The following is a 72,089-nucleotide window of genomic DNA, read 5'->3' on the forward strand; positions in this document are numbered from 1 at the left end:
TTATCATGACTCAATGAAAGCACAAAAGTATACAGATCGTCTCCAAAAAACAAAGTGAAATCCTTAAATCACTGAAGTTGGCTAAGTGGGCTTTTCATTTCCTACAAGTTCAATTTTAAAAGGAAAGCCTCAGCACACCATTTTATTAAGGATTTCAGTTGATTCGACTTGAGTGGATCTTTTCTTCTGAATGAGGACTTTGGCAATGAATGAGTCAGCGTTTCATGTAATTAATTGAAGGCCACTTAGCAGACAGTGGGGTGCAGAATGACAATGTCTGGCGATCACTGTGCTACTCCAAACTTGAAATCCGTTTTGGAAAGTCTTATACACAAGCTGAGTCAGCAGTCCATTGCCACCCTCCCATCACCTGCTGCCTAACGATACCATAATTAGGTCAGGATAATTACCTTGATTTCTATTGTTTCTGCTCAGAATGCCTTAGACTCTTGGAATCACAATGCCATCGGGGAACTGAGAGCTTGTCCCTTTCAATGTCCGTGTTCAGGGAAGGCAAGAGCGAGCAGAGATTTTAAGTGATCTGCCCGAGATAAGATCATACAGATGGCTACATACCCTACGTAAATTAACCATTTTATTACATGACCGAAATACTTAAATCAGGTGCCATCATGTCAAGTGCAGAGAACCCCCCTGTGTCTATAGTTTGGGAAAGAACAACAGTGTTTTTCACGTCTTGGTAGTGCTCTCTTCCTGTTGAACGTACTTTCCAATTATTTGCCCAAATTATTTGTGCCCTTGCTCTCGTCCTGACCTTGCTCTGCCGCCATGGTGCTGTTGGCTCATTTAAAACAGCATCTTTGTTTCATCCTTCAGTCTCTGAAGCCCCTACCTCGTGCCTTCACCCAGACGGGGGCACAGGAACTCGGGGTCCCATGAATAGTGAATGCCTGTATTCCTAAAAGCAGCATCCAGAATTCTCATGCCCTTCTTTGCCCTCTGTCTTGCAATCAGACCCATCCACTTGGCTTACCACTAATCCATCACCTGTGCTGACATCTGTAAGATAGAATTTGCAGCCCTGCGGGCCGTGTCCATTCCCTGTTGGAGTCCGTGCACCGTCGGAGGCAGTCACGTCAGTCATTCTGTGCTGTTGCTCTGGCCGCTCCAGCGAGCCCTGTCGGCCCTTCTCACAGGGCCAGCGGCTGCCACTCTGCTGGAGGGGAAAGGCTGCCAAGCCTGGGAGACAACACTTAGCAGGTGTGTCCTGAGGCTGTGCTTTCTCCTTCCTCCTGCTCAGTGAAAGTGACCGGACATTGCCAAAACCCTCTCCCCAGGAGCAGGACAGGCAGAGTGGGAATCCAAGGGGTGCTCACTTTCAGGAACGGACCTCAAGGGTCAGGAGCAGAGGCCAAGTGGCTCGAATTCACGGGGAGCAGCACAGTAATCAGATCACAGAGAGGGAGGCCCACAGTGGTGCTGGCAGTAACCACAACATCCTGCACGCTGGCTGCCTGGGGGGTCTCTGGTGGGACAGGAGACAACGCCTCTGAGCAGGGACTGCGGATTCCAGAGGGCACAGCATTCCCCTGTGTTGGGTTCGAGGCTTCGTTTCAAAAGCAGCCTCCTTACTGTGTTCTCTGTCAGGGCCTCCCATGAGGCTGAGAAACATAATAATCTTTGCAAATATGTCAGTCACTTGGATGAAATTTTAACAGCCTATTATCAAGGTGTAGATGAAGTGGGAAAATCTCGTTGGGATTTTTAGAGCGGTCTTCCTCTGAGATTCTGCTCACCGGCCCCTAGAGTTCACCTGTACCCCTCTCCGCTGCCTTCACTGTTCTTAAATAACAATGTGGAGGGAAGCTTTTTCCCCCCGTGTGTTAGCCAGATTGCCTCAATATGCTTGGTATCAAGGGTAGGTGTTTTGGACACATCTATAAGGAGAATAAGAAACTTCAACCATAAGCTTAGATGCATTAGGTAAGATTCTATCCCTTCTGGCAGAGACGAGGCTCACCTGAATGTTTTATTACAGGTAACATCCTTTTGCAGAGGACAAATATTGAAGAGGGGGAGGGTCAGCACTGGCCTGGGGTTTGTCGTATACAGGAAGGAGTCCCACAATGCCTCTGGGATGCGTCATTCTCGGCTCTCCAGTCGGAGATGGCAAGTGTAGACATGAGTGCCCTGAGCTCCAGGTCCTGCCCGGGAGTCACTGTCCACACTTAACATTTGAACCTTCTGGTTCTTACCAAATTTGGTTTTTTGTTTTTGTTTTTGTTTTAAAGATTTTATTTATTTATTTGACACAGAGAGATCACAAGTAGGCAGAGAGACAGGCAGAGAGAGGGGGAAGCAGGCTCCCTGCTGAGCAGAGAGCCCGATGAGGGACTCGATCCCAGGCTTTAACCCACTGAGCCACCCAGGCGCCCCCCGAATTTGTTTTACTGGGAAATCTATAGCAATCTTAGCCAATCTTATAGGCAAACACAATGTAGTATTGTTTAGATCTTGATTATTGAGAATATATTCATCTTTTGAATATTGAGCTTTTCATGATTATTAGGACATGATGGATGATCCTGGCCTCCAACTTGATAGTCTTTCCAGATGGAGTTGGCCAAAAGTCATCTATACATGTTGCAGCAGGAGAAGTGGAGATGTGGGGACTTTATGGAAAAGAGGTCGGCTGATGATAATTTTAACAAATTCTTCCAGACTTCCAACACTAAATTAATGTCCCCTGGGATTATTTGAGAGGCTCTGTGTGGCTGCAAGCAAATCAGAGACAGGGACCCCATGGGCTGGGGGGGCCTGGGTATGGCAGCACATCTGTGGGCCGGCAGGGGGGGCACCCAACTGCAGGAAGCTCAACAGAAACCCTGGCTAGGAGCAGAAGGATGAGGCCAACAGCTTCCCAGGGATGCTCAGCCATCCAGGAGCTCTTGTGGAGGTGATGCATACGTGATGTGTTCTATTATAATGGAGTATAATCACATACACTATAGACGTGGTGCATATGTACTATATACGGGAGATTGCACGTGCAAAACCTATGCCATAACGAACATACTACAGGATAACATAACGCACATTATATACGATGTAGGTCATTTATTATTTTAAGAGTCTTTTTTCTTTAGATTTTATTTATTTATTTGAGAGAGAGAGAGAGCACAGTCGTGGGGAGGGGTAGAGGCAGAGGGAGAAGCTGACTCCCCGCCGAGGAAGAGCCTGATGTGGGCCTTGATCCCAGGACCCCAAAATCATGACCTGAGCTGAAGGCACACGCTTAACTGACTGAGCCACCCTGGTGCCCTATAATATATGTAATAATATAGCATATAAATACAAGCTGCATTATGATACACAGTATATATTATACTAGATACCCATCACATCTTTTTTTTAAGATTTTATTTATGTATTTGACAGACAGAGATCACAAGTAGATAGAGAAGAAGGTGGGGGGGGGCCGTGGCGGGGGAAGCAGGTTCCCTGCTGAGCAGAGAGCCTGATGCGGGGCTCGATCCCAGGACCCTGAGATCATGACCTGAGCTGAAGGCAGAGGCTTAACCCACCGAGCCACCCAGGTACCCAATACACATCATTTCTTATATGAAATATATACTACATATAAGATCTCTTATGAATTATTACATATTATAATACATCGCACATATTATGTTAAAATATATAATATGGTGTATGTACTATAATAATATGATAAAATACAATATACAAGTTCCATCATAGAGCAGAATGATGTATATGCTATATGATAATATGATAATATATAGCATAGTTTATACCTATTGTATAATATGTTATATAATAATTATATTTATGATCAATCATATTAGTAGAACATTATTTTTGCAGTTAATTATATTCATATTTTAATTGTAGGTATTACCTCTGTATGAATATATTGCAAAAATTCCCCAGGAGGAAATCGATTGAAGTTGAGGGATGAGGTATTTTTCAGGAGAAAATAACAATGCATGTCTGTTTTCATGCTGTACAGGTCATTTCTTTTAAACTATCACTATCAGCGGTTTCAAGGTCCTGAGTGCCGGGGGGAGGGTGGGTGTCACAGGGTTGCTCATAGATGCTCCATTAGTCCGTTTTCCACCATACAGGCTCTTGTCTCCCTGATGGCAGCATGTCATCCCTCATTACTGGGAGAAATTACACATATTGTGCAAACAATGAACATGCTGCTTTGTCCCATCCATTTGTAAGAAAAACGTGGGGTTTTATGGAAGTGAGTCACAGCTCCACTTTCCTAGCACCATCACCAGTCTCTTCGGTGCAAACACCAGCTTTGTGTATCTCTCATCCCTAAAGGGTAATATGGGCACCTGAGTGAAGGGCTTCCATTCATCCTCAAAAGAGCTGTCAGCTGACAGTGTCATTTAAATCGTTTTCACCAAAGTGTGCTGCACACAGAGAAATGGTGATTTGGAGAGTAGTCTACCAGCCACCCACCGATGACTAGTAGGACAGGAAGAGAGAGCTTCCCTTCCTCAGTATCACTCCAAACGAAACCCTCTCGCTCCAAAACCAACTTCATCCTTGACACCTAATGAAATAGAAACATCCGATCGCCCTATCATGGTGGGTCCCCACAGCTTCTGGGAAGAAATCATCTTCCCCAAAGTGCTTTGCAGCTTGCTTGCCGTGTGACCTTGGGCAAAACTGCTCTTTGAAGTTCACAAGTTCCTGATAATGATGGAACGAGGTCAGGTGCGTAGTAGAGCTTTCACACCTAAAGAAGCACAAACTAGTGTCCACTACTGTCATGGTACTGCACAGTGTCAAACGTCTAGGATGGTGCTTGCTGTCTGTTGAGCTGGATGCCTGGGCATTGAGTAGTTGACATTGTACAATATCTCTGTGCAGCAGAATACAAACTTATCAACTTGACTTATTTTGATATGGGGTACTAAAAAATATATACCATCTTACAAACTCAGGATTATTACCAAATAGAAGTTTATTTTTCTTTTTAAAGAGAAGTATAGTTTTCATCTTGTTCTTTCTTTTTTATATTGTACTTTAGAAAAAAATCCAAGTAAAATTATTCCACAGTATCACTTTGAAGAAGCAAATGGTGTGGTCAGTAAATAACATCAATAAATTTTATTTTCATTGAAAATTGAACATTTGAGGCCGACTTTACACAAAGAAGACCCTAATAAAAATGGCTTCTTACCCCCAAAGATTGATTCTTATATTTGCTCATTTTTCTACATGGAAGAACTGATCATGCATTTGCTCAACAAATATTTATTGAGCTTCTACTAAGTGTTTTGCTGAACCGACCAGGCACCGACCACTGGTCTTTGAAAGCTTGTTCATGTAATGATTTGGTTGTCAGAGGAGAGGGCTCTCTCCCTGCTCACTGAGCCTTGAAGTCCCCCAACATTAGCCACAGTAATGACAGGAATGTGCCAACGAGAAGTAATCTGAAGGATATGTGACTCAGTGTTGTATATTTGCAAGATAAGCTTGTCAGAGAGGAGAGGAAATACTTCCTTCTACCCTCTCAGATTCCATGGTGGGAGAACTACACTGCCATGAGGAGTCTTCAGAAGGAAAATGAAGATCTGATGAAATCATGAGGCCCCAAAACTTGTGTGCCTTTTTTAGGAAGAAGGGTAGATTCTGGGGAATGTCACAAGAGAGGGGCTGAGGCTAGGGCAGTCAACTGGGGAGCGACAGTGGGGGATCATGACGGAGCTCATGGAAGATCAGGGCCATTTTAGCGGGTGTGTTTACACGGCTTCATTTTGGTATCAATAAGCATGTGCAAGGAAAACCTTTCTCGTGGAAAATTGGATGATCCCCTTTTGGGAAGAGAACGGGAAGTCAGCCAGCCTGTCCTGCAAGTGCTGATTCTTGAGTGCCTTCAGCTCAAAGGACTCAATATACCAAAGTGGTGTATTTTGGGCTGGCTTGTGCTGAACTCCTTCAAGCTTTAGACACCCGTGCACCATTAATAGTCATTACAAAGGAGTCAAAGGAGCTGTGAGCCCCGAGAACATCTCACATAACTTACTGAGATTGATAGACAGCAGGGAGATGTCTCTGTCTTGGACATGGCCTGACTTTCTGGTCTCTGATGGTCTGGAGCAGAGCAGAGCTGCTCCTCGGTGTCTGGTGTTTGTGAGAAAGACAAGAGTGTTGTCGGTGGAATCCCAAGCTGACGCATCAAGCTCATGGGATTTATGGCCCCAGAACAGACCTACATCCTGATTCCTGTAGGAAAGCCTGCTGCCTATCTATGGGACAGTGCACCCTGGGTCTTGCAGGCCTTGGAGTCCTAGATAACGAGTTATTTATTTAAAGTTGTATCCCCAAGTCTGTACTACAATCTGCACCACAAATATTTGGCCAGACAATGAAATAATAGGCTTACATTGCATCTCGATTTCCTGGAAATCTCATTTATTTTAGCTGGTTCATTCCTCTTGTCAGGCCGGGGTGCCATAGAGAGAGCCCTTCTTGAAAGGAAAATAGAAATTCTGAATTTAATTTAATTTTTTTTCATAACTTTAAGTTCACCTCCTTCTGGCAAGAAGGAATGTGTTATTCAAAGCCATAAGGATAAAGTAAGTTTTCATATATTCTAGGTACAAAATATTCCCTTCATCATGTTCAAGGCAATGATATTAGGTACGCGGAGATCCTGTGTCGAGCTTTCATTCCAAGCAATGAGCTATATGGTTATTTGTTTCAGTTATTTGCCCTTTTGCTATGTGCTTCTATGCTTAAATCATTATCACTGCCAGTAGGTAGGGGAGGTAGGAAAAAAAAAAGCAATAATCTTGCAACTTAGTCATTTGATTTTTCTGGACCTATTGGGAATATACAAAATGTACCTCATACTTTCTAATTTGAAGGAAAACTCTCTGATCTAATCCTAGTAGGCAGTGGGCACAGCATCCTTTGATACGTCTAAAAGAAACAAGAATTTAACTGTCTTAAAAAGGACAACATTTATACTGATTTCCAGTTTTGTGATGATGTGAAGACAGAGTTTCCTCTCTCAGTTGTTAATCTCTTCAGAAAAACTTAAAAAGAGACTGAGACTTGTAGTTCTAAGTGTGAATCCTTACCTCAATATTTATCTTGTCTTCTACCTCATGTCAGTCAGAGCAGCCACACCGTAACATGTCAGATGTGAATATGGCAGAGGTGGGTCTACAGGTTTGTTTTCCTGTAACGCCTACAATGAAGAGAAATGCCTACTTCTCGTAATCTCTCCGTATCGTCAGGGTGAAATCACTATTCTGTCCTGAGCACTCTCTTACTTCGACATTGACTTGTGTGAAATCGGACCCTTCCTTCACTGAGACACAAGGCGTGTCCCAAAGAGGGTTTTTAGGAGGCCAATGAATCAAGTTGGAGAAATTCAAGTGTGTTGGGAATGACTTCCTGCTTGAGGTCAAAACCCCGTCAGAGGCTTTCCCTTGAAGACTACAGGGAAATTGTTAAAATCTGGGACATTTCTAAAATCGCGCTGCGTGTGACTTCCTACCAGGAAACGGGATCATGTAATTAAGCCAGGATCCAAGGGTGGTTCTGTGCTTGCTGGTTCCTGTTTTGAATTGGGTGTTTCGTCTTAGGGAATCATATTATCAAACTTCCAGAAATCTGAACGACACATACTTCAAGAATCTTATTTATCTGTTGCTTAAAGGGTTTCAAGTCCAGGAAGCACTAAAATGATGACAAGGAGAAGACGTAGTACCAAAGAACGCAGCCGCGGCAGCTGGGCCCGGTAGGGACCACATGTACGTTAGAAAGGGAACCCAAGGTCAGAATAAGGACAAAAAAAAGAGAGCTGTGCAGGGATAAAACATCATCTGAACATTTTTGGTACATTGTGATATATATTCTCATATGATGCTGCACAGCTTGTAGGGGTGGAAGCTATTGAACTAACACATTTTCATAAATAGAATTATTGTCTCTATATCTCTCTTGAAAAAGGGTATTGATAGTAGTAGTAGTCTTAGTCCAGGAGTGGGCAGGAGGAGTTGCATATGACTCACACCAGATAGAGTCAGGCAAGATGCGGTGGGAGGACTAGGCCAGCATTGGGGACAGTTTGATGCCAGGAGAAACCCCCTGCTAGTTGCCACTACTGAGGTTTGTAAGTTGGATTTTCATGGGACTAGCTCGAGACATGGTTGCCAACATCTCTGGTTCCTTTCCATTTTTATTAGAAGTCCTAGAAGGACTTCTTGGCTTAAACTTGGGGAGAGGGCAACCTGCGGAAGGGGGGAAGATATTTGCAAATGACATATGAGATAAAGGATTGGTATTGAAAATATATAATGAATGTACACAGCTCAACGCCTAAAAAATAAAAATGCCAATTAACAAATTGGAAGAAGACATGAATAGACATTTCTCCAAAGACAACATCCAGATGGCCAACAGACACGTGAAAAGATGCTCAACATCACTGATCCTCAGGGAAATGCAAATCAAAACCACAATGAGATATCATCTCACACCTGTCAGAATGGCTAAAATTAGCAGCACAGGAAGCATCAGGTGTTGGTGAGGATGTGGAGAAAGGGGAACCCTCTTGCACTGCTGGTCGAAATGCAAACTGGTGCAGCCACTCTGGAAGACAGTATGGAGGTTCCTCAAAAAGTTAAAAACAGAACTAGCCTATGATCCAAAAACTGCACTACTAAGTATTTACCCAAAGAATACAAAATACTAATTCAAAGGGGGACATACACCTCTATGTTTATAGCAGCATTAGCTACAGCAGGCAAATCATGGAAACAGCCCAAGTGTCCATCGACTGATGAATGGATAAAGAAGATGTGGTCTATATACACAATGGAATATTACCCAGCCATAAAAAAGAATGAGATCTTGCCATTTGTAAAGACATGGACAGTACTAGAGGGTATATTGTTAAATGAAATAAGTCCAAGAAAAACAAATACCACATGATTTCACTCATATGTGGAATTTAAGAGACAAAACAAATGAGCAAAGGAAAAGAGAGAGAGAGAGAGAAACCAAGAAACAGACTCTTAACTCTAGAGAACACACTGCTGGTCACGCAGAGGGGAGGTGGGTGGGGGATGCGGGAATCCGTCAGGGGGTGAAGGAATGCCCTTGTTGAGACGAGCTATTGTACATCGAAACTAATGTGACACTGAATGTTGACTAACTGGAATTTACATAAAAACTTAAAGGAAAAAAAAAAAAACTTGGGGAGGAAAATCACAGGATGCTCTGCTGAGGACATAGTCCCTGCTGCCCTGCGGTGGGCAGCAGCTGCTGGAAGCCCTAACCTCCTAACCAGATGCTTAGACCAGAGGACTGCCTGGGAAGCAGCAGGAGCAGGGGTTACACGGGCTGGTGATGGGTGCCGGGAAGGTGCAGGGCGCTGGCTCTCCATTGGTCTCTGCAGGACACCCCTGGCCCCACCCACGCATCGGCTCCCTGCTCTCTAACACCCCACTGTGTCCACGGCTCCCCGCCTCGCACGCTTTGTGACTTTGTCACGCGCACTCATTCACTCCACCGCCTTCCCTGCCCGGGCCATTGTCCACGGGGCAGAGCCATCACAGGGTGCGCGTACTTGACTACCTGCCTATGCGCATTGATTCCTTTTGGTTTCCACCGCAGTCGTACTGCGACGGTACAATGTTTATGCCCGTTTCTTAGCTAAGAAATGGAGGCACAACAAGGGCGTGGAGCCTGCCCAGAGCCCCAGTGTTGGAGTGTTGGAGCCTGAGAGCTGCCGGAGGGGCCCTGAGCCCACCTGTGCCCCAGTGGTGCGGCGCCAAGAATGCTGCGGACCACCCACCTGGCGTCCTGAGCAAGATCCCCTCACCTGCCTGAGTGCCACCCATGCTAACCTAGACACGGGCACTGAAACGTGGCCCTTCTGCTGAGTCTCTCTCCTACTTGGACCTTGGGGAGGAGAAACATCAGAACATGACATGTTTTGAAAAACCAAACCAAAGCAAAACTCTGAATCACAGAATCAAAATTGAGACTTAGGCAAGAACTTAGAAATTCAGTCCTCTTTTACGGAAGGAGTTACAGCTGCGTGAGAGCAACAGAGCTTTGCACAGAACCATGCTGGGCTCTGGTGGGGCCGGCTCGGCCTCGAACCTAGGGCCACTAGCTCCGCATGCAGACGATGACTGTGCTCTCACAAGAAGCTTTGCAGCCAGGCAGTCCTGGGGGTCAGGAGGGAGTCACGCCAGGTGCCATCTGCCAGAATCATGGAGACAGATGGCGGGTGGACAAAGGAGAAAGTCAGAGAGAGGAGCACTGCTTTAAGGGTCTGGTAGAAGGTGGGAGGCTATGAAGCCTCCCCAAGAAGGTGAGTGGCCCCAGGGGCTGGTCCCAAATCTGAGGGCCAGGCCAACTCTGTCCCTAGTGTGCATAGAGTAGGGGAGGAAAATAAATTTCCCTCTGCTCGTCAAATCCATGGCTGAGAGCACCCCCCTCCTCCCACCGAAATAGAGCATAGATCTTGAGACAAACACAGACAGAAGCATGAACATGTCTGCCTTGCCGTGCACGGGGGAGATTCCTGGAAAAATGGGCAGCTTGGATTCAGGTCTAAACACCATTCTGCTGGGGGACGAGCTGCTGGAGGCATCTCAGGGCAGAGTGAACAGCTGAGGGAATACAGCTGGGCCCTTCAAGGAATAGATGGGATGGGGGGGGCATTGTGACACTCTGTCTGCATGTCACCATCTCACCTCCTCTTCCTGAGTCCTGGGGAGGGGACTGAGGGCGCTGGGGTCCTCTCGTAGGGTCTGTCTTCAGGCCGATGAGGGGGTTCAGAGAAAGCCTCTCCCTGTACCTGCTGTGTCTGAAGTGCCTTCCACTCAAACAAGCAATGTGCCATAGCCGCACACTTTAGGGTGGTGTGTCCTAGATACCCGTGTGCACATTTTGGGGTGGCGATGTCCTCGGGGGCAGGTCTCTTCCTTTGCTTTGGGAACTCCATCCTCCCCTTGCTCCTGAGAAGGGCCTCGCGGGGCAGATTCCGGAGGCCCCGATGCTGGTCCGCTGCAAGGTGATGCAGGGTCTGGTGTAGAGAAACCGGGGGCCCCAGAGCCTGCTTCTCTGTTGTGTTGTGTTAATAGCGCTTTCCTGAGGTGATGGCCTGGCCTGGCCTTGTCCCTTCCGGTCCCTCCCTTGGTCTTGTAACCCCCACTTCAAGGCAGGGGACCTTTCTCACTACTTTGCTCATCGGAAAACCGAAGAGACAGACACATTTTGGTCGGCCCTCCATGTCATCAGCAAGGCTCGCCACCTTTCCTTTCGGACCCTCCTTTCCTCAAAGCCTGTCTTCAGGGTGTTGTGACAGTGTTTTGAGAAGACAGGCAGATGAGGGGTCATCTGGTCAACATCCGTGAAGGCTTGCTCTTTCAGACTGTCAAGTTTCATCTGCCTTCCCAGCCTTGACCTGCTCACCCCCCAGCACACACACGTGCATCCAGAGTGCGGGAAGTGCACCCAACACAGAGGCAAGAAGCCTGGTTTTCAGGTGCTTTAAGGGTCTGGTAGAAGGTGGATGACGTTATGGGCAGGCACGGCTTCGGTATGCCTTCCCTACCTTTGTTTAAACCTGCCGACATGTGCTCACACCACCACGCCCCTTCCCTCACACATGCTCATTCTCACACCCATGCCACCCCCAACACTCACTCCCACATACACATTCATGCACACACACATTCGCGGACACACATACACACACACACTCGCTCACACACACTCACACATACACACTCATCTTTTTGCCTCACTTCCAGGATTTGGAAAATTTTCCCATCGTGGTTCTGTGTAAGGGCTGCAATCATATGCATTAACGGGGCACCTGCCACACATTAGACAGTCCCCTAAGGGGTGCGGTTTCGACCCACTTCCCTAATAAAACACTTCGGAATTTCTGCCCTTACGCGTTTGCCAGTTTCAGTTTGTTGCTGATGATCCTAATGCTGCCCCTGGAAATGGTGTGTTATTTTCAGAGATTCATATCCTCCATGTGGGTTTGGAAACATCTGTTCAGACCAGAACATATCGGTTGAAGCTATATTTTGCTCCTCTCCATATGAGCCCAGGTGGTTACAGCTAGATGCCATTTACTGTAAGTTTCAACTGACTGCCGTAAATTTTTATTTTAGTCTGAATGTCTGGTGAAACTAATTATTTAAGACAATAAGAACTCCTACGACATTTCTAAAGTCCTCAAAGTTAAAAATCTCTAAGTGTGTGTTTCTGTTAAGATGCTGCATGTTTCCGTTAGAAAATGTGCATAATCCACGTTATTAAAAAAAGATTAAACATTTACTCTGTGGATTTTAAGAATCTAAATAAAATGAACTTCAGAGGAGACACAGTGTCACAAAAGAAAAATCACTGGAAATTATGATGAAATTATTCGTTAATAAAGTAACACCTATATACTTCATCATAGAAACATAAAACATGTTTCTCTCATTGATCACTACTTTGAGAAAAATGGCAAAGCTATTCCAATGAGTAAAAAAAAAAAAAGTCTCCTTTTAGATAATTTTGCTTCGGAAAGTGTGTTTCATGGTGCTTTAGAACAGTCATCTTCAAATGTTTTCACTACTATAACATACTATATTAGAATATGGATGTATCATATTTTGCAAACTGTAAGCCCTCAATCATTATTAAACAGATACAAGGTTTCTCCTCATAAGTGAACAGTTGCAAGCAATGGGAATTTCAGTACACTCTATTATGGACAGACGGAAATGAAACTAAGGAATTGTTCTTTTAAATGGGGTTGGTGGACTTCTAACAACGTGATTTGATAGTCACCATCACCTAATAAAACAATGTACACAAACAAGCAATTCAGCTGTAGGAATTATTCCTTTTTCTCTTTGAACTGTATTCCAACTGTATCCTTCCACAGAATTGTACCTTAATGTTATATATTTTCTTGAACATTTTTTACCAATTGTTTCATAATTCTTTGTGTGAAGAAAACATATAAATTAAAGACAAAGTATTTTAATTCTGCCCACGCAGCTCTAAACGTTACATTTTTCTATACTGAGTTATAATTAATATTTGTGTAACATTGACCAAAATACCAAATATATTGTACAATTTTATGAAAATCAAAAACAGAATTTAATTAGAAATGTGCAGCCTAGTGAAATCAATGGGCATAGTTTTTATGAGTTTATGTATCCATGGGTAATTACTATGTAATTGACAAAATGGGATAAGTGTAGCGGTAAATCTATTTATAGGCATTTTTTTTTTTCTTTTTTAGTTGATGTAGGCCCTGAGAAGAGCTGGAATGTCACAGAATTTCACTGAAGAATTTAAAACTTTCTCTGAATTGTGTGAAACATGTCAGTAATCTGTTGTTGAAAAAATGTAACCCATCAGCTCACAGATCAATTATGTTCTCTTTGAAAATAAATGATCAGAAGCCACGTGACTTCAAGGGGCTGTGTTATCTCCCCACTGGCCTCCTCTGTGCATCTCTGTTACTGCTCCTTGCTGTGTTACTTGCTTTGTGATGTGTTGGAATGCATATCTGCCTAACTTCCTCTGAGATGCTGTGGAAACTTCAGGGATGGGATCATCTTCTCTGTCTCCCTCCCCCCAGGCTCTCCTCTTCCCTCTGTCCTCCCTGTTCATGCTTAGTTCCACTTGATATCCCTCTAAAATGCTTCCGCTCCTTAGGCATTTGATCAAGTGTTGATGGTCTTAAGCATTCAGCAAGTTAACAAGACCATGTAAGAGAATTACTTGCACATTACAAAAAAAGTCTTTCTAGAAAAACATGCATTAGTTCTTGTTGATAATTTCCAACCGTGCTCTTAATAGTGTGTGATATTCACTTTTAAAATATTTTATTGTGTCTACTACTTAATGTGCAAATCAATTTGTTGGCCTGGATCAAAGCAGAGATTCTTGTTACACTGGAAGTATGGAAAGTAGCCCTTTAATTATGATTAGAAGCCCTGCCACGGGAATCAATCGTCCAGTTAAATTCCATAGAAAGATCCTTTAAAAAGCATTTTATCTAAATACATGAATCAGAGACTAAAACTGACCTACACATGAAAGTCTGTCGGTGCCCTGCTAATGGGCTTTCTTCCCTCTGGACCCTGGTGCGTTTGGACAGGAAATGGTGAGCCAAAGCTTTCCAGGTTAGGAGGATTTGCAAGATAAGTCTTAGCTCTGCAGGGACTAAGAAAAGCTTCTGGAATCTCCAGCTCCTGTTCTCAAGGAATGTCCCTGCCCCCAACCATAACCACTTAGGAAGGATTTTTTCTCTCATTTTGGCAAATCTTCGTTCTGGAGTTGCATATTATCTTTGAAATGAATGAGTCATCGTTTGGGTTTCTCTTCTTATTTAAAGGGATATGAACTTTAATAATTTTGTCTTTATTAATTTTTTCATAGGGGCTAAAATAATGTTATCTATTTGGGAGAATCATAATCACATCTTTTAAAAGCCATCAGAAAGCAAAGTAAAAAAAGAGAAAATTAAAATAACTCCATTTTCCCCATCCCTCTTTTTCCTTTACTCTTGAAAGCAAGATTCTTCAAAGTGATACCGTAACCACTGCCAAGGGTTACCCAGCACAATGGTCCCATGTTGTAGGGTCAAACATACATTTTAGGGGACCCTTTTTAAAAATAAAAAATAAAACAAGTAGGAAATTAATGATAAAGTAATGTTTTTAATCCAGAGAAAACAAATGAAATTGTATTTTTTATAAAAGCATTTAAATGTGACAAATGTTACAAAATTCAGAAAATTACATATTTATCTTTTTAAAAAAGATTTTATTTATTTTTTAGAGAGCGAGAATGCGCACATGTGCATGAGTAAGGGGAGAGGCAGAGGGAGAGAGAAAGAGAGAAAATCCCAAGCAGATTCCATGCTCAACAGGGAGCCTGATCTGGGCTCCATCTCATGACCCTGAGATTATGACCTGAGCAGAAATCAAGAGTCGGACACTCAACTGACTGAACCACCCAGGCACCACTAACATAATTGTCTTTTTTTTAAATTTATTTAAATTCAATTATCTGATATATAAGTATGATTAGTTTCAGAGGTAGGGGTCAGTGAATCATCAATCTTAGAAGATACTCAGTGCTCATCATATCACGTGCCCTCCTTCATACCTGTCACCCAGTTATCCCATCCTCCCCTTCCCCTCTCCTCCAGCAACCCTCAGTTTGTTTCCTAGAGTTAATAGTCTCCTGTGGCTTGTCTCCCTCTCTGATTTCATCTTGTTTTATTTTTTCCTCCCTTCCTCTATGATCCTGTATTTTGTGTCTAAAACTTCAGATATGAGTGAGATCTATGATAATTGTCTTTCTTTGATTGACTTATTTCACTTTGCGAAATACCCTCTAGCTCCATCCATGTATTTGCAAGTAGTAAGATTTCATATATATATGCCACATTGTCTTTTAATTAGCTGTCTAATATAACTCTGAAATCCTTAAAAAGATGGGAGCATACCTAATTCAGGTGTAAAGATTTGTTCTATCATTTTTATAGAACAAACAAATAAACTTAGTCTTTTTCCTCGGATGGTCAGCAGAATACTTTTTTAAATAGTTTAGAAAAATATCTTTCAGTTTTACAACCTGTTATTGGTAACGGTATATTCTGAAGACCTCTATCAAGTTCCTTTCCTATGTAAACCTCAAGATTTCCAGATTTCTAAATTTTACTCATAATTAATTGAATTGATCGATGACACTCATTAATCAGCTTTTCAAAAATGTCCCATTTCTAGTGGTATATATTTCATGTTAACATTATCAATGCTGGGATTTTGTGTCAGATCAGCAGGAATTTTAAAATTTCTTGGCAATGGGTCTGACCGATGCACATCTCTTCATTGCTATTATTAGAAAATTCAAAAAGCCTTTTGTTGTTTCTGTTTGAGATTTACTTCTTACTCTTAATGAATTACTGCTTTTGGTGTAATCTGAAAAAAGTTTATTACATTTTCTACTCAATATTGGAATAAGAGTTTTATTTTCAATACATCTTTCTATTTTGTTTCATACTCCATTATTTTTTTTACTGTGCTTTGTGTTCTACTTAATAATATATTTGAAAATAACTGAAACATACCTATCATGTGCCTAAACGAGGAGCTGGTAATTCCTTATTTCTTACTGAAATTGTAATTCCTATTCCTTATGGAAATGTCTAAGACATCCCATCACATTGCAGTTACAATGACATCTCCAAGCTTTGTCAATCTTTTTTTTTTTTAAAGATTTTATTTATTTATTTGACAGAGAGAAATCACAAGTAGGCAGAGAGGCAGGCAGAGAGAGAGGAGGAAGCAGGCTCCCCGCCGAGCAGAAAGCCCGATGTGGGGCTCGAACCCAGGACCTGGGATCATGACCTGAGCCGAAGGCAGCGGCTTAACCCACTGAGCCACCCAGGCGCCCCAGCTTTGTCAATCTTCTAAATAAATTTATCATATCTCACTCATGTTTGGGTTTCTCCTCAGGGTCTTCAAATATTTACCTTGGAGTTCTTAAAACATCATGGGACCCAATTTTCAAAGCTCGAACATTAGTGGTCCTGCCTTGTTTCACGGGTATTATCTAAAGAAAAATCAAATTTTTCATGCATGTTTACATTTAGGAGATGATCCTAAATGTAAACTTATAAAACACTGATGAGGTCGACAACTTCAGAACCTATGGAGGCAGCTAGTTTTCCCAAAAGATCAAGAAAATGAGCTGGGCATGTAGCAGAGGCACCAGACCTTGCTATCATGAATACCAGGGTATTTAATGTGAAGATGAAGATGGAGTGGGCAGGGGAGCAAATCTCCTGGGTATTCCTCTGTTGACTTTAGTTAGCAATAACTTACTAGATTTGACAAAGAGCCACACAGCTAAATCCTAGAAAACTGAAATTAAAAGTACCTCTAGTTCAGGAGTGACTGGGTCAACTACCCAATGATCAGTTGGGCATCTGACTTGGTTTTGGCACAGGTCATGATCTCAGGGCCATAAGACTGAGCCCCATGTCAGGCTCTACACTCAATATGGAGTCTGCTTCAAACCCTCTCTCCCTCTGCCTCTCCCTGTTGTGTGTGTTGTCTCTCTCAGGTAAATAAATAAATCTTAAAAAAAAAAAAAAAGAGCACCTCTAGCTCAGTTTTCCTTTAGCTGAATCCCAAAAATGCCTTAAGCTTTATAGCTTTGCAGTACACCTATCACTGTTTTATAGTGTCCCCAGTTAAGACCTAGAGGCTGCCAAAGTCATGCAGTTTATGAACAGTGGCCTCAAAACTAGTAAAGAAGTATAATCAGACAAAAAAAAAAAATCAATGCTTTTATCCCCAAAGATCTTAGGGTTTTAAATTAATGATACCATGTGTCTTAGTCTGCCCAGGCTGCCATAACAAAATACCATAGACTGGGTAGCTTACACAGAATTTATTTCCTTACAGCTCTGGAGACCAGAAGTCCAAGATCATGTTCTGGCTAGTTCAGTTCCTGGTGCCTCCTCCTGGCTTGTAGATGACCACCTTCTCACAGCAGAGAGAAAACGGGCAGGCTCTCTGCTTTCTCTTATGAAGACACTGATTGTGTTAGGTCAGGACCTCCCTCTCATAACCTCCTCTTCTTCACTCTGAAGAGTTGAACTGGGGGCAGACCTTCACCATAGGAATGTGGGGGAATACAATTCAGTTCATACCATGGATACCACAAATGTCTGAAGAAAACACTCTAAAATTCAAATCAAAGATTTGCTATTTTATGAAATTTGATTAAAATGTACAGTCAATTCTTACCTTGGTTAGGAAAAAAATCTACCTTCTCACATGGAAAATACACTCAATCCACTTATTCACTATCTCACTAGTGGTGGTAGCTGAGTTCAGCTTCTTGGTCTCTAAAGACCTGTGAGCTACACAAACCACATCACCCAGATGTAGAGTGGTGTGGCAAGTACAAGATAACCACTGCACACATTTCCCTTCACAACGGGGGCACATGGGAGTCACTGCCACATAGCAATCCTTGGTTCTCCTAAGATACATGTTAGGACTTCCTTCATGAGGACCCCAAGTATGTGCCTAATCCTCCATGGCTTCTGTCTCTGACCTCTTGGCTCTTTGTTTTGCTCTGAATAATCCTTTTCCCATGAAATGTGACCTATGCACCAAGCTAAGTAGATTTCTTAGTTGCTTCTTGACTTTGGAAGTTTGGAGTCCAAATGCCTCATTTCCTTTTGAACAGCTTCTGTCATTTATTTTATTTATTTAAAAATGTTTTGCAAATTTAAAATCAATTAATTATGCATATTTTTAAAGTGTATTTTATTTGTTGAACAGCTTCTGTCCTTTCCAGTCTAAGCTGATGATTTTTCTGCCTCTGTAGTTCTATTGAAAAAGTGTGTGTGTCTTCCATGAATCTTATTGAGACATATTTCATTTAATGAAAGCCATACTTAGAAATATTCTGAAGAATATTTCATGTTTACCTTGAGCTCCTGCTGGAACTTCTAAGGAAGCACATCTTTAAATTTCTTCAAACTCTTCCTGTTTGACCATGTGGTTCTTCAAGATCTCCCTTTAGATCTCTGAGGCCTTAATGGAGGATTTTTGAAATCACACCTTGCCTCCAACTTAATGTCAGGTGTTCCTGGCCATGCTCTGTACTTTTCCTTTGCCTGGGAGTTATGTCTTATTTTAGCATTGTTTACCATCAGGGTGCTAAGAAATCTCAATATTACCAAGTCCCTGCTCCTTTTTGCTTGTCCTTACTTCCTTTAGCTGATCTCTCTCTTCCCAAATTTCACTGTTTGTAGCAAGAAGAAGCTTGGTGGCATCGCCCGGCCCCTGAAACACTGCCTGCAAATCTCCCTGGCTGATCACCAAGTTCACGAGGTATATTTTTTTATTTTTCGAATTACTGCAATCAACAATATTGATAAACTTTCTGCCAACACACAAGGTTCCGTTTCCTCTTATTTTCAGGAGCATTTTCTTGACTGTACATTAAGTCTTTCCCCATGGGCTTCACACAGGCCAGTGGATGTCTACTGCCAGGGTCTTGGAGTCTCTCTTGATTTTTTTCACTTGCACCCACCTCAAGATCTTTGCAGCTTCTTCCCACTTCCTGGGGGTCCCCCAATTGTACTGCCAAAATCCACAATGGTTATCTATTGCTGCATAAAAAAATAACTCAAAACTTAGGGGTTTGAAGTTAGAGCACATATTTTCTTGCACTTTCTTAGGGTCAATTTAGCTGGAGTCACTCAGAGGTTGCTGTCAGGATCCAGTGGAGGCTGCCTCATCTGAATGTCTGACTGGGGCTGGAGGATCCGTCTTCACAGCTGCTCATTCAAACAGATGACACAATGTTTCTGGTTGTTGGTTAGAAGCCTCAGCAGTTCCTCCCCACATGAAGTTCTCTACAGGCTGCTCGAGTGTCTTTATGACATGGCAGCTGGCTTTCCTCAGTGTTAGTCATCCAGGAGAGGACATCAGGGAAGTAGCAGTATCATTACAACATCACTTCAGAAGTCACCCACCATCATGTCCGCCATGTTCTGTTTATTAGAAACAAGTCATAAGGCGTGGCCCACTTTTACAGGAAGGGGAAATTAGACACCAAGTGGAAAACGTCAAGTAATTTGTGTATATATTTTAAAACCACCGCACAATAACTCAACAATCTGTGGAATTTAGGAGCCCACATAACAGCCAAGTCCATAGATAGAGCAACATTCAAGTATGCTTGAGCAGGAATCTAACTCCAATTATTTGTGATTCTCTTGACTCATCTTTGCCATGTTGTCTTCCCTCATGGTGAAGAAATGGCTCTAAATTCTGCAGAGTTGCATTTATATCCCATGCTACTTCCCTCCTAGAGGTCCCCAATGAGACTGAAGAAACCAGACTTGCTCAGGGGCTGGAATGATGCTTATCCTCTGTGGTCAGACTGCATATACCACTCCTTGAGGGGGAAATACACACTCTTACTCTATTGTCATTTAGGGGTTTTTATGAGATCAAAACATAACCTGGATATTAATTCTAACCTTTAAAATGCAGGAAAACTGATTATAAGATCTAATTCATAAGGCTGCATGGTCTTGTGTGCTATAAGTAGATTGTAAGGACGGAAGTTTTTGACTACTTGGCTCACTGCCTGACCTCCAGTAGATTCTGGATGAAGAACTGTTGAAGCGATCAGTAAAGGAAAAAGCAGCCACGAGATGATAAGCAACATTGTATAAGAGCAGAAGCAGCATCACTGCTACACACTGCTGGTTATTGATGGAGGTCAGCCTGTTGATAGCTATTAGCCAAGACACACACAGTACTACTCACTCCATTCTCGCCGTCCATGCTGATTCTATTTGCCACTGTTCCCACCTCATCTCGGCCTCCCGCCCCGCCCTGACAAAGCCCCCTGTGCATCTTATCTTTCTGGAGCAACTTGTACTGGCACTTCCTTTTCTGTAATAGGAGGAAGTGATTGCATATGTTGGAACACACCACCAATTGCCAAGAACTTCTATTTCTGTTCCCCTTCATTCATCAGTAGGAAATATGAAAAGCTGCAGTACTCATCAGCATTTTCTGGACATCCACAAAAAAATCAGTGTCAGTTGATGAGGTCATGTTGATTTGCTTCTACTTAGTAGATAAATACTTGAAATATTTAAACTGGTCGAAGTGCATTGCTTGAGAGTGTATCAGTGATTTTGAAATATCTAGGATCCTCTTCCCCATAAACAATATGTTTTTTTTACTATCTTGATTTAAAACTACGAGCCTTTGGCTTTAAAGAAAAAGAGGAAATATGGAAAGTTCAGAAAGCACTAAAAAAAGAAAGCAACCAATTGTTCAGCTGAGCAGGGAAGGAGAGACAAGAACTAAAATTTTCATCTGTTGATTGTGAGTATAAAAGATTGATTGTAAACAAAGACATATTTGATTTCAGAAGCAAAACCCATCCCAGTGGATGAAAAACTAGCATACCACTTCCCAAGGTTTTTGTCTCTGAAAAACAGACAGAAATTTCTATGTTAGTTCATAAATCGAGTTCAATCTTCTTTGCATCCTCTGAATTCTGATCAACAAGTTTGATCCCAATTTTCCCACGTCACAGTATTTGCAGTGGGGGCACCTTGCTCCCAGAAACCATCTCTCCCCGAGGAGCACCAGGGGCTTGCTCCCCTCCCCCTTGTCTCCTGCTCATCTTCTCTGGTTGGCGGAACCTCGTGACCTCTCTGGGCTCTGCGCATTCTGCAGGAAGGTGAAGGAAGTCAGACTTCAGTGACTGAGTGAGTTCAGATGCTTACACCCCTGCAGATGTATGTCACACTGCCTGTCAAATGGCCTGACGCTCATCGGGCCAGAATAATGAAAACCCTCACATTGGCAGGATAAGTCAGCTGTGGGTGGAGGCACACTCACACCATATAGGTTACCTCTGGGCGGCCATGGCAAACGGCGCAGGCTGGCCTGCTTCCACAATGGAAGTTTATTTCTCAGAGTCCAAGAAACCAGGAGTCTGAGATCCAGGCATCGGCAGCTCTGTTTCCCCCGGGGCCTCTCTCCTTGGCTTATAGATGGCCGTGTTCTCCCTGTATCCTCACATGGTCTTCCTTCAGTGCACATCCGTGTCCCAATCCCTTCTCCTTAAGGATAGACTGGATGGGGACCCACCTGGTGACCTTATTCTGACTTAATGACCTCTTTAAAAACTGTTTCCAAATATAGTCACATTCGGAGTTTCTGGGGTTAGGAGTTCAACAAATGAACCCAGCCCATAATATCAGGGGTCTTTTGAACCAAGGTTCTTTGAAAAAGAAAGACAGGCTCTTGCCTGGGTGCCTCCATCCAGGCTGTAGAATTTTAGGAAGGGTGAGGTGTGAATGGGCAAGCTGCAAGCAACATTTACTCCTGAAGAAATCCAGCAATCCAAAGAGCCTATGGGAAAATATCCCACCCCCGCTGGAACACGTGGCACCTTGGATAAAATATCTATTTTCCCCTTTTCCCACTTTGGAGACATGAAAGATACTGTCCCAGCTGTTTCCTTTCCTCCAGATGTGAAGGTCTTTAGATTTTAAGTCTTTAACTTGGCCAATGATATAAAGTTCCTTTTTATATGAAGAGCAATGATGGCTTGTCTTTAATACTATATTTCGAGAGAAAGAAGACTTACTACACTGGACAGAAAACATTCTCACCCTCTTCCCATCCTTCCAGATCATTTGGGTGGGAAGCAGGCCAGGTACAGAGCTTGCAAGCTAGAGAGTAAATCTTGGCTCTGGGGAGATGTCCCAGAATATATCGCTCCATGTAGACTCGTTTTAGGGTGTGGTTTTCTATGACAGCATGTGTTATCAGACACAATAGATGATCTCCATTTTGTCTAGAAATAGTTTCTTTCTCCTTCTTAAGAAATGCCAAAATGGTGGTACACTAACCAATAGTAAGCGTTTTGAAAAGCATGTCTACTTTCAATTCAGTAACTAGCAGGACTGAAATAAAGGCATGCACTGTTTATCTCACAGTGTAGTGATTTTGAGATAATACGAATGTGCATTAAGGTCTAGCCAGGGGAATGCAAAACCACTCATTTACACAGGCTGGGACCTTCTTTGAGTGGGCAAGATGGGGGGTCCTCCAAGCACAGAAATGATCTCCACATGACCCCTCCTGAACAAGCAAAAAAACCTGCTTCCGTGATTCCAAGTTTCCTCCTCCTGCCTGCACAGTGGGTTCCACTGCACCTACACTCCACTGGGACCTTCATCCTTGGGATGAGAGAAGACCACAGGGCTTGGGCAGGTCAAGACAGACTGCACCTCTCCTAAGTCACAGCTGCTGGTCTACATGAGGAGGATCACTGGGGACACAGAGAGGAGGAAATAGATAGGGATACAGGTGGAAGGACAGTGTTGTGAGTGAGCTGGGTGTCGATGCAGTTTGAGTGGCAGGTGGCCACACAGAATCAGCTCAGGAACGTCCCAGAAGACTATTGTAGAGTATTGAGGGTTTTGAATTGGTGACTAAATTCTCAATACCATCATTTTCCTCCATGTGGCAAACATCTTTTTTTTTTTTTTAAAGCATGCCCTTTTAGAAAATAACAATGAATGTAAACTTATATGACAGATTTAAAATACAGGTTTTCAAAATAACTTATAGACATTTTGACTTAGAAAAGGACCATTTCTTTCCCTGATATGTAAGTCTTTCAGTTTAATGGGTCATTCTACAGCATCCTAATATCCAAATAAACGATATCCAAATACACCATCTCAGAAGAAAATGAAAATTTAATCCAAACAAGCTTTCTGCAGATTTTCATGTTTTATTTTAGAGTATTTCTTTTTGTTTGAAGAAATAAATTGGTGTGTAGGGTCTCACTGAGACCTTTCCACTTGTTTCTCTAAACGCTTATGTAAGAGTTCACCACGCTGAGAATTTATAGGGAGACATGCCAGATTCGAAGCCTCCAACGTTTAAATGATCAAAAAAGAATAGCCAGGGAAGCAGAATTACAAACAAAACTACTTTCCTTTTTTATTTTTTTCCTGGTCTCTACTTTTGTTTTCATTCCTCATTTAAATTAAGGGAGGTGTTGTTGTAGATAATTGTCTCTTCATTCCTCACAAGGTCCTAAAACAGTAGTCTAGCATTTGGTTTATGAGAACGACCTTCCTTACGCCCAGGATTTAGCCTGGCCTTTCTAGAAACGCTACCCTTAGCTTAGTTCCTAAAATTGGCTCAGCAGGTGAATACATCGTAAGACTCCAAACTGCGCCAAATCTAAAAGGCTTCCAATCATTTAAAATAAAAATAAAAAAGTGATTATTTTCATTAGAAGGACATCTTAGGTAGGTGAGTAAACAAGATTATGAGTATTTACTATCCTGAACTGTAAAAAGTAGCAAAAAAGAAAAAAAAAGTTGTTTTCCATAGCTGGGAGAAAATTTTAAAAGGAAACCTTTACCGTGCTTATCTATAAGGGAATTTTTGGATTCTGTGCTCCACAAGACTAAAGACTGTGTCTGTTCTGTTCGTGGTCATAGCCTGACGGGGGAGAGACTGCTGGCGGGTAGTAGTGCCTCTTGAAGGAAGGGGGCTGGGAGAACCATAATGGACAGACCCGTGCTCTGCGCTGGCCCAGGTGACCCGCCCTTCTGACAACAGGAACCCCGGCAGGGTTGGCAACTTCGGGAGCAGGCATCCAGAGGGGCATGGACTCATTGATGTGGTCTTTGTAGTTTTGCTGTTTAAGCCTACACACCATACTGTGGAAGTATATTTATTTAAATCGTGAATGCTGGGTGTCTGGATAACAAGGTTCCCTTCTAGGGACCCTGTTAGTTCTTTTAGGAAGTGTAGACAGTTTCCTCCAAGAGCCTCTTCCTCCTTTGGTCTCTAAGTGGAGCTGTCTAAGCTGATTCAAATATTCTAACTCACTGGTTCTGTGGAAAACACTGAGAGGCACAACTTCCAAGCAAGAAAAGCTCTTCTTTACCATTGTGTGGATCACCAAGTCCTGATATTTTCCATTAAGTTTTTTTCTAGGTGTGACTTTTCGGTAGAGTTTGTGACCGTCGCCCCCAGATCTCACGATGATGACTGGCCAAACCCTTACTTCCCCATTTCTTTCCCTTTCATCCTCCTTCAAAATCACCCCCACTGTCTCTTTGTTCACACACTTTCCATAACTCCAGATATCACAGCACATCGAGTCCCAGTCCCAACTGCCTCCCGCTGTCCTCCGAGTTCAACCCTGGCACTTGGGACATCAAGCCCCTCGTTCTAAGCCCGTGGCTCCCCAGGTACCCTCTTGATTTTGGAGACTCCCCCGATGTCAACCACGGAAGCCCAAGCTTCTAGACCATAGTGTCTCTCCTCTTCTCATCCAGGCACGGTCTGGGCAGCCTGGACACCCACCCCAGACTCTGCCCGAGCACACCCGCTCTTGGGAGTGGGGAGTAGTCCTCCTCAGGTTCTTCATCACGAAACACACTATGGAGCAATCCTGGATTATCTCCAGTTCACATGGTTCCACCAACATTGATTCCACTGCCCTCTTTGAACCATAAAGTCCTGGAGGAAAAACGTGGCAGTGTTTTGTTTCTTCAGTATCACTGATACAAGTGAAAAACAAAATAGCAAACACAAAAATCAAACACACAAAAGAGGTCTTCCTTAAGCCCTGGGCTTGACACTTAGAAGAGATCATCAGTCCATCTAATAGTCTCGGTAACCTATAGCATTTCAAGTTTAGCAACTGAGAGACCAAAACAGGAAGAGGAAACCCTGTTAATTTTATAGCCTTGTATAGGATTTTTTTTGGTCCAAATGTCAGTGATAGGATAACACCTCATAATACTGCGGGATATAGGGATAGAGATAAGCTACCAGTTAGGCTGAGAGACAGGCTTTATCCCATTATATTATCTATTAAACAGCTGTTAGTATATCATACGGACATCCATGGCTTGCTACTCACAGAAGAGAGGCAAAAGTGTTCTGTTCTCTTATTTTTACACACCAGGATCTAATTATTAGAACAATGGCCTCTAGCTCTACAGAGATCCTTAGTCTTATTTTATTTACTAGGGATTAGTAACATGGGAAGTGATATAACACAGTAGAATGAACGGAGATCCTGTTTCACAGGGGAGCGGCTGCCTTCTGCACGTGGCATCTTTGATGCGGGCTGGGTCAGAACTCTATGCTCCTTATGCCTTTGCCTATGGTCCACTGTTTGATGAAGTTTCACCAAAAAAAAAAAAAAAAAAAGAAAGAAAGAAAGAAAGAAAGAAAGAAAGAAAGAAAGAAAGAAAGAAAAACAACTCTAGGGTGGCTGTAGAAAGGAAGCACCCATGAGTTCAGGCTAGAAAGCTTTTACTCTGTGCATGCTAACTGGGTTTTCAGAGTGGTCTGGGTCAGAAAAGATGAGAGAGGACTCGGGAAGAGGGCGACTGAGAACGAGGAAAGATGGACCGTATCCATCTGTTCCAATGAACAGGTCTCCTTAGCCACTCATTTGTCAGTTTGGTTAAATTTTATGCACTGGATCAGACTTCTCCCTCCAGAATCAGCTGAGCTGGCTAATGAGGAGAGCAGATGATGAGCACAGTTGATGTGGGTCAGCAAATTTGGTTCTTCCGCTTCATTCATAGTAATCCTCAGTTTGGTTGGGAGCACTTTGTGTTTGCCCTTACTTTGTGATGGAGAAAAATCCATTATTATGGTCCTAATCCTTGCATGCTGGTTGTGTGTGCCTCATCTGGCTGCCCAGCAGACAGCCAGGAATACCCAGGGGTACTCCTTATCTTCGGAAAGTGGAAAGGATTTTGTTCTGAGTCTTGTGTGAGCTGCTTGCTTCTGTTTAATGACATGGGTGACATGGAAACATTAATATGCAGTTGGTTACAAATAGCAACTCTGGCCTCATCGCCAAGGGATATTTGTAAAAGCACCAAGTGAGTCATTGTCAAAAGCCAAGGGAAGTGGCACCTGCTACGTAATTCAGAAACTCACACGTTAGTTATATGTGGTGAAGAGACTTTGTGGGGAACTTTATTACTGAGATAACATTTTGCCTTTGAACAGACTTTACAACGGTGCAGGTCTTGGTGCTTTTGTATCTCACGTAAGCATCACCATCATCCTCTGGGGCTGGCTGTGGCGATCATCCCTGCGTTAGCTGAGGGCACCAAGATTAGAAGATGCTAGCGGCAAAATAAGGACTGATGCTTCCCGGGTTCCATGTTCCGGAACCCTGTGCTGCTCATTCGTGTGTATCATCACAGATCAGACCGGCCTGACACAGGTTCTAGGATTATCTGTGTTAAAGGTGAAGAGCTGAGGCACAGAGATGTTAAGCAACTTGCCTAGGGTCACAGAGCAAAGAATCAGAAATGGCTTATTCTTCAGAGTGTCTAATCTCAACTGCTCTGCTGAACTCTGTCTTGGTTGCTGTTATCTGTGTCTCCGATGCTGAATTATGCTTGTCTGCCCACAGATCTGCCACCCTTTACAGAGGTCAATTTTCATGAGGGATATCACTCTTCTCATTTACATTTTGAAAACTCCCGGTGCCCACATGGCGTCCTGGCATGAGGCTGGAATGCAGTCCACCATTACTAGGTTACGCAAGAACACCGAGGTTGCTCAAGGCTTCTTGACTAAGAAGTATCGATGCTATAAACTGAAATCAGCCTTGTGACTTTTACTTCTTTTGAAATGTGGTTTCACAGTTTACTTTTGTTCAAAATAGGTCAACTTGTTTTCTGAATGACATATCTCTTGTTGTCCCCATTCCAGGTATGAGTGTGGGTCAGATTGCTAGAATGTTCTAGAGCCCTTTGCCCACATGTGGCCTGCTAGCTCTGGAAGGCTTCCTGCTGCTGCATCACATGTGGCATGGCGGCTGCTTCTCCTGCCTTCATGAGCTGCCCTCCTAGCACCCTGGCTTCCAACTCATAGTCTGGAGCTTCTGGGCTGCAAAGAACTTGGATGTGACTGACCTCCTTTAAGAATTGGTTAATGCTTTCAAAGGCTTCTGAAATGTTATAATGTTCCTATTGCTTAATCGATTTAAAAATGTATTGGCAAGAGTGGAAGTAAATTAGAATCTCTTTGAGAACCAGAAGTCACTTCATTTGGCATTTCAATCCCACTCCCTCTGGTTCTTTCCTGTCACTAATGTTCCCAATATTTCTGACAACACTTAATATCACTGATGTCTAATCACACGTTCACAGTAAAAAATGGAGAGAGGACAAAAACAGGACTTTCGCAAAGCAAGAATTCCAAAATGTCAGGAGACATGTGAGGCTTTCTTCCAGTGACACTAGTTTAACTGTTAGGTTTTACCAGCCTCCGTGTGTGTGTGTGTGTGCGTGTGTGTGTGTGTGTGTGTGTGCATTTAATTCCCCAGCAAGTTGCTCAAATGTCAACATGCCCCGTGCACAGAAACTATGGTGCATCCTCCCCTCCGCCTTGAGACTTTCTTTCAAATATCCAGGGATCCTGGGCTTCCATATTCCAAAGGCCATCTGTCCTGCCTCCAAATGTCAGGTAGAGAGAAAGGAAGCACAGTGATGACGAGCGAGTCCCTGTCATGCTCCGTGGACTGCTGTGTGCGTGGGGTTGGCGTCCCTTTCCTGGCCGTTGCCACAACAGACCTGCCTTTGGTCTGTAACTCTCTGAGTTCACAGTCATGGCCCAGACCCTGCAGCAGCTGCTTGAAGAGTGTCCCAGCTTTAGCTAACCACGCTCTGCCGGCACCACCTCCCTGTGAGTCTGGCTCCGTGTCATACCCAGTCTCCTCCCATCGTCTTTGCCACCGCGAGTAGGCTCTCTTCTCTGTGCAGGCTGGTCAGAGGTGTGTCCTCTGTCCCTGCCTCTTTCAGAAGGTTTTGTCTTCCTTATGCAGGTTGTTCTAAGCCTGCAGGGCTCTGCATCCCACTGTGTTTAGGAAGAAGAAGCCTTGGCCAGGGCACACGGAGACTGCCCAGGAGCCGTCACATGCCTCGCACGCTCCTATGCCTACAGAACCTGCCAACACACTCTTTGAATGTGGCCTCCCTGTGCCCTCTTATACTCTCAGTCAAAACTACACGGATGAGGGCAACAAAGAGATCGGTTTTTTGTCACCAGATTGGCAAAGATTGAAAAGCCCTGGGGAAATGGATGCATTCATGCTTTATTTGTGGGAGTGCAAATCGTCACAACGGTTCTGGAGGGCACTTTGGCGGCACAGATCCAAAATCTTAGCAAGGCGGGCCACTAGAGTGTTCAGTTACACTTCCTGGAATTCATCCTACAGAAATAAAAGCTCAGGTCTGCAGAAAGTGCAAAGTAAGGATGGTCATTACAGAAAAGGAATAAAAAGGGAAATAAAAGCATTAAGGCCCATCAGTAGGAGATTGATTAAATAAATCCCATCATATCCAAGCAGTGAGCTACTATGCACCAATAAAAAAGATCATCCAGTCTAGATCTGTGTTTATTGACATATAAAAACATCGATATGACAGTGTTACTTGACAAAAAGAGGTAATAAACCCTAGCAGATATGTTCCATTTCTAAAAGGAAAACTACACACACAAATGTGAACACTAGAGAAAGGGATGTCTGGTGAAGGCAAGAAGCCAGTGATGCGGTGAGAGAAACTATTTCCAACTAGAAATTATTTGTGGTTCCACTTGGTTCTCTCTCTCTCTCTCTCTCTCTCTCTCTATATATATATATATATATATATATATATACACACACATACATACGCACACACACATACATATATGTATCTATATGTAGATTCATATATAACAAATATATATTTGTTAACCAAAGATTATTCAAACTTTTTCTGTGGTTGCAATTTCTAAGTGCCAAACTCCACAGAAAGTTTTCAGAACATTTTTAGTTGAATTTTGTCGAGCCCTCCTGAGATAGATGGTGCTGCGGTCCCCACAATTTTAATGACAAAAGCTGACTCAGAGAAACTTTCCAAGTTCACAAAACTAGTGACCTGTGCGGCCGGGACTTCGTCTCTGGCCATCTTGACTGAACACAGATGGGTCTTCACAATGAAAAAGGGACGACAAATATATATATATATATATATATATATATTCAAATAGGACTCTCTAATCTCATGAGTATTTGATAGTATTTGACCTCTTTATTCATGCATTGTTGAAAGCAAACACATGGAAAGTGAAGCAAGGGGTTTCTGCATGTTTTCCTCTCCTCCTCATAGTCAGGCAAGTTCACAGTTGATTTCCTGGTTATTAAAGACATCTTCAAGCTGAAGTCTTGCATTACAACAATGATCAGTTGATTTCTCTATTTTCTGGCTCTACTGGAAACCCATTCATAGAAACTGTTCTTTCCCAATTTGCCCATGACCGCACTGAAAAGAAGGCCTGACACCCTTATGACAAAACACCGCTGATAGGCCTGTGGCAGTGGGTACTAGGTGTGGCAGAGCACCTTGGCTGTGATCACGTTTCAGTGGTTTCCCAGATCACACAGACCATGAATGGACAGATAGTGCTGATCGGCCAGGAGGTAAGTCTGCATCGAAACATTTACTAGGAGAACCAGATATTTACAGCCTTACCAACAATGCAGAGCCCACTGGCAGGGGCAGGGGAAAAAAATCAGTTTCCTGCCATTCGTGAAGTTTCCACCACTCTTAAAAGAAATACTGTACATGCACACAGACACAGATATCCATGAAACACTACCTCATCTTTCCTCCCAAGAACTGGAAGGCCCAAAGGCCATTCCCATTTACAAACAGACTAAGACAGGTGACTTGTTAGTGATGGAGTGGGCGTTTAAAGTTAGGCCTACCTATTGCTAACTGACCAGGGTGAGCCCCTGTCGTGTAAAAAGTGCAAAAGGACCTGAAGACTCAGAGTTAAAGTGTGGGCAAGGTGAACTAGATGTGCCCAGGAAGGAAATGAAATATGACTGCATCAAGACTGTGGAAGGGATTGCAAAGGCGATCAGAAAGATTAAGACGGCATGAGAGGGACACACCAGCTGACTTTATTCAACCTCAGAAGACTCAGGAAATTACTGGGACTTAACAAAGCCTGAGTAGACTTGCCCAGAGATTGGCCATTTGGAAAGCTCAATGTTTTGTGTGGGAAAGAGCCCCAGATTTATACTTGCTTCATATAAAATTTCAAGATTTGAGTTTAATACAAATGGCAAACTCATGCCAGATGCACACAGTGGTGGAAAGCCTGTGCTTCAATGTCCTTTTCTGGAGGTAGGCTAGAAATCCTGGTACAAAATCTTAGCACTCAACCACTTCAGAACACACAGCGCTACACCAGTGCACACACACTTCTGTTGAGCTCTCAGTAAGTAAGAAATGATCACAGACCCACTATCTGCAGTTAAGGTCAAGGTCAAAGTCAGATGGAGACCGAGTGCTAACATTGGCCTCCTCCTTTAAGGAATCTGTGATGACTGCATAGAGTCTGGGAAGAGAAAGTGCAAAGGACTGAATGCTCATGTCCCCCCAAATGCACATATGATACCTAACCCACAAGGGGATGCTGTTAGGAAGGGGGGCCTCTGGAAGGTGGGGCCTGTGATGGGATTACTGCTCTTATAAAAGATACCCAAGGACACTTTCACCCTTTCCACCATGTGAGGACACAGGGAGAAGACAGCATCTATGAGCCGGGAAAAGGGCCCCCACCAGAATGCCTTGATCTCAGACCTTGAGCCCTTAGAACTGGGAGAAATAAACATCTATTGTTTAAGTCTGAGGTATTCTGTTATAACCACGTTAATGGGCTAAGGCAGAGGACAAAGGACAAAGCCTACCAAAGGAGGATCTAACAGGAGACTCTGATGAGAAATCCCTTCAACCTGAGAGTTAAAAAGAAATAAACCCATTTCACAGAAAGAAACATCAAGGAAAAATATAAGCTGCAATCCTTGCCCTAAGCATAAGGAAGCCTAAACAAAATGCTCTAGTGTGTAACCAGAAGCTGACCCTCACATCTGTTTGTAGCACTATCTGAGTCAACTTCCAGCCAGAAATTTGGTCTGGAAAACCTTCAGCAATCATCAGTCTTAAAGTAATATACTTAACCAAAGTAATACACTTGACAAAAACCCCACAAATTATATGTAGAGAGATAGACCTTCAACATAAGCCTTAGGTAGTTTCTACATAGGAAATTTTCAAAGAATATGAGCTCATAGCCTCAAGGAACGGAGGTACTGCGGGTGAGAGCCAGCAGAAAGACTACAGAGTCAACCTGCAAACTCAGGAAACGTCGGAACTACCAGACACTACATCCAGTGTAATGTGATCTATGGTATTACATGTGTCTACATTAATTAATTATATTTCATATCGTCAAATATAAGAGATGAAAAATGTAAGCAAATAACAAGAATCCTAAAAAACAGAAAAGCAAATGTGGGAGGAAAACATAGAATTTCTAGAAATGAGAAATAAAAAGCTAATTTTTTTAAAAAAATTCAATTTAATTCAAATTTAATCATGACTTACACAGCTACAGAGGCAATTAGTGAATTGGAGAATAAATCTGATGCAAGAATACAAAACATAATAACAGCAAAAATGAAACAGAACACGGAAAATTCAAGGGGTATGATCAGAAAGGTGTTCTAAATTTCATCTGCTCTGGGGCGCCTGGGTGGCTCAGATGGTTAAGCATCTGCCTTCAGCTCAGGTTGTGATCCCTGGACAGGATCAAGCCCTGCCTCTGGCTCCCTACCCACCCAGGAGTCTGCTTCTCCTTCCACCTCTGACAGACTAAGACAGGACTAGTTAGTTAGTGATGGAGTGGGGGTTTAAAGCTAGGCCTACCTATTGCCAACTCAGCAGGGTGAGTCCCTGTCATGTAAAAAGTGCAAAATGACCTGAAGACTCAGAGTTCAAGTGTGGACAACGTGAACTAGACGGTGAAATGAGATGGTAGCACAGATGCACCTGTCGGTAAGCCTATTGGATGGATGGAAGAGTGGGTGCCTTTCTGTACTGAGAGAGAAGAGCATTTCCCTCCATCCTAACAGTACTTGGTGATGGGCAGGGCTGGTGGGAAACCCTGTCCTCTTTGCCTCCTGACTTGCATCACTGGCTCCAAGGTGCCCCTTCGCTGTCAGCATTTCAGAGTCAACAAGAACCCAGAGGGTAGCCGTGGAGACCTTGGCTTCCTTTCTGAGGTTGTGACCTGGGTGCCTGGGAGTTGGCTGTGTTCCTCTGTCCACGTCCTGATCTCCTGTGCTCAGTTACACTTACTGGGATGCTCGGCTCCATGAAGGCCCGAGAGAGAGGGTCCCCTGGGCTGGAGGAAGAAGTGGGGAAGGGAGACAGCAGGGCAACTAATACCGGCCACTGTAAAGTTCAGTGTGTGGATTTTCACACTGGATTTCAAAAACACCCAGCTGATTGCTGTTTATGAGAGAGACACAACCAAATTATAAGAATTTAGAAAATTGGGATGGTTGAAAATTTTTCTTCTTGTCAACAGATAAATGTATATGAACTTACAATAAGCACGCACACACGTATCTACATATGTGTGTGTGCATATATATATACATATATATATTTGCATTGAATTAAGTGTCTGCACACACAGTCATAGTAGTCAGATCTCAGTAAAACAAAGCCGATATACACCACTGCTATTCAACATAGTACTAGAAGTCCTAGCCTCAGCAATCAGACAACAAAAGGAAATTAAAGGCATCCAGATCGGCAAAGAAGAAGTCAAACTATCACTCTTCGCAGATGATATGATACTCTATGTGGAAAACCCAAAAGACTCCACTCCAAAACTGCTAGAACTTGTACAGGAATTCAGTAAAGTGTCAGGATATAAAATCAATGCACAGAAATCAGTTGCATTTCTCTACACCAACAACAAGACAGAAGAAAGAGAAATTAAGGAGTCCATCCCATTTACAATTGCACCCAAAACTATAAGATACCTAGGAATAAACCTAACCAAAGAGTCTAAGAATCTATACACAGAAAACTATAAAATACTCATGAAAGAAATTGAGGAAGACACAAAGAAATGGAAAAATGTTCCATGCTCCTGGATTGGAAGAATAAGTATGGTGAAAATGTCTATGCTACCTAAAGCAATCTACACATTTAATGCAATTCCTATCAAAGTACCATCCATTTTTTTCAAAGAAATGGAACAAATCATCCTAAAATTTATATGGAACCAGAAAAGACCTCGAATAGCCAAAGCAACATTGAAAAAGAAAGCCAAAGTTGGTGGCATCACAATTCCGGACTTCAAGCTCTATTACAAAGCTGTCATCATCAAGACAGCATGGTACTGGCACAAAAACAGACACATAGATCAATGGAACAGAATAGAGAGCCCAGAAATGGACCCTCAACTCTATGGTCAACTCATCTTCGACAAAGCAGGAAAGAATGTCCAATGGAACAAAGACAGCCTCTTCAATAAATGGTGTTGGGAAAATTGGACAGCCACATGCAGAAAAATGAAATTGGATCATTTCCTTACACCACACACAAAAATAGACTCAAAATGGATGAAGGATCTCAATGTGAGAAAGGAATCCATCAAAATCCTTGAGGAGAACACAGGCAGCAACCTCTTCGACCTCAGCCGCAGCAACATCTTCCTAGGAACATCACCAAAGGCAAGGGAAGCAAGGGCAAAAATGAACTTTTGGGATTTTATCAAGATCAAAAGCTTTTGCACAGCAAAGGAAACAGTGAACAAAACCAAAAGACAACTGACAGAATGGGAGAAGATATTTGCAAATGACATATCAGATAAAGGGCTAGTGTCCAAAATCTATAAAGAACTTAGCAAACTCAACACCCAAAGAACAAATAATCCAATCAAGAAATGGGCAGAGGACATGAACAGACATTTCTGCAAAGAAGACATCCAGATGGCCAACAGACACATGAAAAAGTGCTCCATATCACTCGGCATCAGGGAAATACAAATCAAAACCACCATGAGATATCACCTCACACCCGTCAGAATGGCTAAAATTAACAAGTCAGGAAATGACAGATGCTGGCGAGGATGCGGAGAAAGGGGAACCCTCCTACACTGTTGGTGGGAATGCAAGCTGGTGCAACCACTCTGGAAAACAGCATGGAGCTTCCTCAAAATGTTGAAAATAGAACTACCCTATGACCCAGCAATTGCACTGCTAGGTATTTACCCTAAAGATACAAGCGTAGTGATCCGAAGGGGCACGTGCACCCGAATGTTTATAGCAGCAATGTCTACAATAGCCAAACTATGGAAAGAACCTAGATGTCCATCAACAGACGAATGGATAAAGAAGATGTGGTATATATACACAATGGAATACTATGCAGCCATCAAAAGAAATGAAATCTTGCCATTTGCGACGACGTGGATGGAACTAGAGGGTATCATGCTTAGCGAAATAAGTCAATCGGAGAAAGACAACTATCATATGATCTCCCTGATATGAGGGAGAGGAGATGCAACATGGGGGGTTAAGGGGGTAGGAGAAGACTAAATGAAACAAGATGGGATTGAGAGGGAGACAAACCATAAGTGACTCTTAATGTCACAAAACAAACTGAGGGTTGATGGGGGGAGGGGGTTGGGAGAGGGGGGTGGGGTTATGGATATTGGGGAGGGTATGTGCTATGGTGAGTGCTGTGAAGTGTGTAAACCTGGCGATTCGCAGACCTGTCCCCCTGGGGATAAAAATATATGTTTATAAAAAATAAAATTAAAAAAAAAGCCGATATAATACTATTTTATCAGGCAAGGAGACTTACGGTGAGAGCACTGCTAAAGAGGGCTGCTAGATAACATAAATTTTCCATTTTCCAAGGAAGATGTAACTAAGCTTAGGTACACCTAATAATAAAGTATTAAAAGCAAACACTGTCAAAGCTACAGAGAAAAATGGACAGATTTCAACATTATGTTAGGAGTTTTTTAATAAAACGGCTGGGCTCTACTTTCTAGCTATGTGATATTTGGCTGTCACTTAAGCTGTCCATGATCCTCAATGATAAAATGGTGTAATAAAGGAATAAATGCTTCCTAATGCTGTATAAAATAAACAGCACGGAGAGTGTACTTAGCAAGGTGGGGCAGGAAATAAGCCATAAAAATTAAATATTATTGTTGTTACTGTAATGTCCTTGGTGAAGGTGTCAACACAAAAAAGTGGTATTAGAGAGAAGTTTCAATTTGCACTGCCTAGAAATACACAGGAGGCAGGACACTGGAGGTAGGGGGACGGGTTAAATCTGGAAGAGATTTTGAGTAGTTCCAAAATAGGAAATCATAACCTTTTCAGGTTGCTGCTAAGACCACCCAAAATATTAAAGAAGGCAGCAAAGAACTGTAGAAAACATACAGAAAGCCATTCGATAGTGGACTCTATTTGCCTTGCAGGAGAAACATACGGGTGTCCTGAGAAGAATAAGAACACTCCAAATTGTTCAGATTTCATCTTTTGGTATATTTACTTCTATGAAATCCTTTTCCTCCCCCCCCCACCCCAGCCCGAGTCATATGTTGGAATGCAGTTCCCCACTTGGGACCGGCTCCTGACTCGAGGGCTTTGTAAGCCTACGTGAACACACAGGGAGCAGATGGGAGAACAGGAAGCACGGCGGCTTATCCGCTGACACCCCCCATCAGAGAGCATGGCCGTGGGATCCACCGCGTGCCGGCTGCCTTCTTGTGGAGGGGCTCCGTCTGGTCGCTGGCCTCCTAAACGTCGTGGGAACGGATGATTCCGCACCCACTCCTTTGGTTACGTCGAAGGCAGAGCCACCATGGTCTCACAGACATTTCCATTTGCTTTAACATCTGTGTGACCACCGGGTTCACAGTGAGCTCAGCCGTCTTCGGTTCCGTTTCCTGCCCTTGCCTGACTTAGGAACGAGTGTAGTCAGTGTCCCTTAACTTCAGGTGTTTCTAAGGATCTTTGAAAATCGTGAGGCACGCAGAAAATCATGACCTCACCCTTGAGCTTTGTCCGCTAAGAGCCCTGCTGCTTTACAAACAGAAGGTGGTTAAGCAGGCATTTTTTTTTTTTTTTCTAAAAGGCATATTTGGTCTCTCTAAAACAGAGCCATAAAAATTGCACAATCTAAAGGAAGGAACAGTTTGTTTTGCCCTGTTTATTGCCAGTGAAATGCCAGAAGACTTTTAAAGTAACAGCAGCCAGTGTAAAGGAGGGGGGGAATCAAATAAAAATGTTATGATCTTAAAATAAACCTATTGCTCTCTCCCCCTCCACGGTTTCAACAAAACTTTCTACACCTTTTGGCACTAGAAGATACATATAATGTTTTTGCTCTGCAAATGCCAGCAAGGCCTCGTATAAAATTATAGCTGTGGCAAGAGAGTTACCGTAAAAGTGAGTGGGAAAACAGAATTTCCATGTAGAGTGAAGCGGTTGATGTTATCTTTCCTCAAATAAAGCAGAACATATTCTAAGAGAAAGAGAGTGGAACTGGACGCTAACTTCGGTTTCAGCAGACCTCAGGCGTGGTTGTACACTTCACCAACACGCCTCTCCGGGTCCCCCGGGACTCCCATTTAGCTGGTCTGGGATGCCTCCCGCATGCTTCCTTCTGAGAGTTTCCAGAGCTTCTCAGGTGACCCTCACAGGCAGCCATGGATGAGAAGTGTAGCTGTAGCGTGGGGCCAACTGTGGTGAATCCACCTGCATGAGGAGGGCACAGAATCAATCAAACCATGGAGTGGATCGTCTCCCAGAAGAAGCCTGCTTCCTGGTTGTTCATGGCCAGCCACCATTAATCCTTCTGCCCTGATTATAATGAGCTCCTAAGCTGCCCCTGACCACCTGACCTAGGTGGGGTTCCATGTGCCTCGGCCTAAACCCATCTCCAATGACGTGGACAGAGCAACGGTGTATTGGGAGTGGTGTGGCAGGAAGAGGAGAAAGAAACATTTTGGTTTCCATCTTCGTCCCCCATCTCAAATGCTGACATGTCCTCGACACTCTGGGTTAGTGTCCAAGTGGCAGCCAGCAGGGTTTATCTAGCTCACAGCGGCTGGTACTTCTGGTACTTCTGTTTGCTCCTCTGCGCCCTCCATCTCCTTCCCTGCTTCTTCATCTTTGCATGGTTGTGATGTGTGAGGGGGAGAGGCAGAAGGGACGGGCCCGAGCCTTCCTGGGGAGGTCGAGGGGGGCTGGGGAGAGAGGGTGTTGGGCAGGGGTTCAGGAGCCCTTGGGGTGGCAAGCAAGGGGTGGTTTGGAAGGGACAACATGATGCGTTCATCCTGCCCGGGGCCAAGGATGCAGCACTGAGTCGGAAGCTAATGCATATTTATGATTGAGTCTGAGCCTAATGTTAAACACGGTTCTTAACATCCAACATAGCTGGGATAATCAGACTGAGTCGAGGTTGAAAATAGTCTTAGCTAAAACTTAATGGAATACAGAATGTGTCCCTGCATACATCTAAAGAAATGTCATGTACGGACTAGAAATTTCCTTGGAATAGGAAGAACTGATCTTTCAGCTTAGAAACCGTACTAATGTAAAATGAAAGCTGCTGTTTGCTCCTCCGTGGAGAGAATGCCATTTATGAGTTATTAACAGAAACTGAACCCAAAATTGGAATAGTGGTGATAAAGCAGTACCAGTGATAATCACAACATTTTCTAGGCTACATGGGATCATTCTACTCACTCACTCCCGTCCTCATCCAGCAAATACACGTTCGCTGGCCTCTGGGCACTGAGCCCTGCGTTATGTGTAGATAAGTGGCAATAAAGACCCACATACCGTTCTGTCCTCAGGGAAGTTCCAGACTAGCGGAGGTCAGGCATCAAATGAGTAAAAACCCCCAAGGATATATTATCATAAAGAATGTGACACTTTGTGAAAGAAAAACTCAGGTACAATGAGATTGTTTACCAAAAAGTCCAGCTTTGATTTGAACGCTCTGAGGACACTCTTTAGGGAAACAGCGTTTATGTTGAGTCTTGAGGAATGATAGGAATGAACCCTTTCAGGATCGGAGGGAGCTCAGCTTGTGGGCAAACGTGCTGTGTGCAATGTGACAACAGTATTTTACAAAGGAGAGGCACGTCCACACACACGCTCTGCCCTCATCACACACGGAGGGTCTGATAGAGAGCCGACCACCAGCTTGATGGCACGGCCCCCTTCCAGAGAGTATGGGATTAAGCAGCTCGGGCTCCCACCCCCCGCCAGCAAACAGCCTGTTCTGTGATATAGACTCTTGGACTCTGCAGACAGACTGTCTGCTTTTAATGACAAGTAGAGAGATGTCTCTTTTTGGTCATGGAGCCTTTGGCTTGTCGTCTGTTGGTTTGTTTTGTCTTGTGGAAGCACGTTGAACATCCCTCTAAGGCTTTGGAGCTGTGCTGCTTCCCCCACAATGGAAGGTTCTGTCATCCCAAGATCCCTAAAATGTTTAATTTGAATATGAATAATGTGGTTCCTTTGGCCAAGAGCAAGGGTGCGAGATGTTACTGGTGACGCCTAGTGAAGCTGAGCTCCTTGCACCATGGGCCACTTCATCTACCGTGTTGTGTTTTTCTTGGTGGCATACATAGTTGTCCTTCCCAGTGGAGTTAGTCTTTGGCCCAGTGCTGACTTCTACTCACCCCAAATCTACAAGGAACTCATCATTGTGAATACCCAACCCTCTGCCTGTTCTCCCTTCTCCTCTCCTTCCCCAAGTCCCTCCTGGTGGATTTATCCCCAAACCTATTTCTGTATCCTTATTCATAGCTAGCCCTAGGTCATGTCTGGTTGGGATTATTGGGATTACTTTGAAAAAGCTGGAGTTTCTAGTTTTGCTGAGTCAGTCTCAGGGTTGATTATATTCCCGGTTTTAATGCCAGAACAAACAGTCTCTAACACTTCCTTAAGATCTGTCCATCTTACAGACCTGCCTCTTTCCTGTCCCAGAGCCTAGAAGACCATGAGTTTCCATGGCTGACTGGTACGCTTCTCTCTTGAGAATTAATGAGGTCCGGGGCCCATTCTTATCGGATGAGCTGTATGGTGAGATCACATCTTGTTTGGGGCTAGAAACTGGCTTGTGCAAAAAAAAAAAAAAAAAAAAAAAAGCCTTTAATTGTAGCTGTCTTCATGCAAGCAAATCTTAGGCTAAAACTCCTTTATGCACATTAAGTAATATTCCCAGTCTTTGCTTAACAAGTGAGCATGCCTGAAAAAATGGGACACATAATTAAGGTTGAATGCCCTCCCACTTGTGTGGTCCTTGGACCGGCAGCTGGGGCATTATCTGGAGACTTATTAGAAATGCAGACTCTCAGACCCCATCCCTCCCACTAAATCAGAAACCATTTTAACAAGATCGTTCAGTGATTTATATGCACAATAAAATTTGAGGCCCTCTGGCTTAATGCACATTAAGGAATCTTCATCTCCTTCTGAATTCCTGATACTAAGCAGAATGATTCTCCTTGACTGTGGTCATGGTGGGGTGGGGGGCACACAGGCCCTGTATTAATGGTGTTTTTTTCATTTTCTGCATTTTTGGGTGCTTTGACATCTTGGGCTCTTGTTGACCTGGGAGAGACTTTCTTTCCAGAGTTAGCTCATTCCTACATGTAGCAAAACACTCCCCTTTAAGCTACTGCCCCTTTCATAAGCAAAGCACCCATCCCAACCCCTTCTATGGGGCTCTCACATTCCCGGCCACTGTCTCCCCTGCGGATCACCCCAAAGGCCTGGGACCAAATAAGGGGCCACCCTACCCCTGAGTCCACTAAAATTACTTAAACGAGACAGTTCCACACCTGCTGATCCCGTCTCAAGGGGCTGGTGTTTCTCCCTTGCTCTCTTTGCCTCGCGTTGCCCCGGGACTCCGCCACATGGCCCTGGAAGGCACCGCGTGCCTGCTTCCTCTTGGAAAGGAGAGTAACAAACTGACTTTTCAATGGCCATCATTTCCTGATCCAGTGGTCTCACCAGCCCCAAATAATAATAAAACTGACATCTTCAGACGGAAGTTCTCCTGAGATGCCCTTTCCCACAACAGGAAGATGAGCAAGTTATTTTAGAAGATGGGAGAGCTCTCAAGAAGGGAGAGCTCTGAGTCAGCCCCTCTTTGCTCACCCAGAAGGCAACTGTGGGGCGGAGGACTAGGAGGACAGCTCTTCCCTCCGCACCTGTTGGACCCCCCCACAGGCCTCCTTGACTGGGCACATGGGCGGGGGTCTTTTTCCTTTGGCATTATCGGAAAGTGGTGACGGTTGGTAGACGGGCTTACTCCTGGTATTAAGCCAAATGTTTTCAATGGGCCTTTGATATCTGTACACGTAATTGTAAGTGTGTATGCACATTTGACTTGAAAAAAAAAATCCAATGAAGAGTAAAGAATTTTAAAATAGAGACATTAACTTGAAAGGGTTATCATCTGATCCCAGAACAAGGGTGGCTCAGAACGACGGAATAATGTTCGTTTCTGTTCTGTAGCATGTGCTGGGGGCCGTCATCTGATAAAACAGATCAGCCGCTGGGGGTCTCCTGCCTCTGCCTGCCCATCAGCTCTTTTTATCTATTTTCTTTGTCCTCGGGGGATTTGGCTGAAATCAGAAGGCAGAGTACAGGCTGCAAATTATTTTATCATGTATAAGGGCTCTGGGTTAGGAAATAGTGTGTCCTTCTCCTTGAATTTTTTAAAATATCAAATATATTTTTTTAGTTAGAAAGTTTACTTAAGAAGACACGTTCAGCAGTCTCGGATACTCCTTTTAATGGAACAGAAGACTGAAGGGAACCAGAGAGTCATTTTCCTTAGACATTTGATACTCGGACTGGGGTGCAGTCATGCTGTATCCCATGTGATCCTGCTTCAAGGCCACGGAGCGTGGCTGGGAGAGCAGTGGCAGAGGAGAGAGAAGAGAATCTGTTTGTGTCTAGAGACCAGCTCGCCTGCAAACACGCTGCCTCCAGAATGACCCAATTTCTGTTGGGAAACACCCCAGCGGTCCCTTGAGAAGGACTCACTACAGGTGTGTGGTTATCATGAAAACCTGGGAAATTGTGCCCAAGGTTTTCTCCCCGGAGTCGACACCAAGTGCTTTGGGAGACTCACATTCTGCAAAATGGTGACCGATGTGTCCCTCATAGAGAGGCGTGTACCTTCATCACAGGACTCGCCCTCTTGCTTTCTGCCAGCATCCTCCCCTTTCCCCTCCCCGCCACGGCTGTCCCTCCTACCAGTGTCCGGGGACCCACACGGCATTCCTATCCTGATGGGACCAACTGGAATTTCTGCCTACCCACTCTCTGACCCTCTCCTGGGGGCCGAGCCCCTCAGCTGCCATAGGAGAGAATCCCAGAGAGAACTCAGCTCCTCACCCTCCATGCACCTCCGATAGGCTGGCGCCTGAGAACATGCCAAGGTCCTGGGGCACATTCTGTGTGCAGCACACCGAGCGGACAGCGGGTCCCAGGACCATCAGAGGGGAGCTGCCACCCACAGGTTTGTTTCATTTACAAGTGATTGCTCCTTAGGTTATTTTCTAAAAGGCAGACCGAAGAAAACCTTGTCAGCAGGCAAATGAGCCTCAGACAGTCTTTGTGGATCCGTGACTGAAGCTTTCGCATGTGAGGGTGACTCATGGGTAAACAGTAGACGTGAGTCTGAGTTAGGCTGGTTTCAGTTAACTATAAATAAGAATGGTTTTCAGCTAAAATAGCAAAGAGCATTTTATTATTCAATTTCCCCAAGAGTTTGGATGGCTATGCCCTGATTTTCTGCCCTGCAGGAACCCAGAGCCAAGGGTTTTTTCCTAATTGCTTTGGTGACTTGACCACCTGTATTCACAGGACTGGACTGAGTAATGAAGTACGGTTCAATGATATTGGACCATAATCCATTAAAGGCAATATTGTCTGCTCCAAAGTGCATAGGCTGTGGATTGAGAAAGATCCAAGTTCAAGTTCAAATCCTCCCGCTTACTATCTATATGAACTTTGACGGACCAATTCTTCTTTTTTGGTCCCTGAAACTGGAACTATCCACAAGATCTACCTCACGGGTAGCGGTAGGGTTGACTCAGATACGGAAGTAAAAATTCGGAGCAATGAGGAAAACGTCATAATCAAGTGTCGACTAATGCCAGAGAGAACAGAATATTCTGGGATCACTGGCAAAGCCACCACGGTGCAGCTGAGATCACTTATCTGGCATGGTCTGTACCATCTTCATATCCGTGTGACAGGACTAGCCACAACAGAGCACATTCTCACATGCCGGGATATCCTGAGTTTCTTCCTGTGTTCAGTATTAACGCTGTTCAGTGTTTCAAGACCAAGGACCCCCAAACGCTGCCGTTCCCAGCCATCATGATTGCCCCCACTCCCCTTCCCTTGCCGGTGGCCCTGGGACTCTTAGAGATGCTCACAGCAGGGGTCTGCCCCCGCAAAGGAAGGTCTCCAGGGAGGGGGTGGGGCAGGGACACCAGCATCCTTTCCATTTCTTCCCAGCCCCACTCCCACAGCTCGTAGAGAACATTCCAAGTCTTAAAGAAGAGAGAGGACTCCTGCCCTGCCCTGACTGGCCCTGAGCAGTTGCTAGGTTTGGGGCAGCGGCTCTGAGCAGGTAGCCGTCTAAGCTCCACCCCTGGATATGAGGCCGCTATTGGAAGTTGCTGCGAAGTCTGAAGAGTGACCCCCATTTCTGAGCTGGGTTTGACTCTTCTGGACTCTCACTCTGAAGTTGACTTCGAGCAAAGATCTCAGTGCACAGACGCTTCCTAGAGAGGGGAGCCTCTGATGCCAAGTTATCACACAGCGTTTGTTGGTACTGTGCCTGTGAGCTCCCCGTGTCTCACCCAAAACAGAGTACGTAGGCCACAGGTCTCCATGCAGAGGAAGCCAGACCATGCGTCCTCCCCACCAGGCCAGGGGCACGCAGGAGGTGCTCACGTCTTTGGGGTGCTTTCTTGCTGGGGCCACATTATCTCACGCACGCTTTGCTTTCTCCTCTCTCAAAATTCACAGTTTTCTCCTCTCTCAAAGTTCACAGCTTTCTCCCATTCACATCCTGACACTTGCTCTGTTTGGGGTCACTGCTCTGTGGCCCTTGAGGGCCGAGACCTTGGTTTCCCTTCTGTGCTTTATCCACCACTATTATCTACTATCAACCACTGTGCATGTCGATTGCCCTCCCAACACCCTAATTCAAGGTTTATGAATTTCCTCCACTCCCTCAACCTTCACCTTTGTCTCGATTCTAGAACCCTCCCAGTGACACACCCTGGAGCTGGGCGTGAGCAGGAGCTGTTCAATCCTAGAAACACTCCTTTTCACGGACACACCCCCACCTCCCCTTCCTCTTCCTCCCCTTCCCCAAGCAGGGCAGCGTGCCCCTCTCAGGGCACCGAACAATGTTCTGATCACTCTCTGTCCTCCTGGGTCCTCTTTGCCCGCCTCCGTCCCTCTGGTCCTGGACCTAGGACCATAATAAAAAACCCACTCATGGCCCATATCAGTATTGTGACCTCACTCCCTCAGCAAATATTTACTGAACGATGAGGCCGTTCCCAGTGACCTCTGCCTTGCCATCCACTTACATTGTTTCCTCTCCTGGGCTTAGACACTCATTCTATACCCATAGTTTATGAAATCTGAGGCCATATCGATCACAAAATGCACCACTACATTATGCACTGCATAGAGTGAAAAAATGCTACCAATTAACACTGAAAAATGCCATCAATTGTAAGAGGCATTCTGCTTTCAGAGCTGTTAAAATATGAAAATATATGCATCTTATATTATAAAAAGTAATGGTATTTGTGAGATCAATGCCAAAACACTTCCTAATCTTCCTTTCCTTGTAGATATTAAATTTCTTGAAATAGACTGAGCAGCGGGTTTCTGCCTTCCTACGTCCCAGATATTCCTTATCGCACTACAATCTGGCTCCCTCATCTAATAAAATCACTCTCTTAAAAAATCACGAGTCTTGTTCCAATGCCTGAATCCAATCTTAGGCCACAGCTCATGAGGCCACAACAGAGGGGGACACCACTGACCGTTCCACATTCACTTTTTCCTTCATTCTGAGACCCCAGGGCTCCGGTGCTCTGTAACGCTTCAGCTAAACTTTCTCAGTTTTTCAAACTAATTTTCTTTTATGGGCTGCTTGTCTGCCTTGTCCTTGGTGGTGGCATCCGCTATCCTAGCTTCTGTGATTCCTTTCCTTCTGTTGAAACCTGCAGACAGGCCTCCCCAACAGCTCATGCTCAGGTCACTTTCACGTCCCTTGTTAACCCAGCACACGCCACCAGCTTCATCTTCCTCGACCATTAGGGGCATCTAGCACAGAGGGTTATTTCTTTTTTTGCAGACCCATCCTTCCCAGGACGTGGAAGAAGTGTTCTCTCCTGTTTTCCTCCTGGTGCCCTGAGCTACTTCTTTCCATCTCTGGTCCCTCTCATCCCCAGCACCCTGGCTCCATCCCGGGGGCTCACTCTCTGGGTGACCTCCCCAGCCCCTCTGCTTTAAGAACTGTCCACCTCTCACCCAAAGCCCATAGGCTGCTATCTTAGCCCAGAACTCTCCTTGAATGCCAGACTGTCATGCCTCTCTGTCTGCTGGCTTATCCCATCAGTGGGTGAATTCCAGTTTTCCAAACCTCTTCCTTCCACATTCTTCTGCATCACAGAAAATGTCGGTGCTCTCCTTCCTGGTCCTCAGGCAGGGGATTCTCTAAGGTTCTTGCCCTCACACATCCCCCATTCTGCCCCTGCTCGTGGTTGTGACTGTTAGCACACACCCAGAACCACAGCCTGGGTTGATGGGGTCCTGGATTAGAGCAGGTGGCTGTCCCCCGGCCCCTGCTGCAGCTCCGCACCCAGCACACACCCAGAGTCTGGACTGTAACCTGAGTGACACGGTTCGGGCCGGAGCCATATCCTTCTCACCCGTCCCAGCCCCATCTGGCCTCCTGCAGCTCCCCACTCTGCCCTCTGGGATGTGGAGCCCCTGCCCTCGGGGCCCTGCCCGTGCTGCTCACTCAGCAATTCCTCCCTGCGCACCTTGCTGCTTCATCCACACGCATCACCGTGCTCCCTCACCACTCCAGCTACTTCTGTGATTTTTGGTGTAACATTTCTTGGTTCCTGTTTTATCATTTGCCATCTCTCCCTTTCTCTGACAGTTGCCTGTAATCATTTTTTTTTTAAAGTGGGCAGAGCAATTCTAAGCGCAAAGAAGGATTCTGCATCACACCCGGGATCAGACCGCGTGGGCATACGGCTGGGATGTATCCTTTGAGTGTATATACGTTTTCAAAAATAAAATTCCATAAAGAATTCTCCCTTTTAACTTGTAAGACTTCAGACCCTGGACCTGATCCAAGGTCCTAAGTAGTGAACGTGGGAAAACATCCATTGAGTTTTTCTCTCCAATGACTAAAAATGTCTCATTTATTCCACAGAGACCTTGCTGCATGTTTTTATTAAAGCAAATGATTTGTGAATAAAAACTTGTGGTAGGATATATACTTACAGAGTGGGGCAGTTTGAAATCATAAGTACTGACTAATCAAATCCTGCTCCGTGGACATTTTAAGTACTCTGTAGGTACTCTGACATTTCGGAAGAGGAAAACCTGCCCAGAAAGAAAAGTCTCCTTGGAGAATACCTCTCGTTTTACCGTTCCGGGAGTTGGTTTAAAAACGTTTTCCCTCTCAATTTATCCACTCTTGATGTACAACGGATTTGGACACTGGGGGTTTAAGGGGTGGAAAGCAGCCGTATTGATCCAGGGGTCATGCGGAGTGGCCGTGCTGTTCTGGAAAACTGCCCCTGTATTCTCAGTGTAAACACTGTAGGGGCTCAGAGAAGTTTCTGCCCACAGCCCAGGGCCCGTCACGTGACTCTCTCGGGTTCTGCCCCATGACCCTTCACCCTTCTCAGCGTTCAAAGGCCAAGTTAATGAAATTCTTAAGCGTTAACATGGTCTTTAATCAGAGTAGACAAGAACGCCCCCAGCAAGTGGACGTCTAGAGAAGTGCTCAGTCTTGGCAGCCCCCAAAGCTGTGTCATGGTCATGTGACAAATCACCCCACCCCCTACCTCCAGTTCCAGTGGGAGTGGTCGCCATGATCCTATCCCTTCCTACATTCCCAGGTCTTTCTCTGGGCTTCCCTGGCCGGTGGGAAATTAGGTAATCAAACATTCCACTGCTCTTTTCTCCTAGCTTCCAGAGGACGGCAGGAGAACAGAAAGGTTGCATAAAGCCCTGCATCTGTACTTCTGATGATGTCTGGACGGAAGGCAGTACGTTTCAGTGGTTGGTTGGGGAATTCTTAAGGTCTTAGTAGAAACCCAACAAAGAAAAATTCCAGAGGCATAATTTTCTCTTCCCACATTTTCTCTAGACATTCTTTCCATGTTTACTGTGTGTGTGTGTGTGTGTGTGTGTGTATGTGTGTGTGTGTGTGTTTAATGTGGGACAAGGAAGCTTTGAGCTTCCTTGGGTTACTTTATTTTCTGTGCCCTGATGGGCGTCCTCCAATGGAATGTCAGCCATTCACCCACAATGTGTGTCCTGCTTGACAAAGTACAGTAGGGCGACAACATGGGGAAACTCTCTGCTCATGGGAAGCTTTCATTATCATCATATCGGACTTTGAAAGCTTGTGTGTGGTCTTTCGTCACACCTTCTGCCACATAGCATAGGGTGGTGTGTTTGTGATATTTAAAAATCTGCAATTCAAATCCTTAGCTTTTGTAGAACTAGAAATACAAACCTACTCTAAAGACACCTCTCCTGGAGACCTTAATTTTTATATGCTGTTTGAAATGCTGTCATCAAAGTTTACAGTTGTTGATCTTATGTGAAATGTTTTTCTTTCCCCAAACCAAGAGCAACCAACCAAGAGAATCAGAAGAAATTGGACACAAGCATCCAGACCAACTGGAATAGATCACAAATGTTTGTGGCCATAAAGGAATTAGAAATAACATAACAAACCATCCCACTTCCTAAAATCACAAGAATACACACATGCTCCAAGTGTGGATGTCCACACCCCCTCATGTCAGGAAAGCATCGTCACAGGCATCCAGGCTCATCCTCTCACACCTCCTGCCCCTTCTCCTCCCCTTCAGAAGGGCATCTGTGCGTAAGCCTGATGGGTGGTACCCTCCCTCTTGTTGCCTTTCCTGACTTCTTGTCTACTTACTGTCACTGATATCCATTGCAAACCTTAGAGGGCTCCTCTGGTTTAAAAATCATGGAATAATAATGAACTTAGCTTATTAGTTCCATAATTTCAACCTGAAAAGACTGCAGATAACAGAGAGTGTATGTTTTTGTGAGGTTATCTTCTATGAAGATATAAAATAGGGCTCTTCTATGAAGATATAAAATAGGGCACCTGGATGGTTCAGTCACTTAAGTGTCTGACTTCGGCTTAGGTCATGATCCCAGGGTCCTGGAATAGAGTCCTACATCAGGCTCCCTGCTCCGTGAGGAGCCTGCTTGTCTCTCTGCTTCTGCCTTTCTTTGTCTCTCATGAACAAATGAATGAATGAATCAATAAAATCTTACAAAATGTATAAAAAAGTTGCAAAATAGTAAAAATATTAGCAGAAATTATTTAATTCTCACTCACATATTTTAAGAATGATTCTTATGTGTGTTTATAATTATCTATTAATAGTTGACCCATTGATCATCCACATTTTAGCAAGGAAAATTAACAGAGGTTCCAGCTATCTTTTTTTTTTTTAACTCAGGGACAGATCAGGGGTTAGTATTCTGAGCTTTATTCACTCTCTCGTTTGAGAGCAGCCTGGTAAATGTCCCCATTAAGAGGAGACAGGAAAATGTACTCAGCTCCCTCACAGCTGGAAATGTTTTCCCATCCTCTCTCCCACCAGAGGGGGGAAAATAAATATATACTCATATTTGGTCTTTCATTAGCTTCCCTGGGAAACAGACCTTGAGAGATGGAGGTTTGCATGCAGCTTCCCCACGTCCCCCAGTGGTTTCAGGGGCAAAGCTGTGGGGCGTCAGGAAGTGGAGGTAGGAAGGAAGGGAGAGAAGTCAAACCAGGATTCAATCCAGCAAGTCCCAGCACGTGCCCGGGGACTCAGGCTAGGATGCCCTTCAGAACTGATCACACTGGAGGCCTTTGTACCTAGCACTGACCAGTTATCAGTGACCACTGGCCACTCTTGTTAGAGCCAAGAGCAGGGGCATATCCTTGGACAAGGGGCTTTTTGCCGCTGAGGGTAATTCTCAGAAAGGGACAGAAGTGACCACTGCCCTCTAACGAGTCTTTGGCAAATGGGTTCTGGAGAGTGGGCATCTGGGAACACCATCCTTCATCCTTACACACGCACACACACACGTGCCATATATCTGTGTGTGGACACACATGTTACATGTGTATGTGGAGACACACATATGTGTCATAAATCCATCCCTATATAAACTGTCTACATTAATGCCCGCCATGAAAGTTCCCTAGGAAAGAAAAGGAAGTAGAAGTGATCAGATATGCTCATGGATTTATTCCACGGTTCCTTAAGTCGCAGGCCAATGGCCCCATGACGACCCGTACCACCAGAGCCCCAGGCGCTGACACTCCCCTTGGTCACCACTCCCTGGCTCCCTGTGAATGACAGTGGGTATGAGGCTTCAGGAAGAAGGATGTTTTTACCCCCATGAAGAATATTAATACTAATTCACAGTGCAGCACTCCCCAGCCACCAGGACTGTTTCTCTGGGGTGTGGCTTTGATCAACGTGGGGCTTCTCTCTGCACCCCAGGAATGCTCCTGGCCCTCAGCACATCTGTCTCATGCATTTGACTAGGGTGACTCCTCTCACACAGTGTAATCATTTCTCTCACTTTTATTCTAGAAGGATGGGCTTGCCTCAGCAGATGACAGTGGACAATTCAGTCCTATTCCATCATTGACAGATCATTTAATGTACTTTACCAAAATCCTTTGTTTTACCTCTACATCTTTCTTAGATGACCTCTTCAGAAATGATCATATCTCTGTGGTCCCCAGACATGGCTTTGTTCCCGTCACAAAGATCGCATAAAAATATGTAGGTTAGGGAGATCCTTTTCATCCTGTGGAAGGTCAAAGTGAATTCCTTTATTAGAACCTTCCATAGTATTTATAATTGGGAGAACTTTATCCTTGACAAATGGAAATCCAAATGCCCTACAACTGAAGAAGATACTTATTATAGTTGAATTATAATTTATAAAGCACCAGAAGCAATTATGATATAGTTGTGATTTTTTAAACGATAAAAACAATTTGAAATAAATTAAGTAGTTGGTCTCAAGAAAGCATTAAAATGGTGCTGAGGAGCTTAGACTCTGCAGCCTAATTGGCTGATTTGAGTCCCAGTCTACTACTGGCTGTGTGACCTTGGGTAAGTTACTCTACCTGTCTGGGCTTCAGTTTCTTCAGGTGCAAAAGGGAGATTACTTGAGTACCTACCCTGATAGTATTTTTGGGAGACTTAAAGGAACTAACCTATGTAAAGTGCTTAGAACTTTAATTGGCATAGAGGAGGTAGTGCAAAAAATATTAGCTAACTTGTATGAGCTATTCTAAAGCAAAATTAACTACTCCTTCTTATAGGGGATTTTTGGCCTTGGTGTACATATCTCTTCAAATTTCTTAGTGCCTAGAGTATCTCACTAGCAGCAGGGATTAAAATAAAGGCATGGAAAGAAACGTAGTTCTGCAGTGCTTAGAATGTGCTGGTCACATGTCCATCATAATCAAATGTTTGCACGGTCCTACAGATGGGGAACAGGAAAATGAGATGATGTGGCTTCCCTGAAATCACAGGGCTTCGCAGTGGCTCACTCAAATCTGTGACTACCTCTGTCTGGCTCTGAAGTTGCTTTGTCAGATGATCTTGAATGTGCAGAGTTTTAATGAAAGAGCCTACGGCCCAGAGGTCACTGGGGTAGCCCTGTTCTCACCTCCCTCATGCTACCTCCCAAGCCCCGTCCAAGACGCTGATACCAGAAAAGAAAGTAATAATGCCATTAACTTTGAGCTCAATATGTTACAGCATTTGAAAAGTTCAAGCATCTGTCTCCTCTGTCCTGCCTCCGAAGAGACTGAGACCAAGCTCTGGGGCATGGCGATGGTGTGGGAGTTTCCTCAGCTTCCGTGTTTATGTTTTCTCACTGCTGCTGCTTTTGAAATTAGCAAAAGGTGTGCTGACCTTTTCCCATGGTAAACACAAGGGGGTATGATAGCCCACATGCAAGCTTCTCTAGCAGTTCTGGGCTTTGTTTGTTGTTAGTCTGTGCGTTTTGCTGAAGCTGACCTCCAGATCAGGCGGGAAGCACCTTGGTCCTAAAAGTTGGAGTTCTCTGCCCTCACACTGGTCTCCTGCTCCCCAGATGAGTGCATGCCTCCCTCCCGTGGGCCATTCAGGGAGAGTCCTGCGACTACAGCTGAATGAAGGGGACACAGAACATACTCTTACTGGAGTTTCTAACTGTGAGAAGAATGAAGAGTCGTCTTGGCGGTGGTCATCTGTGACATCCTATGAAGACCGCATTCAGACTGAGAGTAAGACAGAAGCATTTCCTGTTCCGGATCTTCTGCGTCCTGAGACACTGAGTTTCCCGGGTATGCCAGTGACATATGCTCATGTTTCTTGTCTCTTTCCATCTAAGCTTGCTTGAGTTAGATTTCCATGACCCGCAGGCAACAGAGCTGTGGCTGTATATCTCACTTAACCTGATATATGTCTCTCTTTGAGGCCCTTCAACATGTAGGGGTTGAGCCCCTGACACATTTACATTAAGAATCTGCAAAGATACAACATCATTGTTACACACAGGCTTCCAAATTCCTGATATGCATTCCTGCTTCATTCTTTCTTTAAATATGATTGTGGGAGCTTCTTTGCAGGAGGTATATCCACTTCGTAAGTGTCTGGCAATGGGCTGAGCAACATAATGGGGCAGAGCCTTCCTCTAAAAATCTGTGTGTGTGGAGATTTTTAAATGGTCACTTAAGCTTTACCATTGATTTGGCTTAAAATGGCGAGGATTCTGTGTTGCCTGTAGGAGCTGGGCTTATCGCTAGTATTTGTTTATTCTATCTTATTTTCTTATCATGTTTTGGGAAATTAGGCAGTATCAAGCATTCTTCCTTGGCACCGTTAGCTTATGAGGAATGGGGAGAAGTTTGTATCAAGAACTGGAGGTTTTGGGCCTATCTATCTATTTACCTATCTGTCTATCCATCTATTTATATGTCTTTCTACTTATCACCTTCCTTCCTTCCCCCTTCCTTCCATGTCTGTATTTAGCCCCATCTAGGCTAGAAGAGACAGGTCATCTGTACTCAGTGAACGTCCTTGCAGAGAATAAGGACTTCACGAGAGCCTGCAGAGAAGCTCAGATAAAAGAGATGGAGAGCAATACAGAGAGGCTACCTGAGAATAATAATGGCCAAATTATTTCCCAAATGTAGACCAACAGGAAGCAGAATTATTTCCTTAAAAAGCACTAGAATTCACTGTGTCCCCCAAAAGTATGGTGACAATAAAGCTGGTTGGTCCGCTGGCAACTAGAGCACTATTTGGATACAGTGTGTGTCTCAGTCCATGCAGACTGCTGGAACAATCACCACAGACTGATGTCTCCAACAACCAACACCTCTCATGATTCTGGAGCTTGGAAGCTCAAGACTGATACCATCACACTGAGGGTGAGGCTTCAACATATGAATTTTGGAGGACACAAACTTTCAGTCCATAGCCGTGTAGATCAGCGTAGGAACCTGGTAGAAGTTAACAGTACAAGAGCTACCACCGGAAGTCCCGACAAGCTGGGCAGTTAGAAGTATGCACAGAGGAGAAGAGGTACTTGCAAAGCCTAGAGCTCTAGGTGACTTCTAGATGCCTCCACTGAGGCCAAATACATTACTGGGATGAGAGATACCCAAAGACAAAAGACAAATATAGTAGAAATCAATACTAAATCTTTGTTTCTCTCAAGTGTCCAATTAGATGAATTTTGACAATTGCATACATTCGTGTTAACTAAAATAAGATAAAGGTCGGTTTTATTTCCCCCAGAAAGCTCCCTCATGAGCCCTTTCCGAACATTTTCATCATATGACCTCAGACTCCGATTTGTATCACATTAGTGTCATCTGCATTTGGCTTTTATATAAAAAGAATCATTAGATAGATAGATCATCTGTTCCTTTTAAAAAATATACTTGAGATTCATCAAGGTGGTTGCATATGTAAATAGTTTAATTTTTTTTTTTTTTAAGTTGCTGAGTTGTATCCCAGCTTATGGCTCTACCACAGTGGTTTACCTAGTAATAGGTTGACACACATTGGGTTGTTTCAGTCTGGGGCAATGACACATGAGCTTATGTCTAGTCTGGCCCTATCCAGAAAATGTCCAAAGCCGTAACTGTTCACCAGAGAGGTACCAGGCCCAGTCCATGGGTAGGAGGTGGAATCATAGTGCATTTCTTTTGTTAAGAAAAGTTTAAGCTGTAACCCTACAGGTGGGGATGGTTAGGGTGCAGAGCCGGTGTGGGCAACTTGTTCCAGGCAGAGGCATTGTGTTCCAAGTCCTGAACAGGCCCAGGCACGTTCCAGAAACCAAAACAGTCAGTAACCCAGAGCTTCCTTACTGTGCAGAGTGGGGCTTGGGAGAGAGAAATGGGAGCAGGTCACCAAAGACCAGACAGCATCATGCATTTTACGGCCTTTGAACTGTATTCTGAGTTTTGGAAGTAACCAAAGTGTTTGAAGCCAGCACATTGTTTGAATATCCCATCATAAAAAGCTTTTGGTGTCAGTGTTACATTCTGTGTTTATTTTCCTTCCTTTCTGTGAGTGTAAAAGAAGGGTGTTTTGTCTCTTTTTCCCATTCTCTTCTTCCCCTTTGTTCTCCCTCTTCCCTTCCCTTCATTTATTTCTGATGATTTAAGAAGAAACTACAGTCACTAATACAAATTCTCCAAAATGATGGCCCTTTATGACAGTTATTGCCTGAGCTCACTGAGTTCTTGGGATTCTATGTGTTAGAAAGACAGTCTTTATGCTTTCAGGTTTTGAGCTGCATTGGAGAAAACCTAACATTTCAGAGGCGTGGTGAAGTGTAGTAATTAGACACAGTGAGCATTTTTCCAGAAGATATAGACCCCTGGACCGCAGATCTGGAGATGATATTAGGGTGTTTACTCTTTATAGGAATTTGTCTGACTGTAGTCAATAGACTGTCCATCCCAACTGAAGTGTTCTTGAGAAGCTAAAACATTCCTGAGGAGTTTCACTTCATTTCAGGTCATTGTAGCCACTACAGAAGTCCTTCCTCATATTAGTCAGAAAAATCTGTTTTTGGACGACTGAAGTCCTCACTCCCAAGTCTGTTGGGTGGTCCCCAGAACACATCTGGCCCATCATTGTGATGACTAATCTGTTCCCTTAAGACACATAGCTTGTACCTTTAACTCTTCTTTTTCCCATATTGAAAACTTAGACTTCCTTCAGCCAGCATGGGTAATGCACCTCCCCATCCTTTCCTTATCCTGTTTCTCTGGACACGGTTCAGAGAACGTAATCCTCCACTGGTGCTGGGCGATAATCAATGAAACAAGGAGACCATCTCTCCTATTCTCTTTCCTGTAAGCTCTAGCTTGTAAAGAGTATTTTAGCATACACTTCTCAAAGTCGACTTGAACTGAACTTGAAATGGCTGTGGTATAACCCTGGCAGACTTGTCGAGCAGTAGTCCTCCAGCTAGCACCGAAGAAGCTTGCAGAGAGTTCAGGGGCTAGTTCAGTTGCTTGTATCTGGTAAAAGCAACTTCCCCATCTTGTATTCAACCTAGAAGTTCTATTCCTACCAAGAACACAAGATGGGCTGGAATAGGGCTGTCTGATGGAACTTTGTGAACAAACAGAAAATTTCCATATCTGTACTTTCCAATATGGTAGCCACTAGCCACGTGGAATACTATGGAACACTAGAAATGAAACTGAGTATTTAAATTTTATTTCATCTAAACTTACATAGCCACATGTGTCTAGTGGCTACTGGATTGGGCAGTACAGGATCATACGACCATTCCTTAACCAGAAGGGAAGTAGAGGTGGGGGACATAAGATGTTGGAGAAAGAGAGGAAAGGAAATGTTCCTGGGATAATGGACTGTGAGCCGGTCTCTCAGAACAAGCATCGGAGAACTATGAGTCCTTTACTTCCTGGTATTAAATAGATCTGATAGGATAGGCAGATTTTAAAAAACCCCTATAGCTACACAAATAAAATTATATTTCACAAAAACATTCAAGTTAAGCAATATTATCTTTTTATGGATGAGGATGAGTGCGAGCAAATTGTCTAATGGCATGTACCTGTGTATTACTACATATAATTTATTTTACCATGGTAACGAGGATGTCTATGATAAAACCAATCTTAATATTTATATTATGTATATGTGCCTAGAACTATACATAAGTCTGTATGCATACCTGTGTGCATTTGTACACATATATGTAGAAATGTGTACATTTATTTGTATATTTTATGTATTTGATGGAGTAAAGTTCTTGGTCAGGAATAACATTCCTAAATGAGAAGCCACACTCTGTGTAAAAGAAGTGATTGTGAATAGTCACATAAACCTTGAAAGACACCTAAGGACAGCTGTAAAAATTATAATATCATGTATGTTTTTCTCATTTCAGAAACTGGTCACTAATGAACACATTTTTGTCCCGCAGAACTAGAGCATCAGAAGATGAAATAGGAATGTGTTTCCCATTTGCTGATTTCCAAGCTTCCCTAATTACCTCCTTATTCAGTCTTTGAACCTCCTCTCCAGACAATGGATCATCTGGTATTTCCACCACCAAAGTATCAGAAATATTGGTAGATAATTTCATTAAGGGAGATCTGAAACACAGCCATGGAATCAGAGATTGAAGGGATTTTAGAGACGGAACCCAACTCCATAATTCAGAGATGAGGAATCCAAAGTCCATTATGGTGAAATGAATTCCTAAGGTCTTGGAATTACTTCGTGATAGCTTTGAGTGAGGAGATCACAATAGCTCACATGATGAGTTTATGCTTTTATGATATAGTTGATTTTTTTATCTGTTGGCTCAGATTCCTATATAATTCGTGATTGATACTCATCTTCCTGGTTCAGTTTTATTTCCTTCCTCTCTAAAAGAGAAAAAATAAAGTTGAAGAAAAAACCTCTTTAGACAATAATAATAAAATATCTGCAAAAACAGGAAACTTTAAAATATGATATGCTTTGCCGCGATGGGATAAACAGGAAGTGAGTAGAAGAAGTTATGCTGTGACTTGCATAGTTCTCTCCTCTCTGCTCATTACGCACATATCTCAGAGCTGGGTTTCTTTCATACTGATGAGGAGTTAGTGGCAACGATTATTGAGATGATGCCTGTAATGTGGTGAGCACTTACTCTAGTGAAGGCTGTGTGTTATGTGCTAGGGCTGCCATAGCAAAGACCACAGACAGAGGGCTTACACAACACACATTTATTTTGTCACAGTTCTAGAGGCCAGAAGTCGAGGGTCCGGGTGTGGCAGGGCTGCTTTCTTCTGAGGCCTCTCTCCTGGGCGTGTGGATGCTGTCCCCTCCCCATGTCCTCATGTGATCATCCCTCTGTTTGCATCTGTGTCTTGATCTCCTCTTCATATAGGGACACCAGTCAGATTGGATTAAAGCCACCAAATGTCATCATTGTAACTTAATTACCTCCTTAAAGACTATCTGAAGACATGGTCCCATTCTGAATTACTGGGGCTTTAACAAATGAATATTAGGGCACACAATTCAGCTCAAACAGGCTATATTTCTAGCTAATGCAGTAAGAGACATAATATTTTCCTCACTTTACTGTCACTTGTTTAGAGAGGGGACACATGAGCATACAACTTTGTGGACGCCTGGAAGGCTTGAATATCATCTTGGTCTGGTTTCCAGGTCCTTCCTTTCTCCAGCACATCGGATGGCCCGATAGGACAATATGTATGTATTTCACAGCCAACCGGGCAGAAGAGAGGGAAAGATGAAATCTTAGATGTGGCCCCAATGGGCTCTGGCCAATCTTCATGCTCCCTGCAACTTCAAGGGCATGTTTCCCTCTAGTTAAGCTGCATCTCGAAAGATCATATTTACTTCCATTTTCCAAATTTATGTGTAATCTCAATAATGCATTCTTGAAGGATGTGTGGTGGAAGTGTGTGTGTAACGTGGGTGTGTGGTGGAAGTGTGTGTGTACATGGGTGTGTGTGTGTGTACATGGGTGTGTGTTGAAAGTGTGTGTGTGTGTACTGTGGGTGTGTGGCAGAAGCGTGTGTGTACCACGGTGTGTGGCAGAAGCGTGTGTGTTCTGCGGGTGTGTGGTGGAAGCGTGTGTGTACCACGGTGTGTGGCAGAAGCGCGTGTGTTCTGCGGGTGTGTGGCGGAAGCGTGTGTGTACCATGGTGTGTGGCAGAAGCGTGTGTGTTCCACGGGTGTGTGGTGGAAGCGTGTGTGTACCACGGTGTGTGGCAGAAGCGTGTGTGTTCTGCGGGTGTGTGGCAGAAGCGTGTGTGTTCCGCGGGTGTGTGGTGGAAGCGTGTGTGTGTACTGCAGGTGTGTGGCGGAAGTGTGTGTGTACCACGGTGTGTGGCAGAAGCGCATGTGTTCCACGGGTGTGTGGTGAAAGCGTGTGTGTGTATTGTGGGTGTGTAGTTGTGTCTGTGTGGGTTGGCATGCCCGTCGTTCATGGTGTTTTAATGAACATCTAGTGGTCAGACCTGACCCGGTCCTGTCTCAAACATATAGGACCTCAGTTGGTGACTACTGCTTAGAAAGAAGCCTCAGGATTTGGTGCCAGAAGAGGAGTCAGATGGTAATGGAAGCTATGAAGGGAACGACAGTCCTGGTCTTGCCAAGTCTCTTGACTTCTGCATCTTGATTTTTATGCTAAGGCAACTCTATGACACAGTTCTATCTTCAAAACCTAATGTGTCTGCATTTTCTAAGCATCTATGAAAGCCTTTGTGAGATGGAAGTCAAACCCCTCACAGACAGGGTGAAGGAAGGTAAGTAGCAAGGGTAATATTTACGGTATTATCTTTCCTCTCCAGGAGCAATGCATGCAGAATTTCAGGAGTCATCACAGTCCTTGACAGTGTGAGTGCCTAACCCAGGTGTACGATTCACAGCGGCATAAACATCTGAGGTGTGCTGTTACAAGATGGAGGTGCTGGGCAGAGCACGGATCCGAGACACTGGCCAGCAGTCCAGATTTTGCCATTGACTCAGGATCTTGGTTTTAGAAGCTGCCAGTGTCATTGGCCATTGACATCCAGATAAGAAACTAGCACAGAATGACAGCTGACAGATAGCAGATGCCTTTGGAATAGCGAATTCTGATAACTTGTGTTAGTATATCTTATGGGAACTCACAATGTTCTCTAGGCAGTGGGCCAAGAGAGAAGCACCAGAGCTTTGAAATGAGAGTGGAAAGGGTAGGGTGTTTTTCTTGAAGTGCATTTTTCTGGCAGGCCAAAGGGGGCCCTCCTCCCCAATGCCGAAGGGAGTTCTAAGAGCTGAGTGTGTGCCGGAGGGTTGGGTCTTGGAAGTGTTTTTGGATGTGGGTTGAGGGAGGGTTAGCTCTGGCCCAAGGTTTCTGAAGTAACCGACTTGCTTAGCGTACCGTCAGCTCCCTACAACTCTTGATGTATTTGGCATTATTAACAGAGTAGGAGCAACTAGCTTAGATAAACAGATTTCCTCATCTGCGGGTGCTCCTGCCAATGAGATGTGCAATGATCATCTTTCTCCATTAGCTTTCCCCTGGATATTACATTGATCATTTCAAGAGCTTTCATAAGTGCAGGCCAGGCTGACATTTTGCAATGCCTCTTGGCAATTATGAGATTTTATGGTAACAGAAAATTCTTCTAGGGCAACTAAGTCTCACCAATCGCTTATGATGTGGCAGTCTTGTAGTTGATCGTCACCAAATACGTAGTTGCTTGAAAACTTCTTTACTCAGCAACAAAATGATGGAAATGTACTCTTGAATTTCTTTAGCATTTGTATTTGTTGGTTTACTCCCCCTGATTAATTTGCCAGCCAGTTGGCTCATTTGTTGAATATTTAATAAAATGAGTGAAACTTTGGATGTTAGTACATTTAGGGCTTATGTTTTCCAAAGCCAATCATTCCTTACTATTGTATTTTTTATTATTCTATTAGCATCATGCCATGATTAAAGGAAATAACAGAAAAATTCATTGGCTTAAAGAAGAAATTATGCTAATTATAATGTGTCTTACTGGCCAGATGTTCTTGAAGGGAATACAGGTTTTGGATGTGTCTGAGGAGTAAATGAGCTGTTTCTCCTCCTAGAGCAGAAGAGCTCTTTATTCATTCCGGTGTTGAAGATCCAGAATTCTGGAATATGACCAAAGTTCTAGAAGGGTGCAGTAGTCCTAAAGAGGTAATCCAGCACTCAAAGGTTTATTTATCATTCTTATTCATGGTATAAATTCACTGGTATATGTAAATGTGTAACATAAAGGATGCAACATTCAGCTTAAATGTTATAAATATGCATGATGATTAATGACCCAAGAGAGAACATGCTAGATGATGCTTTCACTCTCATGGTATGTTTTCTTACTGGAAGATCTTATCATCATCGAATGCTTGTTAATGTTGTGTTAAATTGTTAAAGGTGTGGAAAATATTAAGCACTTCCTATATGCCCAATATTGTACTGAATACTGTCCATATATTCTTGCTTTAAAAATAAAATTAAGATGTTAAAAAAGTAAAATAAAACAGTCAAATGACCAAGAAAAAAATACAAAAATGAAGACTAAAAAGATGATGTTTTAAGAATCGATTTGGTTAATATAAAACATTTGGTATGAATTATAATGCGTTTTGAAGAGATCTCACACTGTTTCTAGGAAATAGGCTGGAGTGAATTTTATCAAATCCATGTGTTTGATGCCATATAGTCCTTTTTTAACTTTATAAACACTGAAACCAAGTTTCAGAAACATTAATTAATTTTCCATCCTTATACAGGGGGCAGGTAACCGGGATCTGACTCCTACCCTATGTCAACCTGGGACCCTACCTCCCAACCCCTGCCCCATCCTTCCGGTGCTCCTTCTCCATGAATCCAAGGCTGGAGGGTTGTCATGCTGGTCTGGTGGCAAACCCAGTCTTCACTTGAGCTGATGGCACCTGTAGTTTTGAAATTTATGCAGTATAATGCATGAACTTGATATACAGAAATAATTGGTTTTGAAATATTCCCTAGAGGACCCTGGGTCCCTTGGCTTTCTCTTATAACCAAGGCCCATTACAATGTCACTTACTGCATTAGATTTACTGAAGATGTAGACAAAATTGTGTCCATTCATGTTAGGTATAGGTCATGTGTGTAATAAATATATTAGATAATAAATATGTAAATATGTAACAATATGTGATTATTATGTGATTATCTGTGTGTATAGATACACAGATATGTAGCTAGATGTATCTGCCTATATGTAGCAAGATCTCTACATATCCCTATCTACAGAGATACATCTAGCCACATACTTGAAGATCGACATATCTATTATATATCTATTATGTATCTTTTATGTATGGGTTTACATCTAAAGATATAGAGGGATCATGTAGAGAGATATCTAAATATTTATATGTACAAATCTCTCATACATGTGTGTATAATGTATATATCGTACATACACGTGAGAGACAGAAAGAATAAAGCAAATCTCGTTTTAAGAAAATCTGAAACATTTTAAATATACAATGGGGAAAGAGGATAGGCTAATGAAGCAAAGTAAGCTTTTGTGGGAGTGTTATCTACATTTGAAATCACTAGTTGTAGAGATGGTGAGTAGAAACGCTGAGGGGGAAGGGGGTTGGGGGAACAGGAGAAGCCAAGAGAAGAGAGGCTGAGCCCCTGACAGCTTGGTGGAACAGGTGCCCTGGGCTTGGACAGCTTCTCAGCTCATGAGCTCGGGGTCCTGATCTTATGATCTCATTTCCTTCTTCTGAACAGGTTTAGTTTGTCTCCATGGCTCGTAAATCATAGGCATGGTTGAACAGAATCCACACAAAGTGAAAAATCACAACTCAAATCTGTTTTTATATAATTTGGTCAACTTTGTAAAAGATGAGTTTATGAAGAAGAATAGTGAAATAATGCTCAGAAACCAAAGCATTGGTTGTGTTCACGTAGAGGATATTGGGAACTATTCTCCAATAATTTCCAAGGTTTCTATATATTAAGTTATAAATAACTAAAGTAATTTTTAATAGAACTCATGATATGAACCTCTTAAGAAACACAACAGTGGAAGTCATTTTCCATATTGAAGTGCAGTCCCTCATTTCCCAGGTGAGTAAGATAAGGTGCCCTGAGGAGTTCCACAAGTCTTTTGTACTTGAACGATCAGCGGTGCAAAAATGTTGTTAATAAATCCTGCTAACTGAAGGTCAGTCAGAAACACAGATAAATGATTCTAACCAAACAGTAATGGTCTTAATCTTTAAAAACTCAATTTACGTGCAAGTAATATTTCACTTCAGCCAAGCAGAGCATATCTGGATACCTGCATTGGCTCCGTCCATCTCTTAGCCTCTACAGGGTGGTGACAAAAGTATCAGGCAGTCCAGTGGGAGTAACAGTCAGTTTGTTTATCTGGCCATAATGTGCTTTGTTTTGCTTTACTTACTCCTTGTGGATTGATTTGTTAAACATGTTTTACAAAGATGAAAAGGGCTCAGGAACTTGCATGGGTACTGATTGGAAATAAGCTTGAGATGACCCAGCGGGAACCATTTGGTAGTCTAGGATAAGCAAAAGGGATGTCCCCTTCATCCCATCATCTCCATTATCCAGAAGATGCTCCTTCCTGTCCAGGGCCCGCGATCTCACCAGGACCCGAGCGTACTTTCAGTGCCTGCCCAAAGGGAGCTGGGACTCTGCGTGATGGTGAGGCTGGAGTGCATTCCCAGCCCTGCTAGAAATGGATGCTTCTCAGGAGCACACGCGGTGCAGAGAAGTAGTGATTCAGCTCGCTGGTCATTAGCTGCAAGACGTTCTCCCTGGTCTGGGTACCGACACCAGGAGAGAGGAGCCCCGCACAAGGTCACTGCTCTGCCTCGTCAAGGCTGCTTCCCATGGGCAGTGAGCTAAGGCTCCTGAGGCTGTTTCAGTGTTCTGCAGCCCCTTCTCCAGGCCCGGCTGGTGAGAGGCTGTGATGGGAGAGGCCCAGCTTGCCCAAAGAGGGTTTCAAAGGGGTCCTCCTTCCACCGCGGACTCCAAATAGGCCATCCTCACTGGTCCTTTGTCTTTCCACCCCATAGGGGTTCAATCTGAGATGCTTTTCTTGACCCTGGTCCTTGTATGGGTCCATTCTGCCCACTTTGCAGTCTTACAGAACTCTGAATCATGAGGGAAGGGTCTGGGAATTCAGACTTTTCCTCTCGAAAAGCCTTCGGTCTCCTCATGCTCATTTGCTTGCACTCCTCCCAGTAACCAGAATTTCGAACATTTCCCTTGGAGAATAAAAGCTGTGGAAATTCACTCTCTGTTCAAGCAGTTAAAGTCAGAGGCCAGAAGACCCTACACCAGCATTATCTCGTCTTTCTGTGCGGTTCCCTCATGAACTCTTCACTGAGACCATAACATGCCTTTATTCCCGGGCACAGACAGCCAAGTGTCTTGTGTCTCTGCAGTGTTAAGCTTAATCTAGAATTCAAAAAAGCATAGCTCTCAGGGGACTTGGGTGGCTTAAGTCACTTAAGCATCCGACTCTTGATTTCAGCTCAGGTGGTGATCTTAGTGTCACGAGATGGAGCCCTATGTCAGGCTCAAGCTCAGCACGGAGTCTGCTTCAGACTGTCTCGCTTGCCGTCTGCCCTTCCCCACACACTCACGCACTCTCTCTTTCTCAAATAAATAAATAAGTAAATAAAGTCTTAAAAAAAAGCATAGGGCTCATAGGGACCTCTTTTTATGCAGACCTAGGGAGAGACATTCCCTGGGGTCCCTGGGCTCCCAGAAGTTCCCTCTACCCACTGCCACTAGGGCTTACCTGGTGTCCCTGCTTGTCATTGGGCTCTAGGCATTATTCCCACAGGAGCATTTGTTATATCTGTCATTAAAATTTTGTGCTGTGGTCCAGATGATGGTGGGCTAAACAAACCTTCAGTCAATCTGACAGTTTTCCTTTATACCAAAATAAAAAGGATGATATTCCAGACAAGATATTAAAACATAACTCAAGGCTAAGTGGGCACTGTGTGCTCTCCATGAATCACATGACTGTTCACTCAACAGATCACCTCACTGGTGGTGACCGATGTCAACAGTGTCAACGACAGCCCTTGTCCCAGGCAACCCAGCAGAAGGTCTCCTGAGGCAGCCACTAGTACATGGAGATGAAGTTTCTCACAAACAGAATTGGTGTATAATTGAACACATGCCCACACATGGTACAATTAGAAAGCAGAACAGGATAACCTATGACTATATTCTTCCAAACCCTGAATTTACACTGACTAGAAAAACAGGCATTATTTAAAAGATATTTATCAAGAGGTGCCTGGGTGGCTCAGCTGGTTAAGCATCAAACTCTTGATTTCGGCTCGGGTCATGATCTCAGGGTCATAGGATAGAGCCCCGCATCAGGCTCCATGGTCAGCAGGGAGTCTGCGTGTCCCTCTCTCCCTGCCCTGCCCCTGTCCCTCTCCCTCTGCTCCTTCCCCCACTCTGCCCTGTTAGCTTGTGTGCATGCTCTCTGTCTCTCCTTCTCTCTAATAAATAGATAAAATCTTTTAAAAAAGATACCTATCAAGACTGAAAAAGCATGACACTCCATGTTCTAAATTATGGCATATCTTCCTACCATGATTGCACAAATCAAGAGTGTAATAGCCCAAAGGTGTCCGGTCACTGTCAGAAGTATTTGTCTTGAAATTCTTGGATAACCTCATTATATATATATATATATATATATATATATATATATCACATACATAGACATGTACATAGACACACATGCACCTTAGAGAGAATAGAGATTTCATCAGAAAAGAGAATTATAGAAACATGTCTGTGAGAAATAAGTGTGCTCATAACTGACTTTATTCCCTCAGATGCAATGTAGGGACATTTAATGATCATATACTTGCAAAGAAGAGTTTTTTAAAAAATACAACTAGCCTGCCAACTTTGGTCTTTGAAATAAAAATCAATCTTACTGCAGTGCAAGAATATGTTTGGGAGAAATTTAGGCTTTAAGGCTGAACTTTGTTGATATCCGCGGACAGACAAAGCTTCCCACTTGAGCAGTGTTCTGCTGGATCTGAGACAGAATGATCACATCTAATGGTTTTGAAGGCAAATTGCTCTCTGTGTGGTCTGTGAGCCTTTAGAAAGGAGGAATTGTCTTATTTATCTCCAGTCCGAGAAGGAACGCCAAGCATGTAATAGGCATTCTGGAAGTTCTTCTTGAAGGAATGGAAAATCACAAACTCTCATATGTCTGTGCATGGTACCGTCCACTCCTGTGCCTGGCTCAGGCCATTATTTATAGCAGTTCCAGACCATAGCCTTTAATGATAGCTATTAACAAATTGCAAATCTTGGAAGTGCCTGGAGAACAACATAAAAATGATCTGGGAGACCCATCATAGGGGAAGTAGCTAAGAGTACCCCAAGTCTAGAGTCTAGGAAAGTGTAGGCTATTGAGAAGACAAGAGCCTATTTCCCATAACAAAAGTATGCACATCCAGGCTGCTCTAGACCATAGAGCTCAACCAATTAGCAGACATTATAGGGAAGCTCAACTTAACTACAAAGAAACACTTTCCAAGATTTGGAATTTCCAACAATGGAAGAAGCTACCTTGGGAGGTAAGGAACATCACTGGAAGCATCCAAACCGAAGTTGGATAAAGACTTGTCTATTGTCTGTCCGGTGAGAAACAGACTCCTCACAATGACAGAGAAACCTCAGATACAGTGTCTTATGAATGAGGTTTACTTCTCCATTTCTTATCCCATTGGATTCTGCTCCATGAACCCAGGGATGGATGTCTGCTCTTTTGCTCTGATCACATGGGTGCACCCTGCCAAATCTGAGTCATTGCCATGTGGGGGTCCAGGGTGCATAAACAGAAGGGACAGAATTTCAGGCACATGGTTTGTCTTTAAGTTGGAGACAACCTCCGCATTTCACCGTCTCTTCTGTTCATGTTCCCCCCACCCAGATCTCTCCATGCATGCCGTTCAAGGGAGGTGCATTCATTCAATCTCTACACAGGGGGGCTCTAGTCTCATTAAAATCCCATGACTATGGAAGAAGGGAAGATTTGTCTTGGGGAAAAGCCTGGGAAGCCATCCGCTATGAGAGAAACAAGAAGTCCTCTTACTCTATTATGTGTTTACTCCTTCTTTAAATAAATATTTATGGATTATCTATTCTGTACCAGGTACTGTGTTAGGTGCTGAGATACAGGTATAGATAAAATACAGTTCCTGCTTTCAATCAGTTCACATTCTAGGAAGGAAAACAAACTTCTGAAAAATAGTCATGATATGCAGAAGTGCAGTCTATAAGCAAGTTTAAGGTATGAAAAGCATGAAAGAAGATATTTTTAAGAGGTCTTGGGAAGAGTGAAGGAAAATGATGTTCCAGCTGTCTAAAAGGGTGATAGAAAGACCCCCCCCCCTTACCCCTAGCCTGTAGGGAGGAAGCAGGAATATTGTGGGCAGAGGGGAAGTATTTGAAAAGCCCAGAGGCATGAAATATCATATTGCATTTCCAGAAGGGAGAAGTGCACAGAGAGAGCCAAAGCTGGGTCCATTGGTGATTGGGCAAAAGCTGAATGGTTTGGGTTATGTCCTGTGAAAAAGTTTTAACTTTACTCTCAAAGTGATGAAGAGACTTTCTAAAGATTTCTAAGCTGAGTTAGTGTTGATTTTCAGTAAATAAAAGTAGTGAAGCCTAATGATGTAGGCAATGATAACATCTTCCAGGTAAGGGATGGGGCAAGTGTGCTGGAGACTAGGACAGGGGCAGAACTGAGGGGGGTTTGAGGCACTACTGTCTTATATTATCTCTTGTTTTACTTTCCCCATTGCCTTTAAGTCTGTATATAAACATAGCAAGTGAGGGTTTTGAGGAATTCACATGATATACAATGTACTTGGTACACTGTAAATGCTTAATAAATATTTGTGGAATGAATATGTAGACTGATTTATAGATCTTGCCTTCCTCAAAGCCAGAGTAAAAAAGTTCTTTATAAGTAATCACTCTATAAGTAGGTTAAGTTAATCCATACAAAGTTATGAAATATAGGCAAAGTTCAGTTTCATAAAAACTTCATGTTTAAGTAAGTAGAATCAACTTAAAAATAGGCATACCTCTCTCTCTCGTAAAGTATCAGTCAATTCAACAAACATTGTTGGGCTCTCTTTATATTCATGCAAAGTACATCTATTACCCTGAATTTCTACAACTTTTTGCAATCCTATTGATTGTGCTTTAGTTGAAAGCTGCATTAGACTAACCAAGTAGATTTGGTCCCACTCTTATTGGTCAGATCTATCAGAATGGCTGCCAGAGTGGGAAGATCTTCTAGAAGGCTAGCAGGCGGAATCAGGCTGGTTTTGTTGGGAGTAATCTCGAGCATGTCTTCATCTGCAAGACATCAGTAGCAATTGGCTTAGATTAATTTACATTTCAGATAGCAAAATAGACTTTCTTCTCCTTCCTAGACAATATTTGCTGCCATCCCCAGCTCTTAAAGGAATGTCTCTCTCCAGAGAGAGAATGAGGCATTCTGTAGAAGATTGGGGGATTCCTAAACTCCTTTGTAGTGATTCAGACCTTGGTGTGTAACACTTATGCAGACCCACCTCACATGCCCATCATGGGAATTGAGAGCAAGGAGATCCAGTGTGACCAGAGAGCTTTGCTGCCTACTGGGTGGATTCATGGCCCTTCACCAGCTGATTAGATGGGTGGGTACAGAGCCAACCCAGCTACTGCCTCCCCGAAGCTCAGGATTGCTTGACCCTTGCTGGCTCGCACACTTACTTAATCTGCCACTTGGTAGTAGCCAGCCTTGGGCAACCACTGAGAGATTCACTTTTGTCGTCTGTCAAATAGGGGAGTCGTTCTTCATTTCTGATACGAGGAATTCTATCCTCAACCTCCCCCATGGGAATGTCCTTTCCCTGTCACTGCCTATACCCTCAGCCCCTGGTCTGGAAGACCTCATAGACATCTCTGTTCAAGGTTCTTTAACTTCAAAAGTTGATATTTATCTCAGACACAAAAAAGTATGTCCTGTTACTATGGAATGAATGTCCCCCCCAAATGTGTATGTTGAAATCTATCCCCCAAGGTGATGGTGTGAGGAGCTGGAGTCTGTAGGGGATGAGGAGGTCATGATGCAGAGCCCTCATGATGGGATTTGTACCCTTACAAAGACCCCAAAGAGCCCCCTTGCCTATTCCTCCGAGGGAGGACATAGGAGAAGATAGTCTAGGAACCAAGAAGTGGCTCTCACCAGACACGGGGTCTGCTGGCGCCTCGATCTTGGACTTCCAGCCTCCAGAGCTGTGAGAAATCAATGTCCATTGTTGATAAGCCACCCAGTCTATGTGTTTTTGTATTTTTTTTTTACAGCAGCCCAAATGGGCTAAGACATGTATGATCATTCTCTTGCACCCATTCTACATGAATTAACTGAAATTCCTTTTTTCAGGCCAACTTAGTTGTTCTACATTTAAATATATATATTATGAATTTGTATAAGATTCTTCACTATGAGAGAAACAGATGTGTGTGATTTCATTTTTTTCTAAAATACAAAGAGCATCCCTTTCCTCAGAGGCTCAGTTTGAAAATTCATCCTATTGAACCCCAAAATCCACTTAGTGTCAGACCTTCATGTGCATTCCCTGCTACTGTCACCAAAGTTTTCCTCAAAGGGCAGGTGTTATCTCTGTGGTGGTTCCTGTTGGGGATTGTCTGAATCCTTACTCACGTCAGTGATATAAGCCTAAAGTTGCCTGGAAAGAACGTTATTATAGTGGACCAGAAGCCCGAGGGGTCGGAAGGGAATTCAGACTTCTTTGCCTATACACACAGCTGTAATGACATCATGACTTCCCTGGGTTGGGATGCAGGGGTGGGCCCAGGGGGGTGCGATGGAGAGAGCCAGGATTTAACTAACACTGCACAAAGCTGAAAACCTTCATGGTTTGCCTGCAGGTGATTTTTTTTTTTAATTTGATATACAGTTCTACAAACATGACATCTGCCCAAACCTCTCTACCTCCCAAAGCTCTGCATTTTTTCCTTTGCCCTTAGTGCTTACCATCTTCTAACACACCCTGTAATTCACACGTTTGTATTATATTTCCCGATGGGTGTTTGTCTCTTTCACCAGGAAGTTCCATGATGGTCAGGATCTTTGTCTCTCTGGTTCATGGCATACAGTAGGTGCTTCATATTTGCTCACTGAATGAAGGGATGACTTCAGTTTTTATTCTGGGAGCACGTATGGTCCCCTGTGTGAGTGATAAATTGATGAGTTGCCTTGAATGGTCGTTGGAATGTGATATCAGCAGAAAACAGAAGCAGCCACGGTCATTTCTCTTAGCCGGTTCCATCAGTGGGTTTTAGGCTGGCATTTTTAGGCCATGGGCCCCTCCCAACAGATTGGAGGCAACCCAGGGCAAGGCACTGGAGGTGGGCCATGCATTCAATGGTGAGACAAGCCCATGCCCCAGACAAGCCAGCACAGTCAGACAGTATCTCTGCCACATGAGTGACCACAGCTGTGGCTCCAAGCCCAGCCCTGCTGCCTCTCCCATGGAGCAGAGCAGCTCATACCCACGTCTGCTGATGCTCTTCTTCTCAGCTTACCTCTCACTCAGTGGTCACAGGGGAACCTGGAACTTTCACTCCCTTCCTGACAAGAGGCAGCTCCCAGTGGAGTCCTGAGAGGAAGTCTCATGAGGACAAGATGCCATTAGAGGGCTGGTGCTTCCCAAATCCTGTCACAGTACATGGTTAGAGTTTCCGTGTGCTGAAAATGACGACTGTTCAACTAATTTTTAAGGGTAATGTGGGTGCTCTGGTTATAGTGGTTCCAAAGGCTACAGGAGGGTACAGATTTATGATCACTCTGGTAATCGCTAAATGTGGCAACTGATCAGGGTTCTAGACAGATGTTTTGCCAACAACGGAACTTGGATAAGGTCTGCAATGACTCAGCAGTAACTGGGTTTGCAGGAAAATTGTCTGCCCCTCCTACAAACCCCTACAGCTAACGTGCCCACCGCTTGTTAGATTACTAATTCAGTAGCATTTTTACTTGACGTGGTTTTGCTTTCAAATCCAATTCAGTAAATATGTAATTCAATAGTCCACATTTTGAGAATGGACTACAACTGAGGAATAAAATGTAGAAAACCAATAGTGCCCAAATCAAGGCTTTCATGGGATCTCATTTAAACAGGAAAAAAAAAAAAGAAAAGAAAAAAGTGAAGGTGGTCCCTAGAACTTCTGTAATTTGACCTGAGAGGACTTTCCGTCTTCTCCTGATCAATTTTCTGTTTGGATATGTGTGCATTATTTTGACTCAAAGACTGGATTCATGCCATTTGGTGTTGTCTGGGGACCCTAGTTACATCCAGCCCCAGTGATTTGAGATGAATGAACCAATTTAGATAATTTTTGAACCTGTGACTGGAAACCTCCTTAATTTGAGGAGAAGAAAATGCATAAGTTGTCAGAGAATTCTGATTCTGGCTTACAGTCTCAAAAAGTTCTAATGGTTCTAGCATTCTCAGAGAAATTCTGAAAAATATTAGAATAAAATTTCGTATACCCCTCCCCCCAAAATATCGCTAATGTTTAACCACATTAAAAAAAAAAAAAAGTCCGGTAAGTAAAATAGTCCTTTGTTAACGTCTGAAGAAAACCTATTCTGGCCACTTTTTCTGAGATAAAACTGTTAAAACAATGTAATTATGGAGAATTTGTTGGAATTGGGGATTTAGAGAGACACAGATTCAAAGTTCAAGATGCAAGGCAGTGACCGGTAGCAGAGCTCTCTCTGTCTCCCTCTCACTGGAACTCCCCCAGCTTATTCTCTCTTCTTTTTTTTTTTTAAAGATTTTATTTATTTATTTGACAGACAGAGATCACAAGTAGGCAGAGAGGCAGGCAGAGAGAGAGAGGGGGAAGCAGGCTCCCCGCCTAGCAGAGAGCCCGATGTGGGACTCTATCCCAGGACCCAGAGATCATGACCTGAGCCGAAGGCAGAGGATTAACCCACTGAGCCACCCAGGCGCCCCCAGCTTATTGTTCCTGAGCCTCAGATTCCCCTCGTTCTCGTTCCTGATGCAGCTTCCAGGCGGTTCCTTGTGGGACTGAGTGAGATGGTGGTGGGGCGCTTCGAGCACGATCCCAGGCAGAAGGCAAGGACTCCAAGGCGTGCCCCTCTTATCACTCCACAACGTTGCTTGATAAGTTCATTTATTGCACATCCTTTTGTGACTGTGACGGTGAGGCTGTTGTTATAATAGCATAAAGATTATAACGGCATAATCTTTTCCAATTTATTTCCCAACTGCCCACAAAGGAAAATATGTATAATGATTTTTTTTATTGCTGACACATAGGAAACTTATTGAATTTTCCATATTTATGTTGTAACCAGCCATCTTACTGAATTCTCATCACCCATCTCTATCATTTTTAAATGCATGGTTTTCTCACATTTTAATGTCTTTGAAATCAAGAAATCAAATCATAATCAACATCTCTACAGCTGTCACTAGAGGTGATGAGCCCAGACAGGGCTGTCCTTGTTGGTAGATCATTTTCATTTGGGCATAGGAAACATTAGTTCATTTGGCCATCACAGGAGCTTCTTTCATTGGTAACACTGGATGCAGCTGAAATTTAAATTAAATTTGGACCAGATTGTCAGTTGTCTGAAAAATGATTACACATGATGAAATATTGAAACAAAAATTTATTGTATGTACCAGCAATGTTTCTATATACCAGCTTAATGCACTACTAATTTTTAAATATCTCCAATAGATCACACATTTTTTAAAGTCAGAGGGGCTGTTGTAACAGATTTATGCATCATGAGAGATTATCACTAGGCATTAAATATCTGTTTAAAATGTCTGTATCTTCTAAGAAAAGGTTTATTGACTTTTATCCTTATGTAACTCAATTAAGAAAATAAATAAAACTATAATTTTGACCAAACTCTAATCTTCTCTAAAATCCTTGAAATTATATTGTCAAGCTTAAAATTCATGAGTTCAGGTTATCAAAACCAATGAGTCCCCATGCATAACTGGTCAAACATCATTCAGAAAAATCTCTAGTCTGGGAAATGAAGATCACTTAAACTCAAATATTGATTATACCTTGCAGAGGAAGGCATGATATAATTGTATTGATAAAAGTTCTGTTTTTCCCTCCTAGGAAAAAAAGTATAAAGTTATTTCAGTGTTTTATGTCTTCTGTAAATTGCTATTACTAAAGTGACCTTAAATATTCAAACTGATTACATTTTAGAATCAAGGAACTACGATAGTCCTAATAGTTTTCTTTTTTTATGGTCTTCAGTTCTATATATGGATTGTCACATCATCAGCGGCAAAGGGGAAGCCCTGCAATTACCTAGAAGCATGGACTCCAGGTCAGAATGCTTGGGTTTGGATCCTCTCTCTATTATCTGATATTATGTGACCACTGGCAGCATATTGTTTTAATGCAGATCTTATTCTTGTTAATAAGATAATACCTACATCCTGAATTACTGAGATAATACCTACATCCCGAGTTACTGACAGGGCAAAGGAAGAATTGTAAGCAATGCCCTGGTCCCATCGTGCACACTCAGTAATTGTTAATAACCTGAAGTATTTTTATCTACTCTGGGTGTTCAGAGCTCTCTCAGCGTCAAGAACCAGACTGACTATTACCCATTAAAGAGTACAAAAAGGTCTCAGAGGAATCTAAGAACAAAAAACAAAGCAGAGATGTTTATTTCCCATGGAAAATGAAAGGTGCCAAGAACCAGGGCTGCTTTTTCTGAGGGACATGCCCACTTTTCCTCTTCCTTTCTCTATTCAGGACTCTCTTCTTTCTAGTTTCCCTTTCTGGAGTGAATAAAACCATTTCAATTTTCCTAGGAAGACAATATGATTGGCCCAATCATTTTTCTTTGAACAAAGCCACATAAATTAGGTGCTGCTAGCCCAGCTATGGGTGACTGTCTCTTGAGAGAACTACCCAATACACATGATCAGTAATTTATAGGTCAAGATCAGGCTGTTAAAATGTCAGTGGGTTAAAAGTCTTACAAAGGGAGATGTTTAAAAGATAGACATCAA

General features: G+C 43.5%; 1 long non-coding RNA gene across 1 annotated transcript; it reads right to left on the reverse strand.

Moving 5' to 3' along the window:
* Positions 1-32,558: 32,558 nt before the first annotated feature.
* Positions 32,559-54,856, reverse strand: LOC125107475 (uncharacterized). Its single transcript, XR_007129572.1, has 3 exons — positions 50,229-54,856; positions 43,537-43,541; positions 32,559-32,569 (listed from the first exon to the last, which is right to left on the reverse strand). It is a non-coding gene; the product is annotated as an uncharacterized LOC125107475 (long non-coding RNA).
* Positions 54,857-72,089: the final 17,233 nt, after the last annotated feature.

This window comes from Lutra lutra, chromosome 8 (assembly GCF_902655055.1).
Source record: "Lutra lutra chromosome 8, mLutLut1.2, whole genome shotgun sequence".
Lineage (NCBI taxonomy): Eukaryota > Metazoa > Chordata > Mammalia > Carnivora > Mustelidae > Lutra > Lutra lutra.